Here is a 72089-nt window from a genome sequence, read left to right as displayed (position 1 = left end):
CCTCTCCTCTGAAGGGTTTCATTATGTTCAGTCCACTTGATGTTTGCTTTATCTTAATTGTAATCTTTTTAGCTTCTTCAAAGTACTTTATTTATATTATACTTAATATTAAGCCTGAGTAGAGAAACTCCTCCTCAGAACTGCATAGAACAAATTAATTTCCATATGGAATTTCCCCCATTCTAGAATGTAATAAATTGGAGTTACTGGTCATGGAGGTTGATAGCATATAGTTTGGGGTCAAGTAATCTGAATTTAAATCCCAACTCAAATTTAAGTTACCTAATTTTTGAGGCCCAAGTTTTCACCTATAATGGACATAATGGCCTTAAATCTAAGATTTATTCAAGGTAGCAAATGAAGGAACATATGTAAGGAAGTTGGCATACCTGACACAGGAGTTAATAAATAATAGTCATTACATTTATATATTCCTTAAGTGCATATATAGATTCAAATTTCTATTATCACTCACTGATTTCATGATTTCTGTAAGTTAACTTATCCTGGTTTACTAATACACACTTATAAGGATATTAATTTGTTCTAATACTATAGTTTTTATGAAGTAATATGGCAATTAATTACAGAATATGGTAAATATTTTAAAATTTTTCTTATTTATAACCTTTATCTTTTTTAATTTTTTTTTAAAGATTTTATTTATTTATTTGACAGAGATACAGTGAGAGAGGGAACACAAGCAGGGGGAGTGGGAGTGGGAGAGGGAGAAGCAGACTTCCCGCTGAGCAGGGAGCCCAATGTGGGGCCCAGTCCCAGGACCCTGGGATCATGACCCGAGCCGAAGGCAAACGCTTAATGACTGAGCCACCCAGGTGCCCCTATAATCTTTATCTTTTATAGCACTTTGGAAATTACACATAGTAGGGCTTTAGTAATGGAAAACTGAAAAAGATGACTATTTGGTTAAATAATCATTTAAGGAATATTATAATTAAGAATTTGTAAATTATTTCAGTGACATCCTTGGGGAAATAAAATGCAGTATTTTTCTCATAAAGAATCTTTTCTCTAAACATCAATTCATGTTTAATACATATATGATTCAGAGATAAAATGATTCCACCATAAATCATTTTTTGTTGTCCTCAGCACTCTTATGAACATCAATGGATTGTTAGCATTGGTGGGAATTCCTAAGGCAATTTGAAAATACACTCTTACATAGTAACTTGCTTCCTTTAAGCATGATGGGATAAGCAAAAATATCTGTTGTCTTTAAAGACATGTTTGAAGTTTCTATATCATTAAAATGGTACAATATTCCTTATTAGGTCTACTACTCCTTGAAAAAATAGCATTATTCCAGGTATTTTGGATTTATTTGATCATAATTTGGAGAAATCTGTATGAGATGGAATTCTTTGTTGCTTTATTTGTTTGATATATATAGAAGGGCAATAAGGAAAATGTTAAAAATTATGTAATATATAAAAGAATACAATGAAGGGTAAACAAAAGTATTAATTTTCAGTATTGATGAAATGTTAAACAATCCAGAACTTACACTACTATTACAATTACATGTTGGAAATAATTGCAATTATGTGGGCCAGTTAATTTAATTTTTCTACTATTCTGTATATTTGAATACAAAAGATGCAGTATAAAAAAAAATAACCATTATAGCAGAAAGCGAAGACAGTTGGGCGCACAATGACAGTGTATCTGGTAGGCAAAGTGGAAAACAGTACATCTCTTTGTGAAATGTATTCTAAAATATTTTATACATTAAAATGCATATAAAATGATTTTTCCTAATATATACACAAATATATAATATATATTCTGATTAAAATATTTCCTTTTGGAGGTATGGCTATATATAATAGCACACACTATACTATGATATATAGACTGTCAAAGCAATAAATTTGATATGACCAATGCAGATTTATAATCTTGGTGAAGACAACAGTGTAGTAGGATGAGTCCTCTTTTGTACTAAGCTAATACATTTATATGTTTGTATTCGTTATGTGCTAATAGGCATAAAAATCACTTAAATTTATTAATGAAAAGACTGGAAAAATAGAGCTTTGAACGTTCAAAGGAGAAATCAAGGTGACTATCAATATAAGCAGTTCACTTTTAACACATAAGTTCAATGATATTCAGAAAGAATTAGAAAGAAAAGAAATTCAAAGGTCTCATAAGCATAAAAAAGTCAAAGAAGGTCAATCTTGAAACAGCTGCTGGAGGGGATCAGAGAGATAAAATTTAAATCTCATAATTACTGTTAGAAAATTAAGAGAATAAAAATGGCCAACATCAAATCAAAAACTTTCAAAGTGGCAAAGGAGATTATTGAGAACAATAAAATCCATCCAGACAGAGCAACCAGAATTCATATTCAAAAATGCTTAAAAGGAAAAAGAGCATTGACCAATATACTATCAGTAAAGTCCCTAGAAATCATTCAGAGTAAGTAGTCAATGAGTATAAGCAGGGAAAAATATTTTCTCCTGAGTCATGGAGAATTAAAAACTTTGAGAAAAATGATAAAATTCTAAATTTGAAATCCCTCAAGACTCAGGCTAAAGAAGTGTTCCTGAATGATAGTTAACAGATTCAGTTGAGGCCATCTCTGATTCTTTGGACAAATGGTCCATTGACCAAATCAGTCTGAGAAATTTTAATTTATATTCCTGGAGATAGCAATTTGTATTTATTCTAGACAGTTAAATATAGAATCTATGGATCAGTGAGTTTTTTTCTACTTTGAGACTAAATTCCTCCAGAAAATAATCACTTCCATAGGACCTTATTTATAATTAGTAAAAACCCTTAAGCTGTGTGAATCCATTCTGATAGAAATTATTAAGTAAATGAGAGATCCATAATCAAGGAGATAGCGCATAACTCCCCACCCTTGGAGTATGGACTGTGCCTAGTGACATCCTTCCAAAGAATGCAGTGTGGAATGGGGAAAAGAAGAGTAATTTTACAGTGTAGAAACCTTACAAACATTAACTCGGATAATCTAGGTCAACATCATCAGTGGTGAGTTATGATGATAGTGTGTAACCTTGATAAAATGTGATAAGAATGGTACTTCTTCATGTTCTTCCTCCAAAAAACCCATAATCATATTTTAATCATGAGGAAAACATCAGGCAAATTCCAAATGAGGGACATTTTATAAAATACCTGATCAGTGCTCTTCCTTAAGCTGTCAAGATCATCCAAAACAAAAGTATGAGGAAGTGTCACAACCAGGAGGAGCCTAAGGACACATGACAACTAAATGTAATTTGCTATCATGTATGAGGTCCTGGAACAGAAAAAGGATGTGAGGTAAAAACTAAGGAAATCTGAAAAGAGTATGGACATCAGTTTTTTAATTAAAAATAAAAAAAACTTGTCAGGATGATATTTAAAATTACATAAAAGACCTGAAACATTTTTAAAAACTATTCACATACAGGGAATTACCATTTACGAGTCTTAAAATTAGGCTATTGTCAAAAGGTGACATTGTGGTAGATTGCACAGCTATTTCTGACTCCATAATTATTCATACAATTGAGGTTATTTGCTAATATAATAGTAAAGCATATTCAGTAGAATCTTAACTCTGTGGAAACAGATTCAAAAATTGAGAGGTCAAGTATGGTAAATTATAAGCATGAAAATTTTATCACTTGGAATTTCAGAACAATTTAAACAGTGTCAAACATTAATTCACAAATATACCAGCAGATGTATAAATTTGTTAATATTCTTAAGACTGAACAAGAAAATGTTATATTTTTACATATAATGTGTTTAATAGAATTACTTCCAGAAAATAATTCAAGCTACACACACATACAAATAGGTACCATATTTACATGTTCACATGGAAGTATTTTAATCAATTTTATAAAGATGATTTCATTGACTATCAGCCACTTAAAGCAAAACTGTGCTACTATGGGAATGATGTTTTATCCTTAGCTTTGACGGTGGGCTTCTGGTGATAAATACACTATTAGAGTTTACTGTCCCATATTGATGGTATTAACTAAGGTGTTAGTATATGGATCACTAATGGTATTTAAAATGATAGAAGACAATCAGAATTAGATATGAAAACAATGGATCGTGGATCACCACATCAAAAACCAGTGATGTATGGTGACTAATATAACATAATAAAATTTAAAAAAAAAATCATAAAAAAAAATTAAAAAAAAGTAAAAATTTGGCAAGGGAAAATAAAGAATTTTTTTTCTTTTTTTTAAAGTAAAAAAAAAAAAAGAATGTCTTTCCTAAAAGAAAAGCTGATTAAAGATCAGGGGTTTTTCCTTTAAAAAATTAACTAGTAAAAAAATGACTGCATAAGAGAAAGTAGAATCTTAGGAAATGTGCTAGCACAAACACCTATAAATAAACTCTTTAAAACTGAAAATTAGAAATGCTCATCAGGTACAAAAAATAGAAAATAATGTATCAATGAAAAATTTAGTTTTGAAAGAAAACTCCATTCAATTGCAAAAGCAACTGATCAACAACTTTAAAATTATTTATGAGCATGACAGATTAGATATATTGTATACTATAGTTGGCTAAAAAATAATAATTCTAATGCTACTTCCCTGTCAAGCCAAAATCACTCTTCAAATAATTCACTGTAATAGCCTTCTAAATGGTATCCCTACTTGTGTATCTGCCTTCCTAGAATCTATTCCAATACAGTAGCCAGGGTAACCTTATTAAAATATTAGGTCATTTCCTATCTCTACTCAAAACCATCTGATGTCTACTTGATTCTCTCAGAATGGAGGCTAAAATCCTTCCAAAAGCCTAGAAGGCCTAAAGGTCACTGGCCCTTAATTAGCTCTGTGAAGACTACCTTCCGTCTTACCATTACCCTCCACTCTCTCCTTTGGCTTTCATACTGAATGTCACACTTGAATTCACTCAGTGTCCTCCTAACTGAGGCACATTTTGCAGCTGGTTTTTTCTGCTTAGAACCAACTTTATCCATATGTCTAAATCACCTTTTTCACCTCTTTCAAGTCCTCAAATACTACCTTCAGAATGAGATCTATGCTCACCTCATTATTTTGCAACTCCAACTCACCCCTTGTATTCCTTTTTTTAATTTATTTTTATTTAAATTCAATTAACATAAAATATATTATTGGTGTCAGAGGCAGAGGTCAGCAATTCATCAGTCTTATATAATACTCAGTGCTCATTACATCACGTGCCCTCCTTAATGTCCATCACCCAGTTACCCCATCCCTCCACTCCCCTCCCCACCAGTAACCCTCAGTTTGTTTCCTATGATTAAGAGTATCTTATGGTTTGTCTCCCTCTCTGATTTTGTCTTGTTTTATTTTTTCCTCTCTTCCCCTCTGGTCTTCTGTTTTGTTTCTTAAATTCCACATATCAGTGAGATCATATAATTGTCTTCCTCTGATTGACTTATTTTGCTTAGCATAACAGCCTCTAGTTCCATCCACGTCATTACAAATGGCAAGATTTAATTTTTTGATGGGTGCATAATATTCCATTGTATATACATACCACACCTTCTTTATCCATTCATCTGTCGATGGACATCTGGGCTCTTTCCATAGTTTGGCTATTGTGGACATTTCTGCTGTAAACATAGGAGTGCCGGTGCCCCTTCGGATCACTACATTTGTATCTTTGGGGTAAATACTCAGTAGTGTAATTGCTGGGCCGTAGGGTAGCTCTATTTTCAAACTTTTTTTTTTTAAAGATTTTATTTATTTGACAGAGAGAGACACAGAGAGGGAACACAAGCAGGGGGAGTGGGAGAGGGAGAAGCAGGCTTCCCGTGGAGCAGGGAGCCCGATGCCGGGCTTGATCCCAGGACCCTGGGATCATGGCCTGAGCCGAAGGCAGACACTTAACAACTGAGCCACCTAGGCACCCCTATTTTCAACCTTTTGAGGAACCTCCAATCTGTTTTCCAGAGTGGCTGCACCAGCTTGCATTCCCACCAAAAGTGTAAGAGGGTTCCCCTTTCTCTGCATCCTCACCAACATCTGTCATTTCCTGAGTGGTTAATTTTAGCCATTCTGACAGGTGTGAGGTGGTATCTCCTTGTGGTTTTGATTTGTATTTCCCTGATGCTGAGTGATGTTGAGCATTTTTTCATGAATCTGTTGGCTCATCTCCTGTATTCCTATTCCTCTTTACACAGATCTGTGTTTTCCATGGCACTTAACATCTTTTACCATATTATTCATTTTGTTATCCTAATATTCCTTATTTGTATTCTACCTCTAGAATATAAGCTTTATGAGAACAGACATGCTGGTGTTTTTGGTCCATTGAAACAATTCCAGAATCTCACACAGACTAGATGTTCAGTAAATACTTGATGAATGAACAAATGACAATATTTTTGTTCTCTGTGGTTCTTTTTAGTTATTTTGTTCAGAGATCTAAAATAAGAGTCCTTGAACCTTTGAAGGAAAATGAAAGGAAGTGAACTAACAACGAGGTAAAAGATGTATTAAAGAAATGAATCATGGAATACTACATCAAAAACTAATGATGTAATGTATGGTGATTAACATAATAAAATTTTAAAAAAAGATGTATTAAAGAAAATGTATCTGAGATCTTACTGAAATGAACAGCAACCCAGCAATGCAAAAAGAAGCAAGGAAACTTCATAATAAGGATAAGTTTATGTTATTTGTGGCTCTCAGAGAGGAATATTCCAGGTTTTTCATTCCACGCATCTAAATTGAGAGTATGTAGAGAAAATTAAGAGGATTGTTTCTGTAGTCATACTTCCTGGCTTGGAATTCCTGCTTCTTTGTTTTAATACCTATGTGAACAAGATATTTTACTTAACATTTTGCTTCAATTCCTTCAGGTGAAGAATGGAAATAGAATAACGTTCATCTCATATGCTTTTTGGGGCCTTATGAAATTTGTATAGTGATTCCAACAATGTCTGTCTTTGTCAGATTTTGCTATCATTCTAGAATTCATAAAAAGGAATGGAATATTTTCCCTCCATTTGCTGTGGTTATGCCATCTTTTGACTTATTGAAGTTCATCCTACATAGTTTTCTTGATTGCAGATTAGAAAAAGTACTCTCTTTATTAAGTTCAAGACTGTTTTCTATAGTCGTTCTTCTTGAAAGTTAGTTTAGCTGAATATAAAATACAATTCTTGCTTTGTCCTTTCTTTTCTTGAATGAATTTGAAGGTATGCTTAAAAAATTGAATGTTTTTATTAGAATTCTGAGACCCAACCTGATATTTTTCCTTTTGCAGGCAAATTTTGTTTTACTATTTACATTTGAAGTTCTAAAACATAATACGTTATGCCACAGTGTTGACTTTTTACTGACAGTCCGTACAATTTTTCCTGTCACACAGCATAACTTTCTACTAAGTCTAAAGTGGTCTTTCTATTGCAGAGAAGGTCTCCAAAAATAAATCTTTAATATTTGGTCACTTCAGTGTTGGGGTTTTCTTTTGGGGGGCTCGGTAATTATGTGTACATACTAAATTTCCTTTAGGGTCACTGGATTCTTAAATATTTTTAACCTATAATTGATTTGTATTTCATTCTATTTGATTCCCTACTATGTTCTCTCTGGATGAGCAATACAGAATAGAAACCTCAGTCCGTAAAAGTAAACATTAGAAACAGACCTACAAGTGATCCCAGTAATGATGTTTACTAAATTTTTTAAATAATAAAAATCATTAATTTAAAAATAATGTTGAATCAACATATTTAAAGCAAAACTTGACAGAACTGAAAGAAGGAAAAAAGGAAAATACACAATATAGGAAATTTTAGCCTTTTTTTCAATAAGTAATAAGCTGGAAAAAAGCAGTAAGAATATAGAAGATAATAAAAATGTAACAGATTTGAAGTAATTACCATACCCGCAATTGGCAGATTATACATTTTTTCAAGCACACATAAAATATTTTACAAATAGTATATTTTGGGCTAAACAACAGAATTTTAAAATTAGAAATGAATCAATGACAAGAAAATCAAATACTAAAAAGTTAAGTATCCAAATACTTGAATGTAATGCAGTATACTTCTGAACATAATTCAAGGAGGAAATTTCAAAGGAAATTAGAAAATTTATTTTTTTAAATTTATTTCTTTTAAAGATTTTATTTATTTATTTGACAGAGAGAGACAGCAAGAGCAGGAACACAAGCAGGGGGAGTGGGAGAGGGCGAAGCAGGGTTCCTGCTGAGCAGGGAGCCCGATGTGGGACTCGATCCCAGGACCCTGGGATCATGACCTGAGCCGAAGGCAGATGCTTAACGACTGAGCCACCCAGGCGCCCTAGAAAATTTATTGTACTGATAGATAACACATGACAAAAACATGTGGGACACAACTAAAACAATTAGGGGGATATTTGGCTTTAAGTACATACTAGATACGAAGAAAGGCTAAAAATAAGCATGAAAGTAAAGTATACAAATATACAGGAAATCAATCAAAAAAGTAGAATAATAACAAATCACTAAAATTCAAAACATACGTGCAATAGATAAAACTCATCAAAGGTTAAAGTTAATTCTTTGGAAGTATTAATAAAGTTGCTAAACTCTTAGCAAGACTGATGAATAAGAGAACACAAATTTCCAGTGTTAGTAATGAAAAAAGTGGACTTCACTACAAACCATACATGTCTTAAAACAATAATAGAATAATACAATCACAACTTTGTGCCAATGAATTTGCTAACTTAAAGGAAATGGGGAAATTACTTGAAAAGTAGAATTTATCAAAACAATAGAAAACTCTGAAGGTTATAGTCATTAAAAAATTAAGTGCTGTTTCCATTTTTTAAATTATTTTTTCAGTGTTATTGTTGTATAATTTATGCACAAGAAGCTACAACCCTTTAAAGTTTACAATTGAGTGAGCTTTGAGAGGCATATATACCTGTGGATCCCTTGCCAGAATCAAAATAAGAACAGCTCCAGCACCCACAAATGTTTACCCTTGCCCCTGTGCAGCCCATCATTTCCTCTCGTCCTGACCCCAAGCGAGCAATGATCTCATTTTCATCACAATAGATGAATTTTATTTTCTAGAAGTTATATAAATGGAATCCTATTTTATGTATTTTTCTTGTCTGGGTTATTTCACTGAGCATAATGAGTTTGAGACTCATCCATATTCTACCAGTAGTCTGTTCCTTTCTTGCTGAATTCTTGCAGTATTCAACTGTGGTATACGTCAGTCTTTTTCTATCTATTGTTGGTCATTTGGTTGTTTACAGTTTGGGGCTATTATGAACAAAGCCGCTAACAGCAATTGTATATGAATCATTTTCTGAAATATGTCCCTTTTTCGGTTACAAGTACCTAAGAAAGGAATGGCTGGTATGGTAGATGTAAGTTTCTTTTCAAAATTCTGCCTAGTTTTCAAAGTGTTCAACATTTGCTTCAACACTAGCAGCGTCTAAGGATTCTACTTGCATTATATCACCAACTGTTGATACTTTAGCCTATTAACTTTTATGTATTTATTTTTTAAAGATTTTATTTATTTATTTGACAGAGAGAGACACAGCGAGAGACGGAACACAAGCAGGGTGAGCGGGAGAAGCAGGCTTCCCGCGGAGCAGGGAGCCCAATGTGGGGCTCGATCCTAGGACCCTGGGATCCTGACCTGAGCCAAAGGCAGATACCCAACGACTGAGCCACCCAGGCGCCCCTAGCCTATTAACTTTTAGTCATTTTAATGGTTTGTAGTGTTATCTCACTATAGTTTTAATTTTCATTTCCCTGATGACAGCTGATGGTGAAGGTCTTTGTATGTGCTTACTGGCCAGTTGTACATCTCATTTGGTAAGTTTTTGTTCAAATCTTCTGTATGTTTTAAAATCAGGCTATTTCTCTTCTTAGTAAATTGTAAGAGTTCTTATATATTCTGGACCCTAGTCTTCTGACAGAATATTTCTCTTGCAGTATTTTTCCTATTCTTTCACTTGCCTTTTCATTTTATTAAATTTTTAAAAACCAAGTCCATAGATCATCATAAGTAACATAAGTCCGTATCAGTGATAATCAAGAGCAATAGTGTAGTTAAAATACAGTATAATAAAATACCTTTAAAATAGGCATCTTTACTTGTCAAGACTAAATGTTATTTTAATCAAACATTACTATCATCTGGAAGTTGAGTGTCCCAGGAAAATTTGAGTTGCTGAGTTGTTTTTCCAAAACAAAATAAATGTTTGAGAACAGTACCGTTGTTTTGTATTTTGCCTGGCTTATTAGAGGACAGTGGTACTCTCATAACATTTTAAATTGGATCTGTTGCAATATATCATTCCAGTTGAAATATACAACGAAAATCTATCCTGACTCAGATATGTATGTGGAAAAAAAAAAAAAGTGTTTTAATAAATTTTTCAGGTAAATGTGGATGATCTTGTTGGTACTACACTGGCATTTTAGATGACCAGTGTGGTGCTTGTTGTAGTAATAATTAACTCTGAGGAAAGAATGGAGGGAAAAATGAGGACAGTCATAAAAAGGAGAAGTAGATTCAAGGAAGACCTTGCATTTATCTGTAACTTATCTGTATATTTTACTTTAAAAATCTGGAGGATACTTGAAAAAAGGCTTACAGATAACACTTTGATGATGTGTCAAATATTCTCTATGTTAAATTTTCTCAAAATAATGTTTTAAAGTGTTGCACTGGTAAAAGGAAGGTAAAGTAATAATTACCATTTTGGACAGAAGTTCCTTCAAGTTTAAAACAATCAAAACTTGTGTTTTGACATTTTGCCTAAGAAACTTACTCTGTTTTATTTTTTTTATATAACAACTGGGGAGATTGATTAAAATGAATTAAAACAAAAGTAAACTGAATTCTAATGTAACAAAAACCCAGATAAGTATAATAGCATTAACAAAAGAAGTTTAAGTTCTAAATATGAAGACACAGAGAGACAGAGATGAATGTCAAATACTTAAAAATTACATATACTAAAAAGTTAAAAACGAGGCTTTTCTTCGGACGATGTACTCAAGAGCAGCTGATGAAATTAAATTTTAACACCACCTGGAAAGCTAGCCTGCAGGAAGAACTTGACTGCTGTAATGACATGTCTAATCCTCCTACTTTGGCACTAATTAGATGTGTGAACTTGGATTGACCCATCTAGTGCTTCTAATAGGTTGTGTAGTGATGGGGAAAAGTTACTATGATTATGAGTCCTTACCTTTACTGGCATAAGTCGATTACTGCCAGAGCTAAGTAAAAAAATTAATCCTACAATGCTGTATCAATAACTAATGTACCCCAGAACTACAATTTTTTTCTTTCCCATTTAACAAAACAGAGTAACAGGTTTGTAGCCTAGGTTGTCAAAATTCACATATGCTCTTCAATAGACCAGAGCCAGATCCACAACGTACAAGTGAGGGCTTTCACAAGCTCCTCCTCGCTGCCATTTGTTCTTTATCCCCAGGAGTTGCGTCTGTCTCTTCCGCGAAACTACTCTACCGGTCCCCAGGAGAACACTCACCAATCCATAGGCAAGACACCTTTTGAAATTGTTAGTTTTGGTATCCCTCTTGTTACTTGACAAGCGGAAGGATTTGAGACACTGACCTAATTTGGTGGAGTATTTAAGTGATCACTTTAATCAACACTGTCAATGGAATCTCACTTTTGTTAGTATTATATGCTTTGCAAGTGCTTTTACCCACATTTTTCGTTTGCTTTTTATCACATCTCCGGGGAATGGGGAGGGGAATTTATTTTCAAGTTGAAGAACTGTAAGACATTTAGAGATGTGGAGAAACTCTCAAGGAAATATGGCAAAGGTAGAGCTTGAATCCAGTTTTTTCACTCTCTAAATACTCTTCCTGTATTAATACCTTGTTTCTCGTAACAAGCAGCACTGAGGCACTTGAAATAATACTTCTTGAAAATAAGCTCAGTAGAATGTTGTTCTAAACCATCATTTGCAAATGAACACATTACTTAAGAATTTGTCTTTTAATAGTCACATACTTGTTAAATCATAAATAATAAATGTTTATATGAAACTTTCCCTGGTTAGCCTACTGTGTGTTTTTTGTTTCTTGATTAGACCCAGACTGCTAGAGCTCTCAATTCACACAATATGTTTGAGTTAGACTTAAAGGAGAGCAATCCCAGGCATTTGTTTAAATTGAAAAATACAGGATTTTTTTTTTCCTCATAAATTAATAGCTTTCTGTCTCCTTTGCCCTAGGGGTATCATCTACATGCATAGGCATACTAATGGATTCTCATAACTTTGGAGTAAATATCTTGTTTGATATTAGCATCTGTTTAAATTTAGGCATCAATTTAATTATATGCTTTCAAGAAAGGATAAATTCCTCTATGTCTGTCTCCACGGGAAACACTCAAGTATTTGTAGGAAGCATACATAGTGGGCCATGGAACTCTGTTGTGTATGCTTGAACCCATCTTCTAATAGCCATGAAAAAAAGATCAAAATTGAAGGAAGACCATTGTAGATTCGCATTAATTACTTAAAGAATTTTCCTAATAATTGAACATATTAATGGATTCAAAAGAGTAGAGATTCTGTTTATTCTTATTCATCTCTCATGGTACTATACATTTTTTTGAAAGAACATCTTTTTTATTTAAAAAAGAAAGGACTTTGGTTTTTTTCCAAGTCCCCAAACTACATGTACGTACTGAAAGTGCTGAGGAGAAACCCGCTGCTACATTACCAATGTGTTTCACAAATGTATGTTTAGTTACCTCCTGTGATTTTATGAGCTTATTGACTACTTTAAATCAAACCACTTCAGTCATTTAGCAAATAGCCACCTGCCTCACTTACCTGGAATATGTACTATTTGTGTTCCAAGAATAAAAAAGTTACTGGATTAACTGAGTTATTTAAAAATTTTTTGAGGCTTAGAAGACATCAAAACAATTTGAAATTAGTGTATATTTTTGTTACTTATTTACAACATTGACTTAATAAATTGTCACAGATATGTCCCTTTAAAATACTCTTTTATTAACTAAAAATTTTAAGTAAGGGGCGTCTGGGTGGCTCAAGTCCTTAAGCGTCTGCCTTTGGCTCAGGTCATGATCCCAGGGTCCTGGGATCAAGCCCATATCCCCCGTATCGGGTTCCCTGTTCAGAGGGAAGCCTGCTTCTCCCTCTCCCACTCCCCCTGCTTGTGTTCCCTCTCTCGCTGTCTCTCTCTCTCTGTCAAATAAATAAATAAAATCTTTAAAAAAATTTTAAGTGAAAAAAAACTTCATAATTTCCTAATTGTTACCCTTGACCTCTTTATAATTTTTCAGGATGACAATATTATTTTGTCAAGATGATAATCAAACCTGCGTGCCTAAGATTTGTGTCTGGCAACCGCAAGAAAGGGTCATATCTAAATCTGTCCTTGAACTACTACTCCCATAATGTGTATTCTCAAGATGGGAATCACTAATAGAAATTACTAGCTTGGTGCTTGGAATAGGTCCAATCATATTTAAACTGTATGTAGGCAGTTAAAAATACTTCAAGATTTCATTAAATAGTTTAATATTTACGGTAAATAACTTTTATTCTCTGTATATTCATGAAAGAAGTAGGGTATTTTTAGAAGACTGCATATAATTTACATAGTTTATCAAAGTTATATATGTCTGTAATATGTAAACTATTTTCTTGTTTAGAAGGTTCCATATGAAAAATCATAGTGGAAAATTGCTACATCAGTACATTAACATCACTAAAACGAAGATAAAATTTCAGTGATCTAATTAGCTAAATTCTACAGGAAGTAACTTTAAAGCTTAGAATAAGTCACTTAAGTCAGTCCACTAGTGTTAGGTCATTACAGGATCTGTTTCTGTGCAATAGGGTTATTTATAAGGATTAGTATATTTCTCTTATGAGCATATCATTGCTGTCTATGCCTCTTCTACTAGGGTAGGATCTCCTTCCTATGTTTTGTTTCTTGTTCTCTATTTGACCATGGACTGTGGAGGTCATGGAAGACTTTCCAATAATACTCTATTAAGATACTATGTACTGAGTTTTGGATTCTGGATTTCAGAAGATCTTTATAACATGTCACCAGGTAATTATAAATTTCATTTCTCATTATATAAATCGTATACTGTGCTGTTGGTGCACAGTACGTTCTAGTGGGAGGCCTAATTTTCCCATGAAGACATTTGCTACATTCAATTAGAATTTTGTTTTTTTGTTTTTAAATGGGCACTCAAGCTTATATCAATTGGTGTACTCAGGGTTTTTTTGTGTGTGTCACTGAAAACAGCAGATGTTGTTCTTGATACAAGAAGATTCTTGAAATGAAGAAAGGAAAACGTAGTAATAAAGTATGTAGTGTCATGAACCCATTCCTGCTTTAAGGTAGGGTAAAGAGTTACTGTGTAATGTAAGTGTGCTGTGGAAAATTTTAATTGTTTTTGGAAGTAGAGAATTTATAGATGTGATTGACCTGTTGATCTTCGTAATAACTTTTTAGAACATTAAATGGTATATATAGATTTGACATTAAAACCTGATGAATATAGGCTAGCCACATGAATTATTTGTTCATTGGTTCTTTCCCTATGTAAACCATTATGTATATTTCCTGATAGCAACATGGCTTGCATCTAGCTCTTAGAAAGTTTGATGAAACAAGTGGACTTGTATCTGAATATGTATCTATCAACAGTCATGCAAAAACCCATTTGAGTCCCAAGTGGTAGTTATTATTCCTGTAACCTGATTATCATATTGCTTTCTGTCACTCATCTTCATGTAAACTGATATAGTCCTGGCTTAGTCTTTTGCAGTTGTCATTTCCTCTGCCTAGAAAGCTCTTTTTCTAGACCTATCTTGGCTTGCTCTATCATTTCCTTCAGATCTTTGCTCAAATGTTACTTTCTCAATAAAGAAGTCCCTAACTACCTTTTTAAACATCTCCCTGATATTTCCTATCCTGATTCCCTGAAATATTTTTCTCCATAACATTTGACATGATCCAATATAGCAATATAGTTTGTGTGTACATGTGTATTAAGGTCACCAGATTAAAAAAATTTTTTTCTGTTAAATCTGAGTTTCAAATATAAGTATTTCCAAATACTGCCTTTCCAAATGCTTAGAATATCACATTTAATGGTGCATTTTAATACACAATATAGGAACATACATATAATTAAAATATGTGGTACCATCCTTTAACCATGCAATATTTGGAACATTCTTACACTAAAATTTATTTGTTGTTTATCTGAAATTAGAATTTCAACTGGCTTTTTTGTATTTTTAATCTGGCAACCTGTGTGTGTGTGTGTATGTGTGTGTGTGTGTCCCCAACCAGAATGTAATCTCTATTAGGGAATTTGTGCTGTTCAGTTCACTGCTGTAGAGGTGCACACATAAATACAGGTGCTGAACAGTACACATTTAAGAGCAAATTAAGTTGTTTGACTCTTTATAGTCTAAGTTTTATTAACTGTTAAATTAGGACAACAACATCTACCTATAGGGAGTTGATGAAGTTTAAAAGAAAGAATTTATGTAAATAGCTTTGCACAATACCTAGCAAGGTAGTATTTTTTTTTAATACAGGTTTGCTTTTATTTCCACATTCTACTTGTTAAGAGAATTGTAATAATCATTTTATGATTATTCATTCTTTTGCATTCATTATCATTATTACTATTCTTAATCACAATAAGGGCCTCCAAATGTTCAAGGTGAAGAATTCTCAAAATCTTAGTTTTTTTTATTTTTATTTAAATTCAATTTAATTAAAATATACTGTATTATTTAGTGATTCATCAGTTGCATATAACACCCAGTGCTCATTAGTTCCAGTGCCCTCCTTAATGTCCATCACCCAATTACCCCATTCCCCCCAACCCACTTCCCCTCCAGCAACTCTGTTTGTTTCCTATAGTTAAGAGCCTCTTATGATTTGTTAAAGTTTTTGATATAAGAAATGTCATTAACTGTTTTCCCTAGGGTTGAACTCAAGAGGGATTCTCTTTGCTTCTGAAAGACCTATTCAGTGTCTATTAAGTCCAGTTGGAGTTCAACATGATTTTTCTATTTTTTGATGATGTAAAAATAACAGATTTTTTTCCCCCTTTCCTCACTTGGGAAGGCACAAAAGAAGGTGAACCAAAGAAATCAAAAAGGTTTACACTGAACCTATAAAACGACACTTTCAAATGTTACATCTCATTTTTAAATAGAAGTCTTTTACAGACAGGAAGAGGGTACAGGTAGTGGGAAGTGCTTGAAAAGCAATTTTAAAACTGTTTAAATAGCACCATTTCAAAACTTGCAATTTTCTTGTTTTGGGAAATAAGCCTGATAATAGGTGAACACATCAAATTCCCTTTAATGCATTTAGTCCTGTTTCTGTTCTACAAGGTGACTAGTCTAAGAAGTTGAGTGCTGTGATGGGCATGGTTGGGTCCTCTGGAAAACAGAGTACCATCTCCTCTTCCACTAACAATATAGAGCAACAGCCTTTTTAAATCTAACACAATGTGTCAGACGTTGGTACTTTTTTTCAGGATAGCATCGTGACTTCTTTAGAAATAAGGTTTACATAGGTTTAACCAATAGATGCATGCTTGAAAAGATGGTTGGAAACTGATTATTTTCTATAACTCATAGTGGATTTCAAATTTTTCTTAGAAAACTGAACATTTACAGAGACACTTGAGTGAATATTCTTATGAAGTGAGAAATACTTTGGAATTTCACATAATCACACCCTAACTTGGCTGTTTTATAAATTTGGACATTCAGAATGTTATTTTGTTTTATACAGTTGGAGAACAACTAGAACACATGAGATAGACTTAAAGTCAGATATTAGAATTTTGTTGTGATCACATCACTAATAACATTAGATATTTAATGTCTCATATGGTGACACCCACTGTTAATAGTATTCTATTGAGCAAAAGACCTCAAGTAAAAAGGGGTACGCTATTACTAAAATTTGTATTTTCATTTTTACAAGTACACTTACCTATCAGCATCCTCGTGGATCCTAATTGGAAATCAGAATAAGGATGCTTTTGAATTTTCACAAAAATAACTTTAGTAATAGATCTGCACAAAGAAGTTATATTTCTGAATTATTCAGTTACTGTTCTCTGTGGTAGAAACAAAGCACAGAGATTATGAGTGCAGACTTTATTACTATATATATTTTTTTAAGTAAGCTCTCTACCCAACATAGGGCTTGAACTCACAACCTTGAGATCAAGAGTTAAATGCTCTACCAACTCAGCCAGCCAGCCACTCCATGAACACAGACTGTAAAGTCAGACTCCTGCTTAGCCCTTTACTACTCATGTAATCCTATACTTATTTTCAAAGCCAAACTTCACTAATTTGATTGATGGGGGACCATAATAGCACCAGATCAAAGATCTTTAGTGAATATATAGTGACATAATTCATGTAGGGTGCTTAGCACCAAACCTGGTATATTTATAATATATAAATTGTAATTCTTACTATCATTTTATACCATATCATGAAGAAATAATTATAACCACTTTGAATTTGAAGAAGTCATGACTCTGCAGTTACTACTATTAACATCATTTTAGTAATTAAAGATATTAAGTTTTAATGTTACAGACAATCCTTTATTTACATTACATAGATACACTTAGATATTTTTCATTCTACACATAAATACATTTTACATGCCATGCTTGCATTTTTGAGAAAAGAACTGTCATAAAATTTAATTACATTTTCATATTTTAAAGTAAGAAGGACAAGTAGGCTATTTAAAAATTACTTCTATCCATACAGTTTGCAGGATGGTAATTTCTAATCTTTATTTGGTAGAAGTTGTTATATTTTGAGCAACTCTACTGTGATTATAAGAGCTGGTGATTTAAGTAACATGTAAATGAACTTAAGTGATATTTGCATACTAAGACTCATTTAATCATAATATTCATAATCAAGTGAAAATCATTTTAGGTAAGTGTAGCTTTAATGAATGTAGTGAATTAGCTTTAATTTGCAAATGAGTACTTTTAAATAATGCTTTTAAAATTTGACTTAATATAGAAAAAAACCACTGATCAATCTCTTATAATTTTAAAGAAAATAGTGGAGGGGCGTCTGGGTGGCTCAGTCGTTAAGCAACTGCCTTTGGTTCAGGTCATGATCCCAGGGCCCTGGGATTGAGTCCTGCATCGGGTTCCCAGCTCCACGGGAAGCCTGCTTCTCCCTCTCCCACTCCCCCTGCTTGTGTTTCTGCTCTCGCTATCTCTCTGTCAAATAAATAAACTCTTAAAAAAAAAAAGAAAATAGTGGAAGCTGACAAGTTTAATTCAACCATTTTTCTTTGTTTCTGAATGGGAAGTTTTAAAAAATATCTTATTAACCTATTGTATAATAAATAACAGTGTAATAAATCATACCAGTAGAGTCTGTTAGTCAAATGACTAAGCCCTTTAAAATGATAAAATTCTAACTTCCAGTTAGTCATCATCTCATCTATAAAAGCATATTCAGCTGAAAAATAAATGATGAGTTACTGTACAACTTAAATTTCCTGGAAAATGGATCAAGTATGCATGAATATAATGCTTATGGGTTTCTTATACTCAGTTTATAAAAAAATTAAGAGGAACCTAAACGTTCTTAGTTCTTTTTGAAATAAAGCAGAAAATAACCCAGTGTAATGTATTAGTAAGGGTCTGTTTCGATGTGAAAGTAAATAATATACTTTAAGAATGTAGATATCGGAGGGTGCCTGGGTGGCTCAGTTGGTTAAGCGACTGCCTTCGGCTCAGGTCATGATCCTGGAGTCTCAGGATCGAGTCCCGCATGGGGCTCCCTGCTCAGCAGGGAGTCTGCTTCTCCTTCCGACCCTCCCGCCTCTCATGTGCTCTCTCTCTCTTTCTCATTCTCTCTCTCAAATAAATAAATAAAATCTTAAAATAAAAAAAAAATTTAAAAAATGTAGATATCGGAGTCAGAATGCCTCTGCTCCATTCCAGGCACCACAGTTGCTCCATGACGTTGGGTAAATTATTTCTCTAATACTTCACTCATCTTTAAAATAGCAATAATAACAGTATCTAGCTCATCTATTTATTGAGTTATGGTATATCATACTTGGCAATCTTCTAGAAAATAAAAATATAAGGATTTGCTATTACCATTATCACTTTTATTTGCTAGAAGGAAAAGCATGTCTTATCAATGTACTGCTTGATATTTTGCCCACCATTATTGGACCGGTTTAAGAGGAAAACTATGGGTATGAGAGACCATCTATAGCTACCGGAAGTGGATAGATAACCTCCTCTATAGCCACTCCTGTAAGAATGACATAAATCCTATGGCTTCCAAACGTTAAGACTGACAAAAAATGTGTTGGGTGTGTCCTCAGCTTATGGGTGTTCGGAGTACTTAACACGTATCCCATAAAACTGTTAACGGTTCTCACCCTCTGCTCATTTTCTCACTATGAAACCTAATTTCCATATACCCTGTTCCATTGTACCCATATTTAGAGATTTCTGTATTGTACTGGTCAACCCATTCTGCAATTAAACATACCTGAGGGGGATAACACAGTTTTTGTACTTTGAAGATATTAAATTGGGCTGAAGTACAAACCCACTTGAGGATGACTTACTGTCATGCAAGAAAATTTAGACAATGTATTTTCTTATGCTACTTAAAAACATATTCCAAGATAAACTATTTTAAAAGTGAATGTTATTATGGGGTGCCTGAGTGGTGCAGTTGGTTGTGCCCGGCTCTTGGTTTTGGCTCAGGTCCTGGGGATCTCCGGGTCATGGGATCAAGATCCACATTGCGCTCAGTGTTCAGTGTGGAGTCTGCTTATGATTCTCTCTTCCCTCTCCCTCTCCCTGCTGTGTGATCTCTCTTTCTCTCTCTCAAAGTAAATAAATAAATCTTAAAAAAAAATAAAAGTGAATGTTATTTAATATAGAAATTAATATTGACTTATTTTAAGGCTTTCACATCAAATTGAATATCCTCCTCTCCCCACAACCTCGTCAAAGAGACAGGGTATAACTAATTGTCAGTTCTTTTTTATAAATGAAGATCAATGAATGGGAAGATACTGAGGTATGGGAGAAATTAAATTCAAAGAGTTGGATTGTAAGCAAAGGATTTCTGTTTTTGGACCACTAGGCATGTACACACATATCGGCAAAACATGAGGATAATAAATATGTGATAGGCAGTTAACTAATAGTCTCTACCTATTCACGAGTTCAGTTTTCAATATATTACCAATCTCTTTCCTCATCGTAATCATAAAGTCAGTGAATATTCTACAGAATTAGCCACAAACCTGAAGCCCAAATATAATTTTTAAGTAATTTCTACACCCAACATGGGCCTTGAACTTAAAACCCCCAAGATCAAGAGTCACATGCTCTACCAACTGAGTCAGTCAGGGGCCCATAGAGCCCAAATCTAAATGAGTCACAGGTTCTCGAACCATCTCATCTTTCTCAAATTTTCAGTGAAAATATTTCTACATTTTATCTGAAGTATTCATAAATAGAAGTACAGCCTACAGTGTACATAAAGGCTCTGAATAAATTTGGACAATGAGAAATTAAGACAATGAGAAATACTTTCTTTGAGTTATAGATCATAATGACCCCTCATATCAAAGTCAGCTTTACAAAGACTCATTACTGACCATGTAAAGGAGTTGCCACCTAGGAAACAAATAGGCACATCATTCTCACACACACAGGCCTATATATAGGAGTTTGCTTGAAGCTTCCAGCTTGACAGATAATTTTGAAATAGAAAATGACTTTGAATTTTAATAATTATGAAGAAAGATTAGGTTTTAGGATTATTAATTTAAAGGATATTCTTTGTCAACTTTTAATTTTCTTTTTGCATTAAATTTCATAAAGATTTTTCTTTTATTCAAATGTCATTTTTGAAATAAAAATATCAGATGTGTTTATGTTAAAAATATTGAACAAAGTAGGAAAATGCAAAGCAGGAAATGCTGTTATTGCTTAAATATTAATAAGGAAAGCATATCCATAAATGGATAAAGTTAGTTAAACCTGCAGCTTTAAGAGGAAGAGTTTGCCTTAGTTAATATGGATCACATGCATCATTAGTTATATCTCTCAAGCACCACATTTTTAACATAGAACTAATTCTGGGAGCAAAATACTAACATCTTATTTAAAAAATGTTAGCTTAAAATTTTTTTAAAAAGAAAAACGTTGGCTTAGTTGATAGGTATAGTGCATAAGGATGATTTCTTCTTGATTTAACTTTTATTGATAAAGCACCAAGATAAATTTCCAAGATGATGGCAAATACCTTCTTCATATCTAAAGGCAGTTGTATGTGTACTTGATGTGAGAAGTGTTACTGTACTTAAGGTAAATTTTGTTGTCTAGTTGATTAATAATCATTGAGCATCTCTCTTGGTTGTTTTAGGCATTTCTGGCTTGAAGGCAGAGATGTGGGCTCATGAGTTCAGTTTCTTCAAGTTCTTAAATGTAGTGATCTTTAAAAGTTACACTGAATTGCTCTATCTCTCTTTGATAGTCAAAGAAAGTAAGAACTTGCTTTGAATAATGTACATCATGTACATCAATGTTTTAAAAATGCAGTGCTTTAGTGCAAATAATGAGTCTCTAATTTTCAGAGCTTGAAGAAAACTTACTGGTTGCACTCAAGGACGGAAATGCCTGATCTAAATGTGCTTTCCACCATCCCTACCACATATAAACCCAGGCAAAAAAAAACAAAACAAAAAACCACCTATGAGCCTGAATGAGACATAATTATCTGGGAGGTAGAGAGAAAAGAAGGACAAACCAAAAAAGACATTTCAATGAATAATAGTGCCAATTTTTATTTTCGTTGTTATGGAAGTGAATATGCAGATATAAACCACAGCTAGGTCTCTAAAAAGTGAAGTTATATCAATTCAGCAAATATTTTATTAAATATTTTCATTTGTCTTCCACTGCAGTAGACACTTAGAAATTAAAGTTGAGGGGTGCCTGGGTGGCTCAGTCAGCTAAGTGTCCAACTCTTGATCTCAGCTCAGATCTTGATCTCACACTTGTGAGTTCAAGCCCCATGTCGGGCTCCATGCCCTGCATGGAGCCTACTTATAAAACCAGCACCAAAAAAAATTGAAGTTGAAAAAAAGAGGTATTTTACCCCCTCAAGGAGCTCAGTGTCAAAATAAATGCAACATGAATAAAATGGTTCTGGCAATACAGTGAGTGATATGCTAACAACACAAACACACTACCATGAGGACGAAAATATGAATATGACTAACAGTCCTTGTTGAACAGAGAGAAGACTGCTGAATGAGTGACATATGAATTGGGCCATGTACAGTAGTTAAGCATGTAAAGAGACTGTATAAATGAAAAGGTTCAAAATGGCACAATGGTCATGAATATAAAATATTGACTCAACTATAATTTTCTCAATAAAATTCAAGTAGTGTTACATGCAATGTCATATCCTAGATTAGATCACGGAACAGAAAAAGAACAAAAGTAGAAAAACCGGTGAAATCCAAATAGCAACTGGAGTGTAGATAACAGTAATGTCTTACCATATTTGTCTTAGCTATCTATATGTATGAGAGTTAAAGTCGTTTTCTTGTAGGGCTGACTTACGGCTGGCCGGCACACTATAACAACAGTTTGCAAGAATATTCCTACTGCCTGTTATGCACTCAGCATGAGAGGAAGATGCCAGCCAAACCCGTTTTCCAATTTGAATGGGTTCTATGGGGCCTAGTAATGGAAATACTTGGATGAGTGGAGTTTTCAGAATTCAGTTGGTAGGAAATTCCTCTAAAACATAGAGCTTATAAATGAAAGAAACTTAATAAAGCTTTTTCCATATATGACAAAATCCTAAAAAGGAAACAGCATTACCATTAAAAGGTTGTGAATCTAAAAGAAACTTTTTTAAGTCATCAGTAATAAAAAAGAAATTGCCATAGATCATGTCAGAGGAAAGCTTGAACTACCTATTTGCTCTACTGAAAATAGTATTTAAATACTGTTAACCGTATTTAAATACTGGGTGGCTCAGTCGGTTAAGCATCTGACTCTTGATTTCAGCTCAGGTCATGATCTCAGGGTCATGGGATTGAGCCCTGTGTCAGGCTTCATGCTTAGCTCAGAGCCTGCTTGAGATTCTCTCCCTTTATCCTCCCCCACCATCATACTCTAAATAAATAAAAAAGTAAACAAACAAATACAAATAGTGTTTGCATATGAAGAGACAAGGAATATACAGTCAAAACACAAAATATTAGAGAAATGGGCAGGAAATATAAATTTTCTCAACTTTGGATTATTTCTATCAATAAAAATTTAAATTATTTTATATAAATATCCACATAGCATATTAAAGTTATTGTTTTGTAATATGGACCTTAAAATGACTGCACCAAACTTTGTAAGCTGGAGGTCACAAAAATTCCTGGATTTATCTCTGTAAGAGGAGTCCTTCAAAATGACGGGAAATGAAAGCAATAAGTGAAAATAAAACAAAAAATACTCACCTAAACTGAACCGTCTGGCTAAGACCCTAGAGAAAACAACAAAAAGATGAAAGAAGCAGTTAGCAACCAACACTGGTAGAAGAGCCCATAGCCTGAATGAACTGGCATTTATTAGAAAACCAAAATGCCCGGGGTGCCTGGGTGGCTCAGTTGGTTAAGTGACTGCCTTCGGCTCAGATCATTATCTCAGGGTCCTGGGATGGAGCCCCACATCGGGCTCCCTGCTCGGCGGGAAGCCTGCTTCTCCCTCTCCCACTTCCCCTGCTTGTGTTCCCTCTCTCGCTGTCTCTTTCTCTGTCAAATAAATAAATAAAATCTTAAAAAACAAAAGAAAAGAAAAACAAAAATGCCCATATATATGAAATGGGCTTTTTGAGGTATATTCTGCATAGAGAGAGCAAATGTGGTCTAAGTCTGATGAACAACAAAGTCTGTGTTTTGAGAATAAATGGCAAAGAAGGAGAGAAATTGCATGAGGCCTTTGTTTCTTTTGACTTTTATGTAAAGGAGAGAATTTCCAGAGATTAAACTAGGTGAATACTGGTCCCTTAACCCTAACACATCGCATCTAGTGAAGAATAGGGGTAACTATAGATGAGATGTTGGAGCTGCTTACAGAATGATCCACCAAAAACAAACACAAACAAAACAAAAAGGATTTTATATTCAAACTGATCTGGGTCTCTTCAGTTGAGTCTTCAAACCCATTTGAAGACTATATTGTATAAAACTCGATTACTTCCTGACCACACCCTGAAAATAGTGCTTAACTGTACAGATGACTCTTTATGAGGGATGCTAAATCCTGGTTCTCTAAGAATAACAATCATTATGGAATAGCTTTTTATATGGCTGAGAAACTTGACTCATGAAGAGCAGATGGTCATAGTGGTCAACATGCAATTTCTATAGCCAGACTGCTTAGGCTTATATGTAAGCACCACCAATGACTAATGCCAGGACATCGAGCAAGTTACTCAGTCTCTCTGATCTATACGAGGGGGATAATGAAAACACCTATCTCAAGTTGTGATAAGAATCAATTGAGTCAATATTCTCAGAGTAATTAGAATAATGCCTGGAACATAAAATAAAACTGTTTTTAATTCAAAATATCATTAAATAATGTATCGATCTGTGGGCAGAGGGACGGAAACTTGGGGGGCAGGAATCATTTTGAAAAGCTTAAATTGCCTTTCTACAGGAAAGGACTTGGTCTGAGTGCAGTAGAAAACAAAAATGCCTGTACATACTGCATAAGATTTAGCATTATATATGGAGGAATTTTGAATCTGTTTCTCCCTACCAGTCTCCTATTCTGCCCTCACATAGGCAACTATTTTAATGCATTACATGAGTTCTGAATTACGAATTGGCATGATTGCATGTGCCTGCTTTTAATTTGCAAAAATAGTATTGTATCGTAGACCTCAATATGGGTCTCACTTTTTTCAATAATCACCATGCTATGGATATACACCAATGTTGCTTTCTGTATCTCTAAGCCATTTCCTTCAACTATTGAGTGGTATTTCCTGTGTGCCTTCAGTTCATTTTACCCATTTTACTTTCCAAGTAATAGACATACAGAGTGATTGGCAGACATTTGAAAAAATATCTTTTGTTAGTAGGGACTTGAAACTGCAAGAACTTCAGTGTACTGCTAAAGGAAAGATTGGTATAGGCATAGTGGAAAGCAGTGTTTTAGCAATTATTCAGAACAATCACCTGCTCATTATTTTAACTTTATCACTTACTCCCTTCTGAGCAATACTACCTGTTATACTGAGAGGTAAGGTATTAAGTGCCATTCTGTGCTACTGCTTCTTATTAATGTTGGAGTCAGGTTGGATCTCCACCTACAGCCCATAGGTTAGTATAGTGAGGTCTTGGTCCTTTAGTTGGCTATTCTTTTCATCCCATTTTTGGCCTCCAGAAAAAGGCAAATCATTTTTCTGGTGACAAGTGGCTGCAAGCATGTGGTTTAAGCTTTTGAGAGAAAACATCAGGGAGACTTGAAATGACTATAAGCAGAATACCCAACATTTGGAAGGTACTCCAAAGCTATGGTCCTTATGATCTAAGCCAACTTAAACCAACAGATCAAAGAAAGTCCCCTTCTGAAGGAGTCCTTTTCTTGTCAAGTGGCTTCTTTATGTATTCCATGTAACTATCTTCACTTCCTCAGAAGTGTTTATCCAGTGAGCTTCTTCCAGAGGAAGAGAGGTATTGGAAATCAGAGAGTTTTTGGCAGACAGGAAGACTTGTAGGATCATCAGCATCTTAGCAAATCTAACACTATCTTTCTGGGACAGGGCAAGGCCATAGGTGGACAAAAGAATCATATAGACCTTCATGGTATAAGTATTAAGAAAAAAATGGTCAGACAGAGAAGGAGGAAGGGAAAGAATCATTCTTCATTTGACATCTTGGGAGGAAGCAGTCCATCATGATGTTGGCTACTTTTCTTCCTAGTCAGTTTGATTTTGAGGTCTCCATCTGCACAGGACCAGATGTCAGATGGAATCTTCTTGGGTTGTGTAATATGCAATAAAGTTTTGACACTTCCTAATTTAGCAGCCATGTCAGTGGTCAAGAGTACTTGTTAGGGTCCTACACCCTTCCTCACTTAATAGATAGAGGACAAAAACCTGATTGGGTGTCAGGTGTAGGGAGGGTTAATCAGATTAAAACAGCCCACCAACAAGCCCATAAAAATCCCTAGATTTAGGAACTCTGGCGCCAACCCTCTCGGGTCCCCTCCCTCTTTGGGAGCTTTGTACTATCACTTTACTATCACTCAATAAAATTTGCTTTGTGGCCCATCACACTCCATCTGGTCTACTTCTTCATTTTTCCGACCTGCATTATCATGGGCACCCAAGGAGAAGAAATCCTGTAACATTTAGAGGATCCTGGAGGTTGGGCTAACCTCAAGCTAGGGTAGCTTTTTGCCTTTAGCAAAGTATTAACATTGAGGCAGTTGAACTCCTTGAGGAAGGTCACTCTGCCTGCCTCAAGCATTTGTCAATGGGTTGCACGTTGTAAGGAGATTACATTTTCTTTTACATTTCTTTTGCCTTTCTTTTACACATCATAGATATACAATAAAGATCTATCATTTAACTTATCTCAGTATAACTTTAAGGTTTCAAGTGACCAAAATGATTTTGGAAACTTTTTTTTTTTTTAAAGATTTTATTTATTTTACAGAGAGAGACACAGCGAGAGAGGGAACACAAGCAGGGGGAGGGGCAGAGGGAGAAGCAGGCTTCCCGCTGAGCAGGGAGCCCAATGCCGGGCTTGATCCCAGGACCCTAGGATCATGACCTGAGCCGAAGGCAGACGCTTAACGACTGAGCCACCCAGGTGCCCCGATTTTAGAAACTTTTTATGGAGATGTACCATAAAGTAAAATTGTTGTTGAAAAGTTCATTTACAAACTTTTGTCTTAGATCTATTTAATCTACTCATTCTTAATTGTTTATATTATTCATGAAAATTTCATAAGACATTAAACAGCTAACCATCATCAGCTATCTCTGTAACAGAGATAACAACCTATTTGACTTTTTGTAAACCTAAGTAGAATAAAAGTATTACATTTAATGGTGATAACTCTAAAGACACTCCTGAACTTATACTGGCTTTTATTTATCAAAGGTTATCCTAGGCCATGTGAACTTTAAAAACCTTTGAGTTACTATATTTCTGACAGCATATTTGATTTATATAAATGTTTAATTTTTTAAGCCAATGAAATAAAGCTCTTTAAAAATTCATTTTGGCAATACCATTCAGAGGTAGCAAAGTATTGCACATCTATAACATACATATTGTGAAGCCACACCCCAGCAGACTCTAAGCCGAGGGTGGGATGGTCCAGGGAGGCCAGAGAAAGACCCAGGGACAGCAACTGAGACTTAGGTTTATTGGGGGAACTTAACGTACAGAGTCCAGGAGTGGCAGACTGCACAAAGCATCTGTTCCTGGGATCTATGTTCAGCATGTTTTTATAGCATACCAGCTGAAACTAGCAACTATCCGTGGCCCTCCCCCTCCTCCTGTGGCCAGTGTTTCCTAGGTGATCAAGGGACATTTCCATTACAAGGGAGATGACCACGCCCAGCACCTCTGACCTTGAATGCTGAACAACACCTTCTGCAAATTGTGCTTGATGGGAATATGGAGGGAAGACTGGATCTCTACATTCTCAAGATAACAGGGGCATTCAGGGTGTGCTTGCACGAACTATCCAGCATATACCATAGACATACATGAACATATACAAACATACAGACATATACAGAGATCTTAGAAGCTTTTGTTTTAAAAGTTTAGCCCGAAGATGGTATGACAAAGTAAAATTCACTAGTTTATAAAAGAATAGTTGGATCCAAATTGTGCTTCTAGAAGATGGCAGAAGTTAAGGTTATCTGTTCAGATGGCTTCAGTGTTTACTAATATTTGTGTAGAAGACTTTAAAGATTTTTTATTTTCTTAGTTTCCAAATAACCCTTTTTTTTTTTTTCCCTCCTTAGATAAGAATTACCTCCCTGAAGTTTGTATTTCAAAGACATGGTAAGATAAGAGTTCTTAGAAAAGTCAGGGGAGAACATTTACATCTCAAAGGCACAGCTAGGGTAGCTAGGATAGAATTCAAGTTCCTCCAAGATGGCCATTGGTTCCTAAATCTAGAATTTTACAATACCTCCAAGTCTTATGAGATGAAAGGGAAGGTTTGGTGATAGATAAAAGGTAGTTGGACTTTTCCTGTTCTTGTAAAGACTCAATTTGTAAGAAAAGGATAGTTTTTAATTCCTCAAAGAATCAGGTTACAGTCTGAATGACATCAAAGAGCTGACCCACCCACCCATTTAAACTGCTTTACCTGAAGTTTCCTTCTTTAGATCAGGGAGAAGATCTTCAACTAAGATGGAAATCAAAAGACTTCTTAAGTTCCTGATTTAGAGTTATTTATCTTTGGAATATTTTTCTTTCCCTCTAGGTATGTCATTTCATTTAGCTTAGGGAAGAAAGCCTAAAACAAAACATACCTATTACGCTCTGATTATCAGCTTCCAATTTGGCCAACTTCTGACCATAGAGCTACTTTAAAAAATCCTTTCAAATCTCATCAGGTTTTAGCAAGTACAAACCATTATTTGTTATAGTATTGAATGACCCCATGGATGAAATAAACATCCCCAAAGAGGGTGCAAAATGTACTCTCCTCCTAAGATCCAAAGCTACTTCCAAAGATAGCCCAAGAAAAGACTTAGACAACTCCTTAGAGAGCTGGCAACAGTCCATAGGAATCTAGGCACAAATGGAATGCAACCCATATTTCTGTCCAGCCATATTTTTGGGGCCCCCAACCCGACAGTTTAGCTGCTTGCATAGACAAAAACCCCAGGCAGGCAGAAAACCAAGTCAAGTTGTCAGGACACTAAAGGAGACAAACATGAAGGAAATAGCTGTCACTGGGAGAAAAAAGGATCAACAACAATGGGTACCCCAAAATGAAATTCACAAGAGTCCAAATATGGAAGTCAAGGGACAGCATTTAATTTTACCTTCCTTTCTTGACTGTGCACTACAGAGATTCAGAAGAGCTGACTCTGGTGAGAGTTCTCACCCTTTGATGGCTTCTGCCAGTTTTCCCAGGATCCCATCTGTAGGCTCGGGAGTTAATGGCATTTAAAGTAGAAATTGTAGCTCTGAGATCTACCAGAATTTGGCAATGTTTTCCATTAGTTTTAATTTTAGTTTGCCTTTGCTGTTTAAGGGAATAACTGGTAGTATTTTATTAGGTAGTCCTCCCTGCCCCTTTGTAGCCTTTTCAACCCTGAGAGGGGGGCCATTTAGGGAGGCCCTCCTTTAAGGGTAGATATAGGGGCATTCAAGTTGGTGTGGAAAGATTTGACAAAACCTTTGAAGGCCATCTTTTTCCAGTATCCTACTTGATTGAGAATGAGACACTGATTTCTGGGACAGTGTTTTGATGATGGACCCCTGGGAAAGTACAATGGGAGAAGCCCAGATGTTTTAGGTTCTGGTCTTGGAGCTGTTACAGCTCTTAAGGCCACTAACTTGACAGACTTTACTTATAGTGTTGATGTGTCTTCAGACTGGGAGACAATTCAGATGGAGGATTAGTAGAATGAATAGTCAAGTAAAGAAAGATAGAGGGTAATAGTAGGAGTCATGTCAGTGTTACAGATTCTTCTTTTTTTTTTTTTTTTTTGGCCCCTCTGGTGTCTTTAATTCTTCATTAGCCTTTTGCAATGAATCTTTTAGTGAATCTATTTTGGAATCTTGAAGCCTTTTGGAGTCTTCTGCATACCAGTTAAAATTGGCATCCCATTCTGTTTGTTGACTTGAAAACCCACGCTTTTAAGTGCACTTCTTATATGAATGACCTTATGTAATTGGAACTTTGCCCATAATGGCCATTGAAATTCTAGCTTGTCTTTGTAAGATTTTGCCATTTTTGTAGATATCTACAGCTTCTGGGACCACAGTTCTCAGATATAAAATAAGCAGGTCCATTGGGTCTCTGTAGAGAGAAAAATGGAGTCTCCCATGTCAAGCAGGAGCCTGTGTAAAGCAATGATGCAAGCAGTTAAGGTATTGCAGCTAGGAGATATCATTGGGACCAATGTCAGCTGACACCTCAGAACTGATAACTTGCAGACGTAGAGGAGGTCTGCAGAGACCCAAAGCCAACTAAATCCCTTTAAAAAGGGAAGGATTTTGGCAGCAAACTGTCAGACTCTTCAGAGCTGACCCCTCTATGTCTGACCACTTAAAAAAGGCAGCTGCCACCAAAGGCTCTGCCCTATCTCCAAACAGAGTCAAGATCCTTCACTGCTTGAACATAAGAAGCAGCAAGTGCCAAGAGCTGACCCGGACCAGACCAAGGCCTTATCTCAACTTCACGCCTACAGACTGACTTCGCATTTGGTTCGTTAACTTCCTGCACCCCTCTGTTATCTTGTTTGTTGCGTGGTTTTTCTTCTGTCCTGCTTTGTGTGCTGTGTAAGAAGCCAAGTTTAATCACATGGTGAATTGTCATTAAATTTGGAATCCTGAACCTACTTTATAATTGTGATTTAACTTTGCTTTATAATTGAATAAAGCTGACATTGTGGAAAGACAAGTCCCTTCATAGGATCCTCATGACAGTCTCTCAGAGCCAAAATAACACCTAATAGGGATATGCACAGAGTGGAGGATTTTGTGGTGTTTTACAGTGTACCTGTTACACAGAAATGTTCTTGAGATTAGTGGGTGACCTAGTGTCAATTTAACCTGTTCTGTGACCAATTTATCTAACATGGAAGTCTTACGGTTAGACAATGAGCACTCTAATAGTGTTTAAGAGCTCAACTCATGACCACCAGTTTTGTGGCTTTTGCTTCTGAGATTTTCATTAGCCACAGATCTCTTAATCTTTTCATGAGAAGATTTCTTTATAGTGGCAAACATCCTAATGGCTGTTAATAGTCTGATTGGGTCTCCTTAGATTTTGATATGCCTTCGTCAAAAACAGTCTGATTTTCTTGTCTTAAATTATCTCCCCAAGACCCCTAGCAATTTATGCTGTGGACTGACCTTGAGGCATTGTGAGTCTCCTTACAACTATCATATTGTTTCTTAGACTGAAGGGTATCTATAATTTTCTCTTGAAATACTCTTCCCTAATTCCATCAGATTTGGTATTTCCAGCTGTGTTTGTACAGTTCCTAAAGCCTTTAAATCTCACCATGAAAATCTGGATCGTCTCACATCCCAGTATCCACCCTGTGGAAATCTGGAGTCTCTCACACCCCAGAGTTTTCCACACAGAAAGATTATGAACAACAAACTTTAAGAGCTCAGAGCACAAAATAAGTGGAGCTCGGTCCAAGGAGAGTGGCTAAAGAAGTGAATGGCTAAAGAAGAGAGTGGCTAAAGAAGAAGTGAGCCAGAAGACCTCTGTAGGTACACTCACTTGTATCTAGGAGCTGTCCTCAGAAACTTCAGAAGCTGTCCTCAGGTCCCATCTCATAACCAAAAACTGTCAAATGACAAAAAATAATAAATTTTAGTAATGAGTTTCATGTCCTTTATTCAAGGGAAGACAGTCCATGGATTGGGGGAATACAGTGCCTCACAAGCAGTGAAGCTCAAGAATTTGGGGCATGAGTGAGTTTTACCAAGTGTTAGAAGAGGCAACGCAGAGACGGGGCATGGCTGGATGGGGGTCCTGTTTTCCAGGGCAAGGTAATCTAGCTAAAGCTGAATTGTAATGGAGGGTAGTCCAAAGAGAGGCAGGTAGGGCAAGCCACCCCCCAAAGAGGAAACTATCCTAAAAGGAAAAAGACCGCATCCTGTTATTCTACACCACCCTGAAAGGAGCCCTCCACCCTTTCCCATGTAAACAACTACCTGATAGGTAGATGAGCAAAAACCTGATTGGGTGACAGGCACCTGGAAGGTTAATCAGATTAAAACGACGTGCCAACAATCTCATAAAAACCCCTAGACTTAGAAACTCCGGTGACAACCCTCTCCAGTCCCCTCCCTCTTTGGGAGCTTTATACTATTACTTTACTATACTCAATAAACTTGGCTTTGCTGCTCATCACTCTTCTTCATCTGGTCTACCTCTTCATTCTTCGAAGCAGCATGACCAAGAACCACAGGCATCAAAAGAAAAGAAAATCCTGAAACATTTGAAAGATTGTGACGAGTATATGTTAGGATTCCTTGACAGGTGTTTCCTATATGTATAAGCGTGAAAGTTTAGATTTGGGATGTGGGGTGAGCAACGCAGGCAGCCTCCATTTTGTGGGTTCTAATGTGCAAATTAACTTTATCAGTTGTGACTTATTCTTCTTTAATATGGAACACTCCTCACCTTTCTTTTTTTTAACTTTGATATTTTTGAAGAGTATAGGCTAGTTGTTGTGTAGACTGTCTTACAATTTGGGGTTTGATTGACATTTCCTCATGATTAGAGTTAGGTTATTCATTTTTGTCAGCTGCAGCAAAACTGTAGGCAACTGCAGGGAACAAAGAAGACTGTATGTTTTTAAGGAGAAAAGGGCTAAGCTGGGAAGGCTATTAAGAACTAAAAGTCCATTGGAGTAAACTGAGAGTTAGGAATGTGGTAGCTTTTCATTGGCTGAGCTGTTGCCTGCAGGGGATGAGAAAAGCATTTCTTCCTCCACTGAAGTAGTATAGTAGTGATGTAGGAAAGAACTTTAGGGTTTAAAGCCGACAGCTAAAAAAGAATTCTTGAGACGTCTTTGGTGCAAAAAGGTGGTTTTATTAAAGCACAGGGACAGGACTCATGTGCAAAAAAAGCTGCATTGGGGTTCTGAGGAATGGCCCATTATATCCTTTTATGTGGGAGGGGGTTAGGGTTAGCTTAAGTCTCTAAGGAATTTTTGGAAGCAAGGTTTTCGGGATCTTGAAGGGGCTAGATATTGTTTGGAAAAGGTCATTTATATACCGTCTAATAAGACCTTAGTCATGAGACCCTTCAGATGTATATCAGTGGGCCATATGCTTGGGGGATGATTGCCAACACTTAGCTTGGGGGTGTTTAGAGATAAAGGAAATTTCTAAAGGAATTTTTATATGTTAAAGTAGACTTACAGGATCCTGGGGGTTGGACTAAGATTGCCTTTTGCCCTTAGCAAAGTATTAATAATCAAGGCAGTTAAGTCCCTAGAGGAGTGTCACTCTGCCTGTTTCAAGGACTTGAAAATGGGATGTAGGTAGTAAGGAAATTCAGTAATTTCTCTTCTGCCTTTGTTTCCCACATCATTAGTATATATGTGTAAGGTCAAGTCTGTGGGAAGTCAAGTCTATCTCTTCCTGTTTGGTCTGCAATTGATCATGAGTGGTAGGACATGAGAGCTCCCCCTGCTGAAACTTCCCAACTCCATTTTAGTGAGATTTCCTATTACTAATTTTCACACAGTCAAAATAAGCTTTACTGCTTTCATCCATAAAATGGGCATAAAAATATATTGTAAAGTCTTGTCAAAATAAAATGAAAAATTAAATTATGGATAAATGTTTACAAATATATTTTTCTCCTCCTTCCAAACAAATTTATCAGTTATTTCCTAAATACTGAAGAAAGGCAAACCCCCTTACACTGGAACTAACAAATCTAACAAAAATTTATATATATGTATTTATATATATAATGGGATAATGATTTCATTGATTTGTTTTATGTTTAACTGATTTAAATTGCAGCACCACAACATGTAGCAACTCAATACCCAGATCCTTACCCTTATATCTTAATTTTTAAAAAACTTGAGTATCCTTAACCTATAATACTTACAGATTTTATAGATTTTATCTGTAAAGCTATGCTTTGTAAATCTATACAAACTATGAATGACCTAGGCATGTCACTTTAACAATTTCAGAAATTAAAATAGTGGGGAAGTAACACAAGAGACAGAACCACTAAATTTAAAATAATAAAAAACATTCATTTAAAAAAACTGTTCCCAGCAATCATTTTCTAAAGTTCTCAGTGCCTAAGAAATTTTGTCCTTGACATTTCTAGGTCATTTTTATTATGGTAATGAATGCATTTGGTCCTCAAATTAAACACATACACACACACATACATACACACAAAATTTTCTTTTATAATAAGATTTGTTTTTATTATGCAAGTTCTTTGTTAATCTTAACTAGGAGATGGTTCTCATTCAAATAACATTGCATCCACATTTAGGAGGGCCTGCTTCACAAAGTACTATCTGATAATGTTTTTCAATCAACAGAGCCCTTGAAACTGTTCAGCTTGTTAGGCATGTGCTATTGAAGAGTGCATCCATCTTTTAAAACAAAGATGCAGGGAAATAGAGTCCTTATTTTCTCCAGTACTTAGTTTGTTCAAAGGACTGAAGCCATTTCAAGAGGTGCTAAAGATATGCATGCATAAGGCTTGATCATGCTCACAATGAAGAAGTATAATGAGCATTTATGATTTGAATTGAAAAGTTTCAAAAGGATGCAAATTAGTATCTTATCTAAAAGGATAAAAAATACCCCATCAAGTTAAAGAGCAATTTTCCAGACTCTAAGCTTGTCATGAGCATTTTAAAAACAACCAGTGTTTACTACAATTGCTGAGAGCATACCATATCAGTTCACTTCCCCAATGGGAGAGTATTTCAAAAATATCAAGGACTCTCACAACTCTTTACAAAGTATTGAAGTGGGTGTGGGGGGATAGTAATAATTGGGAAATGCCATCTGAGAAAACAGGGTATACATTTAACTGTCAAAGTTTGGAACAAGAAGATGTCATTCATATCCATCTTTATAAGTTTTCTATTGTTGTGTAACAAATTACCACAAACTTATTGGCTTACATCAATACCCATCAATTTTGATCCATTTCTGTAGGTGAGAAGTCTTGGCAGGTTTCGCTGGGTTCTCTGCTTAGGCTGTCCCAAGGCCAAAGCCAAGATGTCACTTGGGCAGAGCTCTTATGTGGATGCTCTGGGGAAGACTCTGTTTCCAAGTTCATTCCTGATGATGGCAGAGTTCAGTTCCTTACAAAGCTGTAGGACTGGGGTGCCTGGGTAGCTCAGTTGGCTAAGCATCTGCCTTCAGCTCGGGTCATGATCCCGGGATCCTGGGATCAGACACCAAGTCGGGCTCCCTGCACAGTGGAGAGTCAGCTTCTCCCTTTCTCTCTGCCTGCAGCTCCACCTGCTTGTGCTCGTATGTGTTCTCTCACTCTCTCTCCTCTGTCAAATAAATCAAAAAAATAAAATCTTAAAAAAAAAAAAAAAAGATTTACCTGCTGCCTATGTATTGATTCCCAAATGTGTACCTCCAGATTAAAAAAAAAAAAAAAAAAAAGGTGGGGGGGGGGGCTGTAGGACTGAGGAGGAACAAAAGAAAAAGAAGTCACCAAATCCTTCCCTAATAAGACAGGATAGTAAAGGGGTGCAAAATATACCACCCCGAATTATTGCCTCTTTTACATACTATTTTTCAGCTGGCTGATTTTAAGAAACGGCAGACACAGGAGAAGCTCTGAAAACAGTAAAAGATACCCTTTTGTAAGGGTCATTTATATTTATAAAGAAAATCTCCATTTGTAAGAGTGTCTCCCTCCAGGTAGCAAGAAAAGGAGGATGATCAAATCTCTAGAAACTTTTATCAATGGAGAAGTCATGGAATTAAATCTGCATAACAACTTTACCCTTGTTTACTGTGCTTTGCCTGATAACCTTCCATTACTGGCCTCCTCCTCCTTCAACGTCTTTCTTTTGTCTTTAGCTGGAGATGGTATTAAGGATGGTGGCTTGGGCCTTGACAGGAAGTTACTCACTCTTCCTAGGTATCTCCCAAGTATGCAAGAGGTATACAAGTTGTTAAACTTCTGTTGGTTTTTCATCTGTTAATCTTTTATTACACCAGCGTCTCAGCCAAGAACCTAGAAGAGTAGAAAGAGAATTATTTTCTTTCCCTCCAATAGAAATTCCTTACTCCTTTCTCATTTTCCATCCTAACCTTCTTTCCTTTAGACATTCCCCTTTCTCACCTCCCTAAGAATAATTGAATGAACAACATTCAATCACTTTCCTTAATGTGAAAGACAAGATTATAAACCCACATTCCAGTCCAGGTATCTACAGAAAGCTACACTTGGGCAGACATGTATTGAGCTGCTGCAACAGGAAGGCCTAATGCTCCTATACAGTGTGTCTATTTTTAGTGACACCACCCAAATATCATTTTAGTTGATAAAAACTAATTTCCCACAGTGTTAACATTAGAGCATTTTATGCTACCATAAAAAAGGCACTAATTAGCACACAAAATCAGGAACTGTTTTTTGTCTTTCCTCTAAATTAGAGAAGTCATAAAAAATCCTATACTATTTAATACTGTATGTTCTTTATAGATAGAACTATAGAGCCCTGCTAAATTCATTTTGCAAAGCACGCACATTCACAAATCATTAATGATATGTATTTACTTTGTAAACATTTTTCTTAAAAAGAAATGTGTTTATTTTAGACATTAAAACATTTTCACTTTTGCTACGTAATCATAGAAAAGAATTCTATTAGCATGCCTCTGGTTTTCTACAAACGTTCCACATCAGTAACAATTAAGCTTTCCTGCAAATGTAAATAAATTTTTTAAATGACCGTTTCCAAGGGGAATGATTCAATAAAATCAAAAAGCATTTTTGAAGAAGGGCATTTTAGAAATGTCAATTATAGCCACACCCACAGAGTTCCTAATAAGAAAAACGGTTGATTAAAAATAGAGCTTAGAATCATAAAAGGAAGGAGGAATGCCCAATAAATCTGACAGTTTTTAAAGGCAGAGCACAGAGAGTCAGCAGGAGAAATCCAAGGACTAATCTGACTCTGTTTTTAGAGTACTTTCAACACACTACAGCACACAAAGACCAATTTAGGAGGTCAGGACTGTGGCATCATGGCAAGAGCACTGAAAACAATTTAGGAAATTTTAGGTGGTAAAGGGCTTCAGGCAGACAAAATGCTTTAAAATGGATAGTGTCTGAGAGAAATGTTACTCAGATAGGTATCTAGTTTTAGGCAATTTCACTGCTAATGACCCAGGAGAAGGAAATGTTATGAGATAACAAAACACACAATTAATAGAAAATTCAGACTTTTGATAAATCCATAAGGTAAAAATAAAAGAAAACTGAATGGTTTGACTAGACTAGAACATTAGAAAAGAGCTTAGTTATAATTCTTTTAAAGATTTATCTAGCACACAAAAACTGTAAAGTAATACAGTAAGGATAGGGATAAACAGGGAAAGAAAGGAAAATATCACTTACACATTCAGGCAAAGATGTAAGTGGAGGGCTGAAAAGTTAATAAGAATTAGGATATTAAGACCTTATTTATCATATAGATTGAGAATAAAATGGAATAGAATATTAAAATATAACTAGTTAAAATTAGTTCAAATTAAATAGAAAATATTTTTGAGCAAGAACGTGATTGTCTGCTATCCAAAATGAATTTCACATTATTTTGAACCTCTAATTTCTATATTTTTATAACTTATTCCATTTCTTTACTTTTTTTCTTTTTGATCACAGCAAATCTAATGTCATATACACATGACTTCTCGGCGTCTACCTTTCCGCACCTCCACACACGAATACCTAAGGCTTCTAAGTATGCTCCAGAATATCTGAATTCTTGTATAGTAAATTAGCACAGAGACGAGTCTAAGTAAAATATTACACTCTGTAAGTCTAATCGCAGGTATCCCCATTTTTCCTCTCCTAAATGTATGTTTCCCAGGTTAGTGATGGTGTTTATTATATAAGAGCCCTTTACTAAAGTCTTGCTTCATATGTGCAATTTATTACAACGTTTTAGAGGTAACCATATTTCTCACTAGCTATGCCATAAGAATGAATGAGTAAATATGAAAGTGTGAATAGTCTATTCTAGTCAAAATAGTATATTTCATCAGAGCATTTGTGTGGCATTGTATTGAAGATTCCTTTAGCTAGGATAGCAGCTATTTTTGAGTATCCATGATTGTACAGAGGCAGTCTTCTGATACTTTACACAAATTACCTAATTTAATGCTCACACACACAAAACTATTAGGGAAAAATTATTCTTTTTTTAGAGTTAAAAATTTGAGGTACAGAGAAGTAACTTCCACAAAATCAGTCTTTAATAACTTACTTTGTCATAGCAAGGATATGAGCCTTAATTTACCTTTTTTTTTAAAAACTTACACTGGGAACCACTTTGATACCTGTGCACAGTGAAATAGTATGGCAGCTAAGTAAATGGCTCACAACACAATTTCACCTAATGTCAGCTCTGTCTCAATGGGATGTAGTTGAAGCCAAGATATTGATCATTACTGAAAAATACCTATATAATCTTGATATGACTCAAAAATAAGAGGGACCCTAGGATATTCTGCAAGAAGGAGAGATATCACTTGTCAGGAGGTCTAAAATGATATAAAGTGTGACTCTTTAAAGCAATGACAAAATCCTTCCCTGAATGGTTTCATTTAAATCAAGTGGGGGCTTCTAATAGGTTATTACAACATAACATTTGATCCACAGTACCAAGCACTAATTGAAGAAACATATCCAGGAACATTTTTCCATTGAAGAAGCCAGTTAAAAGAATACTTTGTACCTTAAATTTGCTTGTGCATTTCAGGCAGATCAAGAAAAAGCATAGCATAACTCTATGATCATATTTAATAATGTGCTGAGCTGTGAGTACATTCTGTGGTGGTTTCATTGCATAATAAGGAATTCCCAGATGATGTAAGTAGTGGCTGGTTAAATAAAAGAAACAAAGGTATGTCAGAGGCTAAGACAGGGACTAGCAGAGGAAAAAAAAAAAAGAGGAGGGGTGAAAGGAGCTGGACCTGGGGTTTGATCTCATGACCCATGAAATCAGGACTGAAGCACAAACCAAGAGTCTGATTGCTTAACTGACTGAGCCACCTAGGGGATAGGAGGGGGAGGAAGAGAAGGAGGAGGTAAAGAAAAAGGAAAAGGGAAACTCAGTCTATTGCTTGCCAGGCAAAGAACTAACACCTAGGAAGAACTTCACATAACAGTATCCTGAAAGGGAAGTCAGGAGATACTAAATATTAGAAAAAAGCAGTTCCTAATCCTGGTCTTAATTAATCATCTAAAATTAACCCTCCAGATAGGGCAGAATAGATCACTAGTCTGTATATATTCAATTAAAGGAAGTCTCTTTGTTCATTGGAAAGCATTTTCAATTTATAATAATTTCCCAGATGATGTTACTCAGAACCAGTTATAATAAAACACAATTTTTAGGGTTTTAAAAAATATATTACTTAAAAATTTGTATCATAGTTTTAGATTTATATAAAATTTGTGAAAATTGTAGCAGTCCAACAGAAACCAAATCCAGTTTTCCTTATTAGTAAAATCTCACATTAGTACAGTGCATTTGTCATAGCTAATATACCAATATTAATGCTACTGTTAACTAGACTTTATACTTTATCTAGATTTCCTTAGTTTTTACCTAACCTCCTTTTCTGTTCCAGGATCCCATCCAGGATACCACACTACATTTAGCAGTCATATCTCCTTAGTCTCCTATTGGTCATGATAATTTCTCAGACTTTCCTTGTTTTAAATGAATGACCTCTACAGTTCTGGGGGGTACTAATCCAAAGATATTTTTTAGAATGGCCTTTAATTGGAATTTGCCTAATGCTTTTTCAGTTGGTAGGACTGTCATTATGTATGTTTGGGAGGGAAATTGTGCCTCAAATTTTTTTGTTTTTTAATTAGTGTACATTAAAGTTCTCTCTTTGTGCTACCAAGTTCTATGTTTTGATAAATACATAATGTTTTCACCAGTATCACATCTTACTGAATAATTTCACCGCCCCTAAAATATCAAGTGTACTTCATATATTCAATCCCATTCCCAAACACCCAGCCACAACTGATGTCCTCACCATCTTTGTAGTTTTGCCTTTCCAAAATGTTATATAATTGGAATCATACAATGAGTAGCCTTCTCACATCGTTTTTTTTTTTTTTTTTTTTACTTAGCAAAATGCATTTAAAAAAAAATTTTTTTTAGATTTTATTTATTTATTTGAGAGAGAGCGAGAGCTAGCATGAGTGGGGGGAAATGGGGAGGGAGAGAGAGAAAGAATCTGAAGCTGACTCCACGCCCAGCACAGAGCCTGCAGGGGGCTCCATCCCATTACCGCTATGAGCCGAAACCAAGAGCCAAACTCTTAACCGACTGAGCCACCCAGGTGCCCCTCACTTAGCAAAATGCATTTACATTTACCCAACTCTGCATAGATTGATAAGTCATTCCTTTTTATCTATGAGTAGTATTCCATTGTATTGATGTACCACAGTTTGTTTATCCACTTCCTGAAAGACATCTTTGTTGATTCCACATTTTTTGTGATTATAAATAAAGCTACAGCAATAAATATGTATATTCACATGCAGGGTGTTGTAAGGACATAACTTTTCAAACCAGTTTGGTAAATATGCAGGGGAATGATTATTTGATCATGTGGTAAATCTATATTTTGCTTGAGAAGAAACTTCTAAACTGTGTTGAAGGTGTATTATTTTTCATTCCTACCAGTACTGAATGAAAGTTTCTGATACTACATATCCTTGGAAGCAACTTGTAATTTCTAATTTTGGATTTTAAGTATTCAAATATGTGTGTAGTGGTGTCTCACTCTTGTGTAAATTTGCAGTTCCCTAATAAGAAACAATGTCAAACATCTTTTTTAAATGCATGCATGCCATCTATATATTTTCTTTGGTGAGGTATCTGGTCAGATCTTTTACCTATTTTTTAACTGGGCTGTTTAAATTATTTTTGGTTGAGTTATAAGTACTGTGTGTACTATGCACACGCATTCTTTATCAGAGATGTGTCTTGAAAATATCTTCTCCCAGTATGTGGCTTTTCCTATTGTCTTTTTTAGACCAGTGGCTTTTATTAAAGTCCAAGTTATCAATTTTTTCTTTCAGAAATCCTGCTTTTAGGATTTAGGATTGTCAATACAATCTTATTGACAAAGCAAACCAATTTTCCTCTTATGTTTTCTTCTGGAAGTTTCATATTTTTGCGTTTTACTTTTAGTTTTACAATCCAATTTGTCTTAACTTTTGTGTAAAATGTAAGGTATGTGTATAGGTTCCTTTTCTTGCATACAGTTGTCCAGTTTTTCCAGCTGGTTTGACCATTTGTTGCAAAGCTATCCTTCCTCCATTAAATTGCCTTTGTGCCTTTGCAAAAATTAATCTGTGTAGGCTATGTCTGAGTGCTCTGTTATATTCCACTGACCTATGTGTCTATTCTGTCATTAATAACATGCTGCCTTGATTACTAAAGCTTTATATTGCCTTGAAGTAACATAATGTGAATCCTTCAACTTTGTTTTCCTTCTTCAAAATTGTATCTTTTGCCTTTCCATAGACCTTTAGAATCAGTTGGTCAGTATCCCCAAAATAGATTGCTAGGACTTTTATTGAGACAGTTTTGAAAATATAGATCAAGTTAGGAAGAATTTATATCTTATTACTAAGTTTTCTAATAACAAACATGTAATAACTTTTTTTAAGATTGATTTATTTATCTTATAGAGTTCGCTCATGCACATGCACGCATGAGTAGGGGGAAGGGCAGAGGAAGAGAATCTTGAAGCAGACTCCCCAGTGAGCTCGGAGCTGGACCTGGGGTTTGATCTCCTGACCCATGAAATCAGGACTGGAGCCCAAACCAAGAGTCTGACTGCTTAACTGACTGAGCCACCTAGGTGCCCAGACAAACTGTTATGTAATAATTCTTAATTTGTATAGATCCTCTATAAGTATTTCCTATTTCCTACCATATAGAACCTAAACATATTTTATTATATTATACATAGTTTACATTTATATTAATGCTATTGTAAATTAATTTTTTTTAATTACCTAATTTAGTTGGGTATTGCTGATATATAGGAAAGTATGGCTTTTGTATATTGACCTTATATGTTACCTGGGAATGTGTTATAATTACTTAATAGTTTTCAGAGATTTTTGGCATTCTTTGATTTTTCTAAATAGACAATCTCTCTCTCTCCAAATAGAGACAGTCCTATTTCTTCCTTTCAAATATATATATATTTCTTCATGTTTTTAAAAATTGGCTTATTGCACTGACTAAAACTTCTAGTAAAATACTGAATAGAAATGGTGAGAGAAGACATTTGTGTCTTGTGCCTGATTATAGGGGGTAAGTGTCCGATTTCTTAGCGCTGAGGATCATATTAGTGCTGGTGTTTTATAGGTGTTTTCTTTAATCAGGTGAGGAAGTTTCCACTTATGCCTAGTTTGCTGAGAGTTTGCATTTTAAATGGGTATTGGCTTTTGTCAAATGCTTTTTTCTAAATCAATCAACATAGTCTTTGGAGTTCCTAGAACTCTATTATTACTCTATTATATGGTTTTTATTCTTTAACGAGTTAATGTGGTAAATTATATTGATTGATTTTTTTTTTTTTTTTTTTGAATGAACCATACCTTGCATCCCTGGCATCCCTAGGTGTATAATTTTTCTTACGTTTTTGGATTCATTTGCAAATATTTTATTTCAATTTTCGGGGGTCTCTGTTCATGAGTATATTTGGACAATATTTTTCCCCCTTGTAATGTCTTCATCTGGTTTGATATATAATAGGCTTGACCTCACAAAATGAAGTAGGAAATGTTCCTTCTGTTTGAGTTGTTAGTTGGAATATTCTATAAATGTCAATTAAATCAAGTGGATTGAAAGTACTGTTCAGGTCATCTATATCCTTACTGATTTTCTGCCTGCTGTATAAATCCATTATTGGCAGAAGAGTGTTGAAGTCTCCAGCTAGAATAGTGTGTTTGTTTCAAAATAAAAGTTAAAAAAAAAAATGGAAGGGAAAATAGCTTTAAAAAAATCAGCAACTGAGGGGCGCCTGGTTGGCTCAGTCGTTAAGTGTCTGCCTTCGGCTCAGGTCATGATCCCACGGTCCTGGGATCGAGCCCTGCATCGGGTTCCCTGCTCAGCGGGAAGCCTGCTTCTCCCTCTCCCACTCCCCTTGCTTGTGTTCCCTCTCTTGCTGTCTCTCTCTGTCAAATAAATAAATAAAATCTAAAAAAAAAAAAAAAGAAAAAAATCAGCAACTGAAATATCAGAATGTGGAGCAGGGATAAGGAGAGTAAAAACTCCATCATCCATCAGGGCTGTCTGTGTTCTGAGTGTTGGGAAAAGCGTGTCCATGAATATGAAGTCCTTGAATGGCAGGCTGGGGCAGGCCCATGTTTTCCATTCAAGGGAACAGATCTGGGGGAAGGAACTGCTCAATTGGAACCATACTTCCCAGCCTTCCCCCAACTTGCATTTACAAAGGATTGTGTGACCCGTTCTAGTCCATAGAATGGCCGCAGACGTGAAACATACATTTCAAACCAGAGTTGGTGAAAGACCTATAAATTCTCATCTTTTCTCTTTTCGTTTCAGACTTGATGTTAAAAATTCAGGGCAATTTTGGAAGTTACTTTTCTAGATGGCATAGATTTTGTAGTCTAGGAACCCCAAAGACTGTGTTGAACAAAATGCTACTCACACAACGGAGGAATTTTCTTTTTTACTGTGTCCAGCCACTGATTTCTGTATATATTACTTACAGTGTGTATTGTTACCATTATAAATACAGTGATCTACTGCCCACCCCTTCCCACAAGACCTGAAGGGACAGAATTAGGGCAGCAGGGCAGCCACAGAAAATGATAGGGCACTTCAAAAACAAAATGAAACAAAACTATAACAATAATAACAAAACTTTAAAATACAGGCTTATTTAGGGCTGTCATTTAAAGAGACAGTAATATTTCTTGCCAACCAAATGTAATTAGAATCCAGTCGTTTATGTAACTATTTAGTTAATTGACTCTCAAGCTTTTGGAAAAACTGCAGGTGAAAAACTTCCTCACCCAAAGTAAGTAATAAAGGATATATTCTTAACTAAATGCACAATGTTTTGTTCATATAATACCCATTAACACAAAATGAGAAAAGGTATACATATAAATTCTTTCTCATTAAAGTAAAATTATGCACGTTAGCATTTTTAGTGTTATATTTAAAAAGCATATACCATAAACTGATAACTAAAATTGACTAAGTTCATTTTCAAGTAATTGGTAAAAATTATCTCCAACACACACACACACACACGTGTGCACAAAACACACCATTTTTCTTCTTTTCTAGCAAATAAAAACAAATTAATGAAGATGATTCTTCATATAACCCTCTGATATATTGATAATGTATTCATCAGCTAAAACATAGAAGATAACAAGGGGGTTGAAACCTGACAAAGTCGTTTTCCTTAGTATAGCAAAGCATAATTGATCAAAAATTATGAAAATGAAATCATAGGTCAAAAGTTTTGTCAGAAATGTAAAAAATAACTGAAGGAAGCAAATGGATTCATAGATTTTAGGATACGAGAGCCCTGAATTGCAGTTCTTTGTGAGTACTGTTACCACTCAGTAACTTCTCTCAAATACTGAATTTCATTTAGCAATTAGAAGAGGGTAGCTGCCTTTCAACTTTCTATGGTATGCCTGGGTTCAACCTCAGATCTCTAATTCACATTCATGTCATATTAAAACAAACAATTGTCTTGGAAAGTTTTATTAATAAGGATGGGTCTATTTTCAGTCTCATGCTTATAAGTAAATCTCTTTTGAGCATGCTACACAAGAACATTATTAGACTGAATTCTACTCCCTTAGCGTTTATCTGCGAGAAGGTTTACAGCTAGAACCTGAAGAAACCTACTTCATTCAGGTAATATATGAGGATGATAATGATAAGAAAAAGAAAAACAGCAATAGTTAAGATTTATTAAACCCTCTACAAATCAGGAACTTTAGTACCATTGTATATTCTTTATCTCATCTACAGTAATTTTAAAAATGGGATAGCTGTCCACTATTGTTCCTGTTTAGTAGATAAGAAAACTGAAAAAATGAGAGATTAAGCAAACTGCCCAAATTATTACAACTTTTAAAATTTAGAGCTGAGAGTTGAGGCCATCTGTCTCTAATTTCATGTTCTTTACCATGTTTTGCACTGAGTTGCAACCATTTGTTTTCCCTATTTTTTAACACTCTGACACATTGTGGTTGTACCCTATATTTCAATGTCTTTTTTTTAAATCTCTCTTTTCTTCATTACTCCTTTCAATGTCTCCTTGTGCATGGTGTACTTCTGTATCACTCCTGTTTCTATGATCATAATTTTACAATTTAGATCACATAATTATTGTATATCCAAGATAAAAATGTGTATAATTGTATTTATAGGAACCCATGTGATTTTGAGATAAAGACAGTAGGACCACCTCTGTTAATTGTAATACATCTTGATGACTACATGATCAAGAATGTCAGGAAAACTAGAATGGAGTCTAAAGATCTGAGTGGATATATCAATTTTTATGACTGTTTTGAAGAACTACCACAAACTGGGTGGCCAAAAACAACATCTTTTTTTCCTCATAGTTCTGGAAGCCAGAGTTGGAAATCTAAGTGCTATCAGGGCCACGTTCCCCCTGGAGCATTTAGGGGAGGGCTTCCTTGACTAGAACCATTTCTGTTGGTTGTTGGCAACTGTAGGCAACTGCCCTTTCAAAACGCTAGTATGAGAGACAGAGCTATTTAAAATGTGACTTTTAAATTTTATGAGCAAGTAATATTGTAGGAAAAGCTACCAAACATTATGGTACATAAACTGGGCTGTTTAAATTATTTAATTGGTATGGTATTTAAACTGGGCTGCTTAAATTATTTTTGGTTGAGTTATAAGAGTACTTTGCGGGGGCACCTGGGTGGCTCAGTCATTAAGCGTCTGCCTTCGGCTCAGGTCATGATCCCAGAGTCCTGGGATCGAGCCCCACATCAGGCTCCCTGCTCAGCAGGAAGCCTGCTTCTCCCTCTCCCACTCCCCCTGCTTGTGTTCCCTCTCGCGCTGTCTCTCTCTCTCTGTCAAATAAATAAATAAAATCTTAAAAAAAAAAAAAAAAAAAAAAGAGTACTTTGTGTACTCTGGACACATGTTCTTTATGAGATGTGTCTTGAAAATATCTTCTCCCAGTATGTGGCTTTTCCTATTCTTTTTTAGAGCAGTGGTTTTAATTAAAGTCCAAGTTAGCAATTTTTTTTCTTTCAGAAATCCTGCTTTTAGTGTGGTATATAAAAACTTATTAACAAAGCAAATCAGTCTGCCAAGAATGTAGATTTTATTTATTTAACCATATTATTTGGATGTATGCATTTTGGGAAAGGGAGAGGCACATTTGAACAAAATCAAATCATTTAACCTGCTGAAATCTAGTGGAAAAGTAAGATGTGGAAGTACTAATTCTAGGACTCCTAGTAACTAAGTGTATGACCTAAAACTCGTTATTTTAATTTTGTGCCACCAAGTGCCCTAAAATAGAAAATAAATATTAAAAAGTTAAGTCCTGCTAGACCTAGATAAAAGCTTCAGTAATATTAACTACTATAACACATGCTATATAAAACGTTAAGCACTACATAATAATATTGGAATCAACTTGAATTTTTAAATTATTTTCCTAGTTAAAGATAAATGTGTTACTTCACCCTGTGTGGATTTCTCTAAGTTACCATTGTGTCAGATTATATGAAAATCAGTGCTTATGAATATAAACTGCTTTTTTTTAAGGTAGATAATTTAAAAATAGAATTTTTAGTAAAACTTTCTCCTTGGCAAGGACATTTTTCACAGTGCCTGATAGCATATCAATGTAATTGTTAAACTTCACATTGTCCAGAGTATATTTTGTACCTTTAAATTGCTGAAAAGCACATTTTTAAATAGTTTCGTGGTACACTATAAAGCTCTTCTTAAAAAATTTATGGATGCAAATGTATGTAAGTAGCCTTTATAATTTCAAAGGCCAATAACTGCCAAAATTCCCAAATTATTCTTTAAACTCCATACCTAATAGAGTTCCTGGCACTTTGATGTCCTTGGAAGCTGTGGAAGCATGGAGAACTTCTTGCCTTGCCTCACTGCTTAGCACATCCACCACCTTTGCAAGACACGGCTTTTATTGTTACCTTTATTTGCCCATTGTAACAATTTGGCATCATTTTTCACTTTGGAGTCAGACCCTGAATTTAAATCCTGGCTCACCACTTAGTTGGTCATTGACCTTGGGCAATTTTTCTATATTTTTCTATGTTTTATTATTATCATTTGTAAATAGGAATGTCATTAATAACTATCCCACAGAGTTGTAAAGATTGAATGAGTTAAAAGACTGCTTGGAAGAGTCGGGGGGGGGCTTGTAAGTATTTAACAAAAATGACTGAGTGATGATGATAATGATGATTTTAATCTGTTGTCTAAAGTTTTTGTACTACCACACATTGTGGCAAGGAGCTAAAAATTATAGTTAATATGTATTATTTGCCCAGATAATGATAGAGTACAGGTCTGGAGAGTAAACAATCTACTTGCTGCCATGTGACAGGAGCTAAGCCAAACATTGGAGATGAAATTAATGGTAGACAAAATATGTGAGAAAAACAATAAGAGTTAGCTATCTATATGAACACACTACATGATAATCACTTGTGCATGTCCTATTCTCATCTCTGATCTCTTAGGTATAAAGTATGAATCTTCCAAAATTTGTTGAATTCTGTTGATGTTCATGTATGAGCCACACTTTCTTACTGATGAGTTCATTTCTAGGAACACTTTTCCATGCTTTCTATATTTCTACCACCCTGCAATTTTATCTCAACTTCGGCCTAGGTGCCTTAGCAAGTGGATAAATCCTGTAATTTTTATAAAGTTTAGTCAAAGTCAGTATAATGTGAGAATTTCATTCCTGACTCTGAGAACCTTCGGAAGATACTCCTTTCTAAATCAGCACAACCTCGACATAAAAATGATAGGAATTATACTACTACTGTAACGATTAGGGATTGAACTGTTGACCCTCAAGCTTGGCAGGATCTTCTTGAAATGAAACCTATCTCTTTCAAGAAAAAGGTATATATAGCCCAACACTTTCCCTCACATCCCTGGGAGCAAAGCAGTATATCTCCACAAGGTCTTTTAAGCACAATAGTGTGCCAGAACTCACTCTCCCATGAATAAGAGGTAAAGAGTCCTGGCCGAATTCAGCCTCAAAAGCCACTACAGAAAACGGCTTTAAAAGTTTGTCGACTAAGCATGGAAGGAATGAGTAGGATACAGTATTATGGATGGGAGTCCAAGAAGGAGAACAATGATCTATTACCACCAGCTGATAATGTCATAGATGTTGAGATCAGCGGATACAGCTGCTCCCTTCTCTCTCACTGCTCATTAATTGTAGTATGGTCACTACCATCACAGAATCGAAAGTCAAAGTGAGACAGTGCTGTATGATTTAAACATGGAATATGTTAGATTTTTTTTTTTTTTTAATTTAAAGATTTTATTTATTTATTTGACAGAGAGAGAGATAGCGAGAGCAGGAACACAAGCAGGGGGAGTGGGAGAGGGAGAAGCAGGCTTCCCGCCGAGCAGGGAGCCCGATGTGGGACTCGATCCCAGGACCCTGGGACCATGACCTGAGCCGAAGGCAGACGCTTAACGACTGAGCCACCCAGGCGCCCCTGGAATATGTTAGATTAATGAACTTTTTGCATCAAGTTATATGCTTAACTGAATACATAAAATAGCTAACACCCAGAAAGTACTGAATACATGAAAGGTATCATTCCAATTTTACAAGTATTGAACATATTAACTAATTTAATACTCAAAACAACTCTGTGAGGTGGTGCAATTTATCCTCATTCTACAGCTGAAGAAACTGAGGCACAGAGAAATTAAGTTGATTTGTCCACAGGAAGTCAGACTCTAGAATCTGATCATTGACCCTTCATCGTGACTCATGTTTTTTTCCTATTCACGTCCTTGCCACAAATTCAAATAGATATGTGAGTGCAGCAAAATTTACATTAAACTGTTAGGAAGCCTAGAGGTAACAAGACTCCTGGGGAAATTGAAGCGCTAATGAGTCATCTGTGAATAAACTGTGAATTTCTTTTTTTAGTGTCTTTTTCAATCTGGCATCTTTCACAACCACTAAATAAATTTTCAAAAACAACAAACAGCAAACATAATAAACCTTGTAGCAAGTGTTTGTTTATTTGCCTTCTAAGCTGTAGTTATAAATTTACACTTATATCCTTGAGCAACTGAATTTTTAATTCCAACCAACACGGATGATAAATTTTCAAAATGTTTAGAGACCCCTGCAAATATCTGCACACTCTTGTAGCAACTTAGTCCTCTCTCCTACTGCATACCCACTGAGGCACTGCAGCTACTGTCTGGACGGAGAGCCCCTGATGATCAGGCTGCACCGTAATATCTTCCCTCGTCATCTATGTCTGCACAGAGAGAAGAGCACTTTGGTTTGTAAGTGAAATTATCTTTCCTGCACACCATACAAAGTTGTGATTTCCAGAAATACTGAAGAACCCATGTGGACAAAAATGAGATACACATTATGGTCACTACTTAATGAGCTAACAGAGAACATTATGAGTTACGACCACCGGTTATATCCTGTCATGCGATGCAGGCATGTGTATATATACTCTATTTTGCCTTTTAGGAAGCAGTGACTTTGTCTGATTCATGTCTATTTTTCTTAAGATAGTTACTATACAGCTTGGCTCAGAGTAATCACCCAATCATAACAGCTGAATGAAACAAATATCAATGAGAAGAAAAAAATCTTTAAACTGATAAAACTATTTCATGTCTAGGTTTTACCTATTCCAAACATATAAACATCTTTTCAAGCCTTTCATATTCTGAATGAACCAATAAACATCTCAACAAATGATCATCCATGTTCTAAACACCACCTTCAGTGAATCAGACTTGATTTGTCATAGAGAGATACAGAGCATATTACTATGTTCTTTGGAGTTTGGACTCTGCACGCAGACAGCACCAGGCATTGATAGTTATACTATTATGAACTAGGTTTAATTATTTAAATGTTCATGCCTCTGTTTCCCTCATCTTTGAAGGAAAAATTGCCATAATACGACCTTCCAGGGTTTGGAGGAAGATTAAGGAAATAAAATCTGTTAGCACTGGCACCTTTTAATATATTAGTAAGTATTAGCTGCTATTATGATTATGATGATGATGATGATGATTTATCAGTCAATTTTAGCTTCATAATAACCCTTGTCATACACTGAGAATTATCCCTGTTTGAGTGAGAGAGACTTGCTCAGAAAGGCCAACTTAATTGCTGAAATTCTTACTTGTAGTAAGTGGAAGGTTCATGATTCTTTTTTTTTTTATTAATTAATTTATTCATTTATTTGACAGAGAGACAGCGAGAGAGGGAACACAAGCAGGGGGAGTGGGAGAGGGAGAAGCAGACCTCCCGCAGAGCAGGGAGGCCGATGCGGGGCTCGATCCCGGGACCCTGGGATCATGACCCGAGTCGAAGGCAGACGCTTAACGACTGAGCCACCCAGGCGCCCCTCATGATTCTTTTATCAAGTAGTCTTTTAACCAAACTTGATTTAGGAGTTAATAGATCATTTTTCATTCCTGAGGCTCAGTCAATCCTATTTGGCCATTATTTTATATTTTCAAAGACACATAAAAAGGCTATGGTCAAGTCAGCATTTTCCAAATTGTTATCCCCTGGGATATGTGCATATGCACCGTCCTTCCTCCCTAAATAGGTTAATGTAAGATGAGAGATGGAAACTCTAAGAATTTTTTTTAGTGGTAGAAATAAAAAAAAACACAAAAACACTGTAACAGAAATTAAAAAATAAATGCTTCTGATAGGCTTATTAGTAGATTGGACTTAAGTGATGAAAGATTCAGTGAGTCTGAAGATACGTCAGTGGAAACCTCCCAAACTGAGAAGCAAAGCATAAAGGAATTAAAAATAAAAGGAACAGAATATCCAAGAATTGTGTGACAACTACAAAAATGTAACATATATTGAATGGGAATACCTGAATGAAAAGAGAGAAAGGAGCAGACAATATATCTGAAATAATAATGGATGAGAGTGTTCCAAAATTAATGATAATGAACCACAGATCCAGGAAGCTCTGAGAACACCAGGAAAGGTAGATATTAAAATGTACAACCAGGCATATCATATTCCAGCTGCAGAAAACCACAGATAAATTGAAAATCTAGGAAGAAGCCAGGAGGTTGGGGGGAGGGAGTGAGTAACTTACCTATAGCCAAACAAAGATATAAATCACACTGGACTTCTCTTTAGAAAACTTGCAATCAAGAAGAGGGTGGAGGGAAATACTTGAAGTGTGGAAAGAAAAAAAATCCAGCAAAACAGACTTCTGTATCCAAATGCATAATTATCTTTCAAAACTGGAGAGAGAAAAAGTCTTTCTCAAACAACAACAACAAAAAATATGAGGGAATCCATCACCAGTGAAACAATCTGGCAAGTAATGTTAAAAGAAATCCTTCAGAAAAAAGGAAAATGATTTGTTGGAAACTCAGATCTATGCTTGAGGACAAATAAAAATAAAGGAAAAGGGGTGGACAGCTACTGTTTCTGATACAGCTCTACGAGATTGAAAGATGGCATACAAGCTGAGGTTTCTTCACCAGACAGGAAGGAGAGAAGGAAAGCATGCCTCCAATATCCCCAGCATTTTGGTGTGCTGAGAGGCTAGTATCTTTTCTTGCCTCAACTGGAGCAATGGAACTCTCACGGTTTCATGGGGGCAACTAAGAATAAAGGAAAAGGAGCAGGCAATCTTCTGTGCCCAGCATAGCGCAGTAAATTTAGGAAAAGGCACAGAACTTGAGGCTTCTCCAAGGAAAGGAAGGAGAAGAGTGGAATGTGTCCAAAGTCCTGGCCTGTGGTATCGCAGTAAGAGGCCGCAGAGAAAGCAAATTATGAGCACTTGAAAATAAGAGTAAGTGCCCTCTAATTAGGAATCTATACAGACTAGTTCAGAGAAGACACATCCATAGAAAAGGTTTGAGAGGTTCCAAAATCTCTAGCCATGCTGATTAATGAAGGTCTTCTTTGTCAAAGTCAATCTGTAAAGACCAAGAGAAGTGGCTATTTCTTCAAATGCAGGCACCTACACAAAGCTCAAGGAACACAAAGAATAGGAAATGTGAACAGAACAAAACAAATCTCCAGTAACTGACCCTAAAGAAATGGAGACAGGAGTGACGTCGTCAACATGGTGGAACACGCTGGAAGAAGCAAGGAAGGATCCTCCCCTTGAGGTTTCAGTGGAAACAGCCCTGTCAACACCTGGAATTCAAGCTTCTAGCATCCCAAACTATGAGAAAAGAAATTTCTGCTGTTTAAGCCATTCGGTTTGTAGTAATTAGTATGGCAGACCTAAAAAGCTGTTATAGTGTATTTAACTAACTACGTAAACAGGAGAAACAATTCCTACCTCATTCTGTGATGCCAGCCTTACCATAATACCAAATCAGCTGAAGACATTACAAGGAAAGAAAACTGCTGACCAATAATTTTATGAACATAGACCCCAAAATCCTAAATAAATATTTGCAAGTAAGTCCAAAATTTTAAGAAAATAATTAGATACCCTGACCAAGTCAGTTTTATGCCAGGGAGCAAGGAAGATTCAACAGTCAAAAAAAAATCAATCAATGTAATTTACCATATCAACTGGCTAGAGAGAAAAACAATATAATCATGTCAATTGATGCAGAAAAATCCACTTAACAAAATTCAACACCCATTCATGATAAAAACTCAGCAGACTAGAAATAAAGAAAAATTCATTCCCTTTTTAAAAATGTATCACACTAATGCAAGATGTGAAAACGGAAACTGCAAGGGAGAAACAAAGATATATATGGAAACCCTATGCTATCTGCTCAGTTTTTCTGTAAACATAAAAATGTTCTAAAAAAGAAAGCCTATCAATCACAAAACAAGTTAGGGAAAATCTTCTCACCGTGCACCTATTCAAAATGTTTCATTGGACATTCATTTGTTAAAGACTCTGAGATATTTTCTTTTTTTTTTTTTTGATGGATTTTTTTTTAAAATTTTTTTATTGTTATGTTAATCCCCATACATTACATCATTAGTTTTAGATATAGTGTTCCATGATTCATTGTTTGTGAATAACACCCAGTGCTCCATGCAGAACGTGCCCTCCTCAATACCCATCACCAGGCTAACCCATCCTCCCACGCCCCTCCCCTCTAGAACCCTCAGTTTGTTTTTCAGAGTCCATCGTCTCTCATGGTTCTTCTCCCCCTCTGATTCCCCCCCTTCATTCTTCCCCTCCTGCTACATTCTTCTTCTTCTTTTTTTCTTTCTTAACATATATTGCATTATTTGTTTCAGAGGTACAGATCTGAGATTCAACAGTCTTGCACAATTCACAGCGCTTACCAGAACACATACCCTCCCCAGTGTCCATCACCCAGTCACCCCATCCCTCCCACCCCACCCCCCACTCCAGCAACCCTCAGTTTGTTTCCTGAGATTAAGAATTCCTCATATCAGTGAGGTCATATGATACATGTCTTTCTCTGTTTGACTTATTTCGCTCAGCATAATACCCTCCAGTTCCATCCACGTCGTTGCAAATGGCAAGATCTCATTCCTTTTGATGGCTGCATAATATTCCATTGTATATATATACCACCTCTTCTTTATCCATTCATCTGTCGATGGACATCTTGGCTCTTTCCACAGTTTGGCTATTGTGGACATTGCTGCTATAAACATTGGGGTGCACATACCCTTTAGGGTTCCTACTTTTGTATCTTTGGGGTAAATACCCAGTAGTGCAATTGCTGGATCGTATGGTAGCTCTATTTTCAGCTTTTTAAGGAACCTCCATACTGTTTTCCAGAGTGGCTGCACCAGCTTGCATTCCCACCAACAGTGTAGGAGGGTTCCCCTTTCTCCGCATCCCCGCCAACATCTGTCATTTCCTGACTTGTTAATTTTAGCCATTCTGACTGGTGTGAGGTGGTATCTCATTGAGGTTTTGATTTGGATTTCCCTGATGCCGAGCGATATTGAACACTTTTTCATGTGTCTGTTGGCCGTTTGGATGTCTTCTTTGGAAAAATGTCTGTTCATGTCTTCTGCCCATTTCTTGATTGGATTCTTTGTTCTTTTGGTGTTGAGTTTGATGAGTTCTTTATAGATTTTGGATACTAGCCCTTTATCTGATATGTCATTTGCAAATATCTTCTCCCATTCTGTAGTTGTCTTTTGGTTTTGTTGACTGTTTCCTTTGCTTTGCAAAAGCTTTTTATCTCGATGAAGTCCCAATAGTTCATTTTTGCCCTTGCTTCCCTTGCCTTTGGTGATGTTTCTAGGAAGAAGTTGCTGCGGCTGAGGTCGAAGAGGTTGCTGCCTGTGTTCTCCTTTAGGATTCTGATGGACTCCTGTCTCACATTGAGGTCTTTCAACCATTTGGAGTCTATTTTTGTGTGTGGTGTAAGGAAATGGTCCAGTTTCATTCTTCTGCATGTGGCTGTCCAATTTTCCCAACACCATTTGTTGAAGAGACTGTCTTTTTTCCATTGGACATTCTTTCCTGCTTTGTCAAAGATTAGTTGACCATAGAGTTGAGGGTCCATTTCTGGGCTCTCTATTCTGTTCCATTGATCTATGTGTCTGTTTTTGTGCCAGTACCATACTGTCTTGATGATGACAGCTTTGTAGTAGAGCTGGAAGTCCGGAATTGTGATGCCGCCAGCTTTGCTTTTGTTTTTCAACATTCCTCTGGCTATGCGGGGTCTTTTCTGGTTCCATACAAATTTTAGGATTATTTGTTCCATTTCTTTGAAGAAAGTGGATGGTATTTTGATGGGGATTGCATTGAATGTGTAGATTGCTCTAGGTAGCATTGACATCTTCACAATATTTGTTCTTCCAATCCATGAGCATGGAACGTTTTTCCATTTCTTTATGTCTTCCTCAATTTCTTTCATGAGTATTTTATAGTTTTCTGAGTACAGATCCTTTGCCTCTTTGGTTAGATTTATTCCTAGGTATCTTATGGTTTTGGGTGCAATTGTAAATGGGATCGACTCCTTCATTTCTCTTTCTTCTGACTTGTTGTTGGTGTATAGGAATGCCACTGACTTCTGTGCATTGATTTTATATCCTGCCACTTTACTGAATTCCTGTATGAGTTCTAGCAGTTTTGGGGTGGAGTCTTTGGGATTTTCCACATAAAGTGTCATATCATCTGCAAAGAGTGAGAGTTTGACTTCTTCTTTGCCGATTTGGATGCCTTTGATTTCTTTTTGTTGTCTGATTGCTGTGGCTAGGACTTCCAATACTATGTTGAATAGCAGTGGTGATAGTGGACATCCCTGCCGCGCTCCTGACCTTAGGGGGAAAGCTCTCAGTTTTCCCCATTGAGAATGATATTCGCTGTAGGTTTTTCATAGATGGCTTTTATGATATTGAGGTATGTACCCTCTATGCCTATACTCTGAAGAGTTTTGATCAAGAAAGGATGCTGTACTTTGTCAAATGCTTTTTCTGCATCTATTGAGAGGATCATATGATTCTTGTTCTTTCTTTTGTTAATGTATTGTATCACGTTGATTGATTTGCGGATGTTGAACCAACCTTGCAGCCCAGGGATAAATCCGACTTGGTCGTGGTGAATAATCCTTTTAATGTACTGTTGGATCCTATTGGCTAGTATTTTGGTGAGAATTTTTGCATCCATGTTCATCAGGGATATTGGTCTGTAATTCTCCTTTTTGATGGGGTCTTTGTCTGGTTTTGGGATCGAGGTAATGCTGGCCTCATAAAACGAGTTTGGAAGTTTTCCTTCCATTTCTATTTTTTGGAACAGTTTCAGAAGGATAGGTATTAATTCTTCTTGAAATGTTTGGTAGAATTCCCCTGGGAAGCCATCTGGCCCTGGGCTTTTGTTTTTTAGGAGATTTTTTTTTTTTTTTTTTTTTTAATTTTTTTTAAAGATTTTTATTTATTTATTTGACAGAGAGAGAGACAGCGAGAGAGGGAACACAAGCAGGGGGAGTGGGAGAGGGAGAAGCAGGCCTCCCGCAGAGCAGGGAGCCCGATGCGGGGCTCGATCCCAGGACCCCGGGATCATGACCTGAGCCGAAGGCAGACGCTTAACGACTGAGCCACCCAGGCGCCCCTGTTTTTTAGGAGATTTTTGATGACTGCTTCAATTTCCTTAGTGGTTATAGGTCTGTTCAGGTTTTCTATTTCCTCCTGGTTCAGTTTTGGTAGTTGATACATCTCTAGGAATGCATCCATTACTTCCAGGTGATCTAATTTGCTGGGATAGAGTTGCTCATAATATGTTCTTATAGTTGTTTGTATTTCTTTGGTGTTGGTTGTGATTTCTCCTCTTTCATTCATGATTTTGTTGATTTGGGTCATTTCTCTTTTCTTTTTGATAAGTCTGGCCAGGGGCTTATCAATCTTGTTAATTCTTTCAAAGAACCAGCTCCTAGTTTCGTTGATCTGTTCTACTGTTCTTATGGTTTCTATTTCATTGATTTCTGCTCTGATCTTTATTATTTCTCTTCTCCTGCTGGGTTTAGGCTTTATTTGCTGTTCTTTCTCCAGCTCCTTTAGGTGTAGGGTTAGGTTGTGTACTTGAGACCTTTCTTGTTTCTTGAGAAAGGCTTGTATTGCTATATACTTTCCTCTTAGGACTGCCTTTGCTGTATCCCAAAGATTTTGAATAGTTGTGTTTTCATTTTCATTGGTTTCCATGAATTTTTTTAATTCTTCTTTAATTTCCTGGTTGACCCATTCGTTCTTTAGTAGGATGCTCTTTAGCCTCCATGTATTTGAGTTCTTTCTGACTTTCCTTTTGTGATTGAGTTCTAGTTTCAAAGCATTGTGGTCTGAAAATATGCAGGGGATGATCCCAATCTTCTGGTACCGGTTGAGACCTGATTTATGACCTAGGATGTGATCTATTCTGGAGAATGTTCCATGGGCACTAGAGAAGAATGTGTATTCCGTTGCTTTGGGATGGAATGTTCTGAATATGTCTGTGAAGTCCATTTGGTCCAGTGTGTCATTTAAAGTCTTTATTTCCTTGTTGATCTTTTGCTTAGACGATCTGTCCATTTCAGTGAGGGAGGTGTTAAAGTCCCCCACTATTATTGTATTGTTGTCAATGTGTTTCTTTGCTTTTGTTATTAATTGCCTTATATAATTGGCTGCTCCCATGTTAGGGGCATAGATATTTACAATTGTTAGATCTTCTTGTTGGATAGACCCTTTAAGTAGGATATGGTGTCCTTCCTCATCTCTTATTACAGTCTTTGGTTTAAAATCTAATTTGTCTGATATAAGGATTGCCACCCCAGCTTTCTTTTGGTGTCCATTAGCATGGTAAATGGTTTTCCACCCCCTCACTTTCAATCTGGGGGTGTCTTTGGGTCTAAAATGAGTCTCTTGCAGACAGCATATCGATGGGTCTTGTTTTTTAATCCAATCTGATAGCCTGTGTCTTTTGATTGGGGCATTTAGCCCATTTACATTCAGGGTAACTATTGAAAGATAGGAATTTAGTGCCATTGTATTGCCTGTAAGGTGACTGTTACTGTATATTGTCTGTGTTCCTTTCTGGTCTACGTTGCTTTTAGGCTCTCTCTTTGCTTAGAGGACCCCTTTCAAGATTTCTTGTAGGGCTGGTTTCGTGTTTGCAAATTCCTTTAGTTTTTGTTTGTCCTGGAAGCTTTTTATCTCTCCTTCAATTTTCAATGACAGCCTAGCTGGATATAGTATTCTTGGCTGCATATTTTTCTCATTTAGTGCTCTGAATATGTCCTGCCAGTCCTTTCTGGCCTGCCAGGTCTCTGTGGATAAGTCTGTTGCCAATCTAATGTTTCTACCATTGTAGGTTACATATCTCTTCTCCCGAGCTGCTTTCAGGATTTTCTCTTTGTCTCTGAGACTCGTAAGTTTTACTATTAGATGTCGGGGTGTTGACCTATTTTTATTGATTTTGAGGGGGGTTCTCTGTGCTTCCTGGATTTTGATGCCTGTTTCCTTCCCCAAATTAGGGAAGTTCTCTGCTATAATTTGCTCCATTATACCTTCTGCCCCTCTCTCTCTTTCTTCTTCTTCTGGGATCCCAATTATTCTAATGTTGTTTCGTCTTATGTTATCGTTTATCTCTCGAATTCTGCCCTCGTGATCCAGTAGTTGTTTATCTCTCTTCTTCTCAGCTTCTTTATTTTCCATCATTTGGTCTTCTGTATCACTGATTCTCTGTTCTGCCTCATTTATCCTAGCAGTTAGCCCCCCATATTTGATTGCACCTCATTAATAGCCTTTTTGATTTCTACTTGGTTAGATTTTAGTTCTTTTACTTCTCCAGAAAGGGTTTCTCTAATAACTTCCATGCTTTTTTCAAGCCCAGCTAGTATCTTTAAAGTGATGATTCTGAACTCTAGATCTGACATCGTACTAATGTCCGTATTGAGTAGGTCCCTGGCAGTCGGTACTACCTCTTGTTCTTTTTGTTGAGGTGATTTTTTCCGTCTTGTCATTTTGTGCAGAGAATAGATTAATGAGAGAACAAAATGCTAGCAGGGTAACAACATCCCCAGAAAATATACTCTAAACAAATCAGAAAAGACCTGAAGCAGTGGGAAAAGAAAGGGAAAGAGAGAAAAAAGAAAAAGAAAGAAAAAAAGAAAAAAGAAAAAGATAAAGATAAAAACAAACAAAAGCAGAACAAAAGAAAACAAAACAAAAACAGAATGTGATCAAATATGATCAGGCTGGTTTATAGATCAGTGCCACACACTAGATTTTGGGTGTATTTTGGTTTGTTAAAAGAAAGTCCCTCCCAAAATTTTAAAGAAAGAAAACCTTATATATGTACAAAAATAAGGGTTGATATGATGAAGGGATGGAATATGACTGTAAAGATGGAAATTATAAAAATTTTATAAAAGGATTTGATAAGTTGTTTGAAAAAAGAAAGAGGATTAAAAAAAAAAAAGAAAGAAAAAAGGGAGAGAATGTGATCAGGCAGGGGAGTAGAAAAAAACCATACACTAGAGATTTAGAGTATATTTTGATCTGTTAGAAGAAACTATCTCAAGATTTTAAAGAGAGAACAACTTATATATATATGCCAAAAATATGGGTAACTACTATGAAGGGATAGAATATGACTTTAAAAATGAAAAATAAAAATGTTTTTTTTTTTTTAAAAGGGATTGATAAGATGTTGGTTGAAAAAGGGAAAAAGAAAAATTCAAAAAAAAAGAAAAAAAGAAAAAAGAAAAAAAGACAGTTAAAAAAATAATTAACTTTGAAAGACTAAAGAATCATGGTAAAAAAGCCATGAATTCTATGTGCAGTATTCCCCTAGCGCTGGAGTTCTGCCGTTCTCATTGATCGGTAAACTTGGTCTTGGCTGGCTGTTCTCGCTGATCTTCTGGGGGAGGGGCCTGTTGCCATGGTTCCCAAATGTCTTTGCTGGAGGCAAAATTGCCCCGCCCTTGCCGGTCCGGGCTAAGGAATCTGCTTGGGTTTGCTCTCCGGAGCTTTTGTTCCCTGCAAGCTTTCCGTACAGCTTTGGAGGCGGAGAGTGAAAATGGCGGCCTCCTAATCTCCGCCCCAGAGGAGCCGAGAACTCGGGGTCCCGCTCCTCAGTGAGCCCCCAGAGAAAAGCAGTCAGTCACTCCCGTCTCCCCGGTCTCCGGCCGCACTCCGTGCTCACCCGGCCTGTGACCGCGCCTTTCTATCTGGCACCCGACCCCGGGTGGAGTCTCCAAACCCAGCAGATCCCCGCGGTGCGCTCCCGCACCTCTCCTCCCGGGGGAAGAAGGTGAGTCTCCCCGGATCTGCCGCTTGTTGGGTCCCTGCTGGAGGAGCAGTGGCCCGACTGTGCCGTGGATCACGGTTTATGACAACCCCGAGCTGAGAGCCCGCGCCTGGGCTCCGTCTCTGCAGCTGGCTTCCCCGCTCCGATACCTGGGAGCTCTGCTGCACTCAGGCACCCCCAGTCTTTCTGTGACCCCGAGGGTCCTGAGACCACACTGTCCCCCGAGGGTTCCACCCCCCACTTCGCCACCAGAGTGACGTCCCTCAGCGGAGCAGACTTCTAAAAGTTCCGATTTTGTGCTCCGTGGCTCTATCACTTGCCAGAAGCGGCCGACGGAGGCCCCTCCCCCGCCGTCTATGCTCCCGAATTTCGCCTCGGATTCACTTCTCCGCACGTCCTACCTTCCAGAAAGTGGTCGCTTTTCTGTTCAGAGAGTTGTTGCTATTCTTTTCTTCAATCTCCTGTTGAGTTTGTAGGTGTTCAGAATGGTTTGATCCCTATCCAGCTGAATTCCTGAGAGGAGACGAAATCCAGGTCTCCTACTCCTCCGCCATCTTGCTCCGCCCCCTCAAGACTCTGAGATATTTTCAATAAATATTTTATTTATCCCAATGTCTCCCCAACTTTTTATTTTGACAATGAAATCATTCTCTTAACAGAATGCCTATCTATATCAAGGATATTATTATACCGTACAGTACATATTGAAGCATCATGTTGCTTCTTCACTCACATTCACATATTCCTAGGTGGAACCACCAGCCTCATGAAAAATAAGAAATGGTCGGTATCCATTTTATTTTCACTCAGGCATCTTGCTGAATGAGGTGTTCTGCATGCAGTGATTCTCGCAATGTTTACTGACATTCCAGTGTCAGTAGCTATCCCAAGACTTTGTAATCATTCCTTTTGCTCCTTTGTCTATGTTTTTTTTTTTAAGTTTCCAAAGTACCACTTTTATTTGCTATTTATCGGTTGTCCTGTCATTTACTTAGATTTCCATCTCTTTGCAATCTGATAACAGTTTTATCTCATAGTAAATGGAATAGTATCCATATCTCTGAAACCCTTCAACTCTTCAGCAGTGGTATGAGTTAATTGATAAAACTTTTGCATTTAGCCCTGTTAATTCAGGCACACTTCTTACCTTCAGCCCTGTCTACAACCTTACCAACAGGTAACTTGTATATCACTTGTATTTCTGTATAACTTCTAACATCATTCTAGTAATCCAGGCAGTATGCTTCTCTTTTAATTGCCATTGTTTACATGTAAAAGGCCTGTCTAAAATTCATCAGTTTTCTCATATATTTTTCCGTGTCAGAAATTTCTTCCAGTACGCTGAGTAAGGCATTCTATCACTCTTGTGTAAATGAATCACTCTTACACTACGAACTTTCTCCCAGGGCAGCCGCATACATTTTGACACGAGCATATATGGACTAGATTTTCTTTCATTTTAATGTCAAAATTTATTGATCCAGGAGAATTGAGAGGAATGGTAAAATAACTAGCAGAACCATACAGCTTAATCGCTGTTAGGATTCAAACCAACCTTAGTTCTACTCAGAGTGCTCTACTCCCCAGTGAGCATGCTTCATACTACCATTGCTGTCAAACTTCATTGAACAGCTTCTCTGACATTTTAAGACTGCATACTAAGCTGATCTTTAACAACTGAGACATTAAAAATTTAAAAAAGGAAGGAAATAAACAAGAAAAGAAAGAAATCCACCACCTTCATTCTAATGAACACATCCAAATTATTTGGGGACTCACCCTGGTGATTGGAAAATGGAAACTGCCTAACCGAGTATCTGAAATGAGAATATAGAAGAATATGTATAATTAAAGGAAATAAGAGCAGCAATATGATTCAAAACCATCCGATACACAATATAATTATACCCAGTCCTATCCTTCATGTGTCTACTTCAAAATTTCACTCTTGTATTTAGTTTGAGGAAATATGTGTAGGTAATGGCTAATTAAGTTAGGCAGAAACAACACTCTTGAAGCAGCCAGTAATGGTCTTGTCTTTTCCTGAGGGTTGCTCACCAAAAATAAATGAAGACACATGAGTGGATATAAAAGAAAGAGTACTGTATTAAGATCATTGTGGAGATCATACTGAAATAATGATTTTAAATTTGAACTTTTCTAATGGTTCCAAGATAATGATCTTTTTGTCTAAGAAGGATTTCCTTAGTTTAAGTCACACTGTAAACACTCTTTCTCACCAACATCATTCGTACAATGAACTTTTTTTTTTAAAGATTTTATTTATTTATTTGACAGAGACACAGCGAGAGAGGGAACACAAGCAGGGGGAGTGGGAGAGGGAGAAGCAGGCCTCCCGCTGAGCAGGGAGCCCAATGCGGGGCTCGATCCCAGGACCCCGGGATCATGACCTGAGCCAAAGGCAGACGCCCAACGACTGAGTCCCCCAGGCGCCCCCGTACAATGAACTTTTATTTATTTTATTTTTTTAAAAGATTTTATTTATTTATTTGAGAGAGAACGAGAGAGAGTACATGAGCAGAGGCAGAGGGAGAGGAAGGGGGAGAAACAGACTCCCCTGCTGAGCAGAGAGCCCCACGTGGGGCTCGATCCCAGGACCCTGGGATTATGACCTGAACCAAAGGCAGATGGTTAACAACTGAGCCACCCAGGCGCCGCATGTACAATGAACTTTTAAGAGTGGACCATACTATTAATAATTTTTCCAAAAATTACATCACCCTTATTACCATAATGATTAACTCCTACTGACTTTTCCTAATCCTGTTTCATTAAACTTTTCTTTCTTTTTTTTTTGGATTACAGCTGCCACTGTGTTCTAATATTTGAAAAATTTCGTGATAAAATTATCATCTTCTTGATAACAGCTGTATTCTCTTCATATCCATTTGAAAAAGACAAATAGAGACTGTTACCATTTTTAAGATTGCTCAACACAACACAAGAAATGTACAGATGGCGGAATCAAAATAAATAGTAATAGTCAAAATAAGAACACTAATCTCACAGGAAGCTCTGCATGCTTTATAAGTGTTTTTACATCCATCTTCTCCATCCATCTTCTTTATCCTCAGAGCAACACTGAGAAATGGAAATATGTGAGAACTAAGTAATTTTTTTCATGAACACACATAGCTAATTAGAAGCAAAATAAGCATTATAAAACAGATCTTTGTTTCTTTTTCCAATTATAAACACCAGTTCAAAAGTGGATATTAACTTTTTTATTGGAACCCACAATTTTCCAAAATACAGTAAAAAATTGTGTCACAAATAGGGCTACAAAACTCTAAGAAGAATAAATTGTACCGTGCCTACAATATGAACCTACTAGCTCAATTTTAAGAAAACCCACTCAACTGCAAATTGGTAGAGGCATGTTTTCAACTCAGAGAAACTAGATTCACAGATTAAAATTTAGGAAGCAATTTACTCAGTGATTACTGAGATCATTTGATTAATATCTATAATTATGTTTTTTAATGTGCTTGTGTTTTGTAATAATGGATCAACTTAATGATTCATGTTTCTTTTTTGGCCTCAGATTTTTAGGAGACTTTATCCTAATATAAAAAAAATTTACTTCTATGGTTGGGCTTCGAAAGTAGGTTTATTCTTATCAAATAAAAATTTTCTTTAATTAGAATAGATTTTATATTTAGAATTTCATAGCAAGAACTACCTCAGAGACAAATATTCACAACACCATTCCAGGCTCAAGAGAAATATTATCATAATTAAGTGTATATGTTAGGCCTGTCAAGGCCCCATTATAGCACCGGTAACACAGGTAGCTATACTGCCAATTACAACTCACACTGGGAATTTGCTCATTTGCTTAATAGTGGAATGTGGTATTTGACCCTGAGGGAGAACTGAAACTAAAATGGCCTCTTCCAACTCACAAGAGAGAGTGCCAACTCTTCTTTCTTTAAGGCCTGGCTTTACTGCCTGTGATCACTCTAGATCCCATTAAAATGCTTGAAGCATATTTCTTATGTCTGGGCTAGATGGTGCTCAGAAAATGATCGAAGCCCGTTCCGTGGTCCATATTCCTTTCCTCACTCTTGGGTCGGCCTCTTCTCTCTAAGATACATTCATCAGTCTTCTACAGTTGGATTCATTCTGCTAAAGCCACTTGTATCATAAGTGTCCATAAGTTATTTAGAAATCATTATTATTGTAGTAATGTAATCATAGAGATTATTTTAGGCTTTGTATTTGGTTTTGAAGACTAGAATACTGAAGAGAATAGTATTTTGAAGAAAAAAGTATTTTGCTTTGACTCAGATGCAATAAGAAACCTCCATGGATTCCTGAGGAGGACTGAAAACAGTCTGGGGGGAAAAAAACACAACCAAGCAACAAACAAAAAAAAACGATGCCTGTATCTCGGTCTCACACATTTTTTTTTTTTTTTTCTAAATTCCTTCACCTGTAAAATGACACTAGCAATCTAAATCTTCCCTGCAGTGACTTTGTGAGGTATGACTAATGATGCTAAATCATGCTGAAAAAGAAAAACAAAACTTTATATTTAGAAGAAGTTGTGACAATAAGACAAGTACATCAGCAAAGCCTTTGAACAAAATCACTCATTTCCACTTTCATATTCTCGATTATGGCATGCCTCTTCTGAACATGTGTAGAATTTCCCAAAATGAAGGCATTTTCTTATGCCCCTAATATGAAGCTTATCTTGTTTTTCAGTTTCACAAAGGGGAAAACAACATTCCTTTGCTTCATTAATTTAAAAATAGGACTACAGAAGTTGAATTACCTGACAGATGAGGGAAGAATTACAGGATACTCTGCAGATGTCAATTAGAAATATTTGGCACAATGCTATTTCCTGCTAATGCAGAATGCTAGAACTGGAGAAGACCAAAATTAAACTCTAAAGGTTTGAAGAAAGATGGGAAACTTTTAAGTGAAATGCTTGATGGAAAACACATCTGTGACAAGATTATTTGGCTACTTAAACACATGTAAGAGAAACACTGTTTACCTGGAAAATGTTAATTTTATTTTCATTAGCAGGAAGAGACTGGAGGATGCTTACAACAATAGAATTTATAAGCAAAAAACAATTTTTAATCTGGATGAGAGGCCTTTTATCATTCTGATCCAGGACAAAGTCATTTGCACCCTAATAAGATTTTCTCAAGGACTTTCAAGAAATCAGAATAGCACACATTCATGATGCCTTTTAAAAAGTTACCCATCAGATTATATATATATTTTTTCATCTCAGTGGCTCTTCTCAATTTAAAATCTCTCTTACCCCATCTTTTCCATTTTTCTATGAAAAATGTTAGCTTTGTTAAATTTTATAATTTTTTAGGTGTCATTATTAACTATGTATATTGGCTTATCACCTAATAATCATTATGTACTCAAATAAGCCAATCAGTATAACAAACAAACATATAAACAATCAATAAACAGAAACTTCTAAGAAACGATGGATATATGTTTAAAAGTCAGAATTTCCTAATACTCTGCATACTGAAATTAGGTTGATTTACAAATATATCTTACTGCATATCATTGTTCTTACTCCATGGTGCCGTCTCCCTGTCTCTCTGGATTGGGGAGATAATGCAGATGTGTGCACTAGCTAGGAGAAGGATCACTTATGTCCCTGTAGGTCACATACTTGCAGGTGACTTAAAGCATCAGGAAAACCTGAGCATCACTCTCACAACAAGAAGAGGGATGTCGGGGCACCTGGGTGGCTCAGTTGTTAACCGTCTGCCTTCAGCTCAGGTCATGATCCCGGGGTCGTGGGATCGAGTAGCATCGGGCTCCCTGCTCCAAGGGAAGCCTGCTTCTCCCTCTCCCACTCCCCCTGCTTCTGTTCCCTCTCTCGCTGTTTCTCTCTCTATCAAAGAAATAAATAAAAATCTTTAAAAAAAATTTAAAAAAAAGAAGAAGGATGTCATATGAAGGAGCACAAATATTATGGAGTGTTTTATTTTGAGCTCAGAGGGAAAGAGTGAAATTCTCTTATTTCCCGTTAGATAACATAGCTGCCATGTATGGAAACAGGCTCAGGAAAATTAATTTCCTACATTATTCCATCTCCCATATTAGGTTCTTATTTAGCTATTTTATTTTGAATGTATGCCATATGTGTAGCCTGAAAGCCACACATCTTCAGAGTAGTCTATAGATTCTCCTTTATAAGGAAGAAAATGTCAACATGTAAAGAGAGAAACTAAAACATAAACCTTCCAAAATAAAACACTTTAATGTTGAGTAAAATAAATTAATCTGTTTCCATTAAAAACTGTTTTTATTATTATTACTTCTAAGAGACACCTGTGTTAATTTCCCAGGCTGCTGTAACAAAGTATCATAAATTGGAGGGCATTGAACTCCAGAAATGTATTGTTACAATTCTGGAGGATAGAAGTCCAAATCAAAGGCCAGCAAGGACATGGTCTCTCTGAAGGCACTAGGTAAGGAGGCTTTCTTGGGTCTTCCAGCTCTGACAGCCTCGGATGTTCCTTGGCTGATGACAGCATGACTCTGATACTCATATGGCATTTTCTCTTTGTCTCTTCACATAATCTCTCTTTTGGGTATGTCTGTTTCTGGGTCCACATTAACCTTTTTTATAAAGCCATAGTCATATTGGATTAGGGCCCACCTTAATTATCTCATTTTAACTTGATCATTTGCAAAGAACTTATTTCAAAATAAAGTCACAGTCAGAGGTACTGAGGGTACTTGACCATTTTGGGGGGAATGCAGTTCAAACCATAAAAACTTCCCCAGAGTCAGTGGTGCAAGATCCCTTTCTTAGAGCCACATCCTACGTTCACTTATTTTGTTATTCTTTCAGTTCAGTACATACTTGTTTGAGTGTAGCAGTCCCAGAAAACGTGCACATTTTAGTAGTTGGAGTTCCCTTTTGAAAAGGTATTCACTGTATTCTTTCACAGAATCATAGAAATATTTACAAATACTCTAATCCTTTCTGGTGGCTTTTCTAATTTATAATCATCCTTCTCCTACGCATCAAGTTATACATTCCCCTTTGGAGGACTAGTGCGAAGAAAGGCAGAAGTTGTGCTGTTGATATGAGTGTAGCCCGTTTCTCCTTAGTCTGGCGTTCTTTCACTCACAGCAAACGCTAACATTGCTGCCAGCATCTGTAGTCCGCTCTGCTAACTGCCTGAAACAACTAACTCGTGCTGGTCCTCCGCCCATCACGGTGACCTCCTCCCTTCTACATCCCTACTACTTCCCTGCCATCAGTACAGATGTTAAAGGAAAATAAAACCAGTCAAATTAATCTACACTGACATTTGAATGGCTGATAATTCTAGGAATTATGCATCTCTGTTGAACCCAATATATTTCTTATGAGAAGATTTTCAAAACTGCTTTAGAGAAATTTCAGGGTTAGGAGCACTTCTCTTAAACTGTATCATTCCATGAATCCTTCTCTCAAAGGAATTCATTCTAAAAAGAGAAAAAGAAGAAAAATACAGTGCAGAGATAACTTAGAGCCATAATCTAACCCACTAAGGTCTTCTTCAGCTGATTCCAGTCTGAGAGAGGGTTATTTTTAGCTTTCTAAAAATATATTTATTATTCTTGCTTACCTTAAAAGGAAACCATTTATGCCCACCATAGAACTAAATAATAACATGGCAAGCCTTATATTAAGAATGTTGTAACAAGAAAAAAATTCTGTAGCTATGTATGTTGATGGATGTTAACTAGATTTATTGTGGTGATCATTTCACAATATATACAAATATTGAATCATTATGTTATACACCTGAAACTAAAATAGTGTATGTTAATTATACCTGAATTAAAAAAATAAAAAAGGTTGAATTCTTGGCTCTTTACATTTCATAAACCTAAATCACTCAGTCTGGTTCATTGTTTTTGGGCATTTTTTTCACCTACTGCTAATCTAGTTTAAGTCCAGGGTCTTCTGATTGATTTTCTGGAATTATTTTAGGGAAGGAAAGAGTAAATTCCAAAAATAGTTAACTTTTTGTTGGTCCTCATACTAAATATAATCCTTCTAAACTTTTATAATTACTAGTTACGTTTGATCAGTGGAACATTAGCTAATCTCTGGAGCCTAGAGAAAATAAAAACATTTAGGTTACGATGCCTTTGAGGGCTGTTTCAAAGATGTTTTCAAAGATCAGAATACAAAGGGAGATTTTTTTTTAAAGATTTTATCTATCTATCTATCATCTATCATCTATCAATCTATCTATTTAAGATAGAGAGAACACATTTGTGAGGGGCAGAGGGAAAGGGGCAGAGGGAGAGGGAGAGAAAGAATCTCAAGCAGACTCTGCGTTGAGTAGTGAGCCCGACACGGGGCTCAATCTCACAACCCTGAGATCATGACCTGAGCCAAAATCAAGTCAAGGCTTAATAGACTGAGCCACCCAGGTGCCCCCAAAAGGAGATGTTTTGAAGGACTTAGGAAGAAAATGAAAAGTTTTATGGACTGTTCTAGCTGATTTAAATGGCAAAGCAGAGTAATTGTTTCCCCTATGATCTACATAAGAAGGCTGTCTTCTAATGTTCCAAGGGAAAAATCAAACAAAACAAAATGAAAGAAAAACGTCTGCTGTTTGGAGAACTTGTGGAAGCCCTTTTCATGGATTTCAGAAAATCAAGCGAGGCAGGCTTTTGAGTCTTTCCAAAAATAAGGGAAGATATTTATTGTTAATTAAAATGGTTGCAGAACTCCTTCAGTATGGAAAGGTTTCAAATCTTATATGACAAGATCATACTGCATGGTTGTGGTTCCTCACAGCACAGAGGGTTTTGTGTCCTGTCATCTAGTTACAACTTGTCTTTCAGAGCTTGGATTCAGTGGATGTAGGAGAAATTTACAAGATTTAGAAGACACACAAGAAGCGTGTTTTGAGCATCTCATTTTCCTAGAATGGCTAGTTTCTTATAAGGCCGGGAATGTTTTGATAAAGAAGTTTTTTAGAAACTCATTAAGCATCAGAGGCTGACCTCAGTGGGAGACATTATTTGAAGATCATAAAGAAAGGCCACAAATAGCTTTTTGGGCAGAGAGAGAGAATGTGGGAGTTCAGGTGTTGTTGTTGTGTTTTTTTTTTTTTTTTTTTTTAAACACCGGAAGACCAAAGGCAAGTTGCCTGAAGTTAAGTAAAATGTTAAATATGCTTAAGAGTAGTTTATGATTCATTTCATTGAAACACTAAACTATATCCATTTGTGTTCCATCTTCATAGTTGATGGCTGTGGCAAGCAGATCAATGCCCCTCACACAAAGGTGTTCATGACAGAATCTCCATGACCTGTGAATATGTTAGGTTACATGACAAATGGGAAATAGGTGGCAGATGTAATTAAGCTTACTAATCAGATGACAAATTAGGGAGATTATCTGGGTGAGATCAATATAATCACAAACATCTCTAAAAGTAGAAGAGAGGCAGAATAAGAATCAAAGTAAGAGTACTATGGTGTGAAAAGGACTTGACTGACCACTGATGACTCTGAAGATGGAAAGGAACCAAGAGTCAAGGATTGTGAGCAGCCTCTAGAAGCTGGAAAGGCAAGGAGACAGATGTTTCCTTATAGCCCCTGCAAAGGAATGCAGCCCTGTCACTACCTTGATTTTAGCTCAGTAAGAGTTGTGTTGGACTTACAAAGTACAGAACTATAAGATAACAAATTCATGTCATTTTAAGCTGCTGAGTTTGTTGTGATTTGTGAAGGCAGCAATAGAAACTAACACTATAGCTAGTGTGGAGTGATAACTCCTCTAAAATATAGGGCTGAATGTTGCTCAGGGGTCACAGCTTGGTATAATGAAAGGTGGGTCATACATTTCAACAAGTAAAAAAAATAATTTTCATGAATCTTAATCATTTCTATTGATCAAGAAACACAGAGAATCTTCCCTATCCTTCACAGCACCTACGACATTGTTAAAAACATAGTTGAATAGACTTCTCTTCCTGATAACTTGAAACAAAGTAATATCCCCCCCCCTTTTTTTCCTGTCATCATCGTTTATGTGCTTCATCTTCTTGAGAGCAGGTGCTAGTCATCTCTGTCTATCTTTAGTCACATTTCCCATTGTGCCTTATACTTTATCAAAAATCATCAAAGATAAGGTGATTGGGTTTACCTACTTAAAAGTTCTAGCTAATTAAAAACAAAATAAAAAGTGTTATTGCTCATCATCTAATTAATTCAGACTCTTCCCAGGGTTAAAATAAAGAAAAATTATGTAGTATGCAAATTCCTTTTGATATAGTTATAGATGTAAATGTTCTGAATATTTAAGCTGTTTCCATTTTAACTAAACCTAATGAAGCTAAGAAAGTTAACCTCATAACCCCTAATTAGAAGATTCTCCATTATTAGGTAGTTGTGATTTGTATCTTCATGTAAGAGTGATGCATTGCTGACATTTTCATATTACTGACTACTGTTGCCTATTTCTAAAAATAGGCACTTTTATGTTTCCCTAGGCAGTTCTTTACAGATCATTAGGAATACCTTCAGAATAACTAAGACATTAAACCTAAACAATTTCTAAAGAAAAGCACTAGCAAGACTTCTTTATCTAAAAACTTCACAGTTTAGGCCCATACTGTTTTATTCTAGGGCACTGAAAGTTAAGCACACTGGTTTGAAAGAAACATTCAGAAAGTTAAAAGTAATAAAGAACAAAAGTATTTTCAAAAGTGTCTTAGTGGATACTATGTTACACTCATTATACTAACAAAAGCCAAAAATAATGATAATCTCCAATGAAAATAAACATTTAGCTTATTTTTCAATCAGTGATGATGAAAATTTCTAGAACTATCTATGAAAGCATTGTGACAATATGTTTCAAAGGCATTAAATATATTTATATAATTACTTTAAAATGTTAAGGATGATTATCTCTAGGTGGTAAATCACTTCTGTATTCTTTCTATTGCTTATCTCTTTTCTGATATTTTTATGTTTAACAGTTAATAATAATACCATTTAGAGATTACAGCAATTTTAAAGAGCAACAATGTTCCAAACATTTAAAAAATCTTTATAAACTTTTTCCTCCATTTTAAAGGATTTATATTAAATAAGCTCTGAAAGACATTTAAAATAAATTTAATTTCCAATCATGATGCATTTTTAACACTTATTTCTAATTTCTAATTTTTTTCTCTTGCACTTTTCTTGGATCAAGCAGATAATTTTTTTTAAATGTGCATTTAAATTTTTTTTCAAAACAGTCAATTCTTGCAAAATAGCTAGAATCCACCAGTTTTTCAGGTACACTCTCAAGTGCTACAAAGAACTGTAAGATCAAGTCATGAAAAATTGAATCCTGAATTCATAATGAATAGAATAAGTTACCACATTTAAAAAAAATTATCTAGAATGTACATTCCATTTAAGTTAATAGCAAAGCAATTATTTTTACAATCAGAGTAGAAGAGAAAATTTACCCAAAGTTAACACCTGCATATGAAGGCTGAATATCAATTCACATTAGTTGCTACAACCTATATATTTTCAAATAACTTTTTAACAATGTCATTTTTCCCATTCATCTCACTTTCTTCTTACTTACAAATTGTATAATGGTGCTTTAAGATTTGAATAGCAATGTTTTTAGGAAAGCATATTTATTCATAAAGAAAAAAATTTAGCTCTTGACAAATATTCGACAAGTGGACATATCCTTTATCTAGGTTCTTAACGATGAAAGAATAAAATGTATACCTAAAGGTAATTATCCCATAGGGGAAAGGACATTATGCCTAGCATAGTGTTCATCCCTAGGAATTTAAAAACATTTTTCCAAATTAAATGCCTTCTACATGAGAAAAATAACTGTAATGGTAGCCTGATATGCTCTGTGTAAAAAAATGTTTTTGATGCTTGTTGAAGCATAGTAGTAACTAAGAACAGTAGCAACAACAAAAAGTTG

This window comes from Halichoerus grypus, chromosome 2 (genome assembly GCF_964656455.1).
Source record: "Halichoerus grypus chromosome 2, mHalGry1.hap1.1, whole genome shotgun sequence".
NCBI classification, from domain to species: domain Eukaryota; kingdom Metazoa; phylum Chordata; class Mammalia; order Carnivora; family Phocidae; genus Halichoerus; species Halichoerus grypus.
Note: the sequence above shows the minus strand (reverse complement) of the source record.